Source organism: Hevea brasiliensis, chromosome 2 (genome assembly GCF_030052815.1).
Source record: "Hevea brasiliensis isolate MT/VB/25A 57/8 chromosome 2, ASM3005281v1, whole genome shotgun sequence".
Lineage (NCBI taxonomy): Eukaryota > Viridiplantae > Streptophyta > Magnoliopsida > Malpighiales > Euphorbiaceae > Hevea > Hevea brasiliensis.
This window is the reverse complement of record NC_079494.1, coordinates 6,208,233-6,280,321: the sequence shown is the minus strand read 5'-3', so window position 1 is coordinate 6,280,321 and position 72,089 is coordinate 6,208,233. Positions and strand designations below refer to the sequence as shown.

The 72,089-nt window shown below is 30.7% G+C and overlaps 5 protein-coding genes and 1 non-coding gene across 9 annotated transcripts in view; 3 read left to right on the top strand and 3 right to left on the bottom strand.

Moving 5' to 3' along the window:
- Window positions 1-35,652: 35,652 nt before the first annotated feature.
- LOC110637138 (transcription factor MYB73-like) lies at window positions 35,653-36,656 on the top strand. Its single transcript, XM_058133256.1, has one exon. It carries the CDS (start codon window positions 35,873-35,875, stop codon window positions 36,581-36,583), a length of 711 nt encoding a protein of 236 aa, XP_057989239.1. The 5' UTR covers window positions 35,653-35,872; the 3' UTR covers window positions 36,584-36,656.
- Window positions 36,657-41,541: 4,885 nt separating this feature from the next.
- TRNAT-AGU (transfer RNA threonine (anticodon AGU)) lies at window positions 41,542-41,615 on the top strand. The gene has a single exon. It is a non-coding gene; the product is annotated as a tRNA-Ala (tRNA).
- A 1,908-nt stretch (window positions 41,616-43,523) lies between these two features.
- Window positions 43,524-43,871, bottom strand: LOC110637111 (uncharacterized). Its single transcript, XM_021787053.1, has one exon. It carries the CDS (start codon window positions 43,869-43,871, stop codon window positions 43,524-43,526), a length of 348 nt encoding a protein of 115 aa, XP_021642745.1.
- Window positions 43,872-47,082: 3,211 nt separating this feature from the next.
- LOC110637128 (mitogen-activated protein kinase kinase kinase 5) lies at window positions 47,083-53,317 on the bottom strand. The gene is made up of 11 exons (XM_021787080.2): window positions 52,336-53,317; window positions 51,100-51,912; window positions 50,927-51,014; window positions 49,963-50,025; window positions 49,697-49,860; window positions 49,334-49,409; window positions 49,153-49,212; window positions 48,949-49,074; window positions 48,151-48,360; window positions 47,906-48,006; window positions 47,083-47,781 (listed from the first exon to the last, which is right to left on the bottom strand). The coding sequence occupies exons 1-11, from the start codon at window positions 52,761-52,763 to the stop codon at window positions 47,550-47,552; spliced, it is 2,361 nt and encodes a 786-aa protein (XP_021642772.2). The 5' UTR covers window positions 52,764-53,317; the 3' UTR covers window positions 47,083-47,549.
- Window positions 53,318-61,372: 8,055 nt separating this feature from the next.
- LOC110637131 (probable disease resistance protein At4g33300) lies at window positions 61,373-64,593 on the top strand. The gene is made up of 5 exons (XM_021787083.2): window positions 61,373-62,193; window positions 62,424-62,824; window positions 62,939-63,294; window positions 63,383-63,588; window positions 63,706-64,593. Exons 1-5 carry the CDS (start codon window positions 61,500-61,502, stop codon window positions 64,530-64,532), a joined length of 2,484 nt encoding a protein of 827 aa, XP_021642775.2. The 5' UTR covers window positions 61,373-61,499; the 3' UTR covers window positions 64,533-64,593.
- A 2,850-nt stretch (window positions 64,594-67,443) lies between these two features.
- Window positions 67,444-72,089, bottom strand: part of LOC110637133 (nucleobase-ascorbate transporter 3) — a 5,681-nt gene continuing 1,035 nt past the window's right edge. For all 4 annotated transcript variants that reach the window (XM_058133238.1, XM_058133235.1, XM_058133231.1 and 1 more), the window contains 13 exons: window positions 71,829-71,926; window positions 71,556-71,732; window positions 71,267-71,367; window positions 71,068-71,143; window positions 70,926-70,982; window positions 70,660-70,844; window positions 70,445-70,541; window positions 70,120-70,206; window positions 69,969-70,027; window positions 68,320-68,411; window positions 68,151-68,228; window positions 67,899-68,059; window positions 67,444-67,792 (listed from right to left, as the gene is read on the bottom strand). In XM_058133238.1, coding sequence (XP_057989221.1) covers window positions 67,574-67,792; window positions 67,899-68,059; window positions 68,151-68,228; window positions 68,320-68,411; window positions 69,969-70,027; window positions 70,120-70,206; window positions 70,445-70,541; window positions 70,660-70,844; window positions 70,926-70,982; window positions 71,068-71,143; window positions 71,267-71,367; window positions 71,556-71,732; window positions 71,829-71,926 — 1,487 coding nt within the window. In that variant the 3' untranslated portion in view covers window positions 67,444-67,573. The remainder of the gene's footprint in view (window positions 67,793-67,898; window positions 68,060-68,150; window positions 68,229-68,319; window positions 68,412-69,968; window positions 70,028-70,119; window positions 70,207-70,444; window positions 70,542-70,659; window positions 70,845-70,925; window positions 70,983-71,067; window positions 71,144-71,266; window positions 71,368-71,555; window positions 71,733-71,828; window positions 71,927-72,089) is intronic.

Below are 72,089 nucleotides of genomic sequence, written 5' to 3'. Positions count from 1 at the left end.
TATAAATTTTTATTTTTGAATTATAAAAAAATATTTTTCATATATTAAAATAAAATAATAAATTTTAATATTTAAAACTTTAAAAGAAATAAAACCATAAAGAACAAAATTAAAACACTTTAAGTTTCAATTTGCATTGATGATTTTTTTTTTCAAAAGTTGTGAAAATCATTTCTTTAATTAATTCTTTCTATGAAAATTGATAATTTATTTTAAAATATGGAAGTTAGATTTTTTTTAAAGAAAAAGATTTTTTCGATGGTAATTAATTCTTTTTTATAATTTTTTTCTGTGTGACAATAAAAAAATTAATTAAGTAAAAGTTAAATACAAATAAGACAAAGAATTTTAAGATTTTATAAACTTTAAAATTAATTTAAATAATAAAAAATAATATATATATTTATATAATATAAAAATTAAGAATATTTTTATCCGTTTATAAGTTTACCTCTTCATTTGTACTTTACATATTATAGATTATATATTATTTAATTATTAAAAAAGAATACAGGACTATGGGCAAAAATTTAGTTAATAATTGTGTCACGACCTAACCTATGGGCCAAACTGACACTAAGACTTGGATCGGCATAAAGCCTCTGAGGCCCGTAGTAAGCCTTATTATTCCCAAACCCATTACCAGGCCCATAATTTATGCCCCACATGTATATAAAATAAAATAAATTAAACTATTATAATTTTATTTCGGACCAACTTAACCTAATATTATCATGAACTAAAATTAGGGAAACACAGTTCTACCATGTTACATCATTTACAAACTATTTAGAAATCATAAAAAATTTTCATTTATTAATACAAAAACTAAAATTCATATAGTCCCTGACAAGATTAATGCTACTGTTAATACATGCAGAGTTCTAAATTACAAATTTAGAGAATAATAATATAATTAAGTAATTATTGATAACCTGCGAGGAAAGAAGCAGGTTATTCTAAAAAAGGTCTCCTCCTACAATCTGAAAAAATATGGTGAACAGGAGTGGGCGTTCGACTCAGAGAGTAAAATACAGATTTTAAGTACAATTTCTATAACTATCTAAAGCTAATGCATCCTAAAGAGTGGAATGCAATACCTTCATAGTTTTCATACAAATCACTTCATAAACAAACAAAAAGTAATTTAGAGCACTCACGCACCCATATAGTGTTCAAACAATATATATATATATATATATATGGGAGCTGATCCCCTATACAGCCCTCTTAAATCCAACCCCCTGCCAGCGAGTACATCCCAAGCCAGACTTTCTCTTAATAGACCAAAAACAGGGGCCAGCGAGATTATCTCGAGCCGTGCTTACCCCGACTTATCCATAAAGGATCAAGTCCTAGCGAGTCAAGCTCCAGCCGCGTCTACCCATCCTGTCCATAACTAATATCACACATCACACACACGCCAACACACGCACACTACTTCAAATTACCATAAAACAATTCATCACATAAATACAATGTAGTATAGAGCGTGCCTAGTAATTAACTATATAACTATATTTATAAGTGGTGCATGGGCATACTTGAATATATATATAATAATATTGAAATTATAATTAAAATCAGTATCTACTCATAGTACACCAGAGACTACTGTAGAGATTGGGTGAAAAAAGATGATTGACCCTGATCACCTACATAATTTTATTGTGAATTTGTTAGTACTAATTCAAATAAAAATAAATTTAAAGAAGCAAACACATCCTAATTTATGCCGAAAATTCGACAGAATTTTCTCTGTACCTAGGACCTATCCAACCTATAAAAAGATCCAAATAACGCTTCTAATTCACCAGTTTCCATAATCACATCTCATCAACATCAGACAATAGTCATAAATTTGAAAAATTATATTTTAGTCCTTATAATTGACATTTTGTAAAAATCCATTCAAACAAGCTCTAAAAATTCTAAAATTTTGCCCCACGGTCCTTAATAAGATTATAAAGCTATCTCAAAAGGAATTGTAATTTTCTAATCGCCCATGAATATTTTATGAATTTTTTAGTCAAGATTATTACTTAATTCTATAAGTTTTCAATACTTAACATGTTCCTAATTCAACCCAATTCAACATTCACATATTTAACTCTCAATTCTCAAGCTTCAACCAATCATATAAAATTTAAATACCATAAATTCAGATGATCTTATATGCTCAGATGCTAAAAATCTAACTAAAACCCATATATATTTTTCAAAAATATTCCACAATCACTTAAAAATTCAACAAATGCCATAGAATATCTCCAAATAATTTTACTTTCATCATATATTTTTCTTAGAATTTTTTTTGTTTAAGAAACACTACATTTAAGCACCACAGACTGAGAAATAATGAAAATAATCTTACCCAAAGTTTATCTGTGTCTCAAAAATTTTAAAAATTTATGAGGAAGCCTCTAGAAGTTGAATTATCCCCAAAGCTCGCCAAAGCCACCGACGACATCTGCCAAAACTGGGCACACCAAAATGTTGCTCCCCTCCTCCTAATTCCATAGGTGGTCTCAGATCGTCGATCCAACGATCGGATTGTCGGAAATCTCACTGAAAAATAAAAAAAAGGACCAATTTTCTCTCTCATCGCTGGCCTCGGAAACCACCACCAAATTCGGTGAGGTTGATCTTAGCTGAAAGAGCTCTCTATTAGGAGTCCATAGCTGCTGGAATCACTCGGATTGGACGTCAGAATCATCGGATATGAGTGTTCAAAGTTTAGGACCCTATTTTTCTCTCTCTCTCTCTCTCTCTCTCTCCACTGCTGCCGCCACTGGTGACATCGCCGGTGAGTATGGAGCTGCCAGGGAGGTCATCGGCCGATCGCTGGAGAAAGAAAGAAGAAGAGAGGGGAGGAGATGAGAGAAATTGAGGGGGGGGGGGGGGGGGTGCAACACGGAAGCTCCTCCCAATTTTCTTTTGAAAATAAAAATTTTTTTTTTTCAGCTGATAGTGGAAGTGAGTTCCACTGTCACTCCCACTACCACACGTAAAGTCACCTCATATCTTTTTTTTTTTAACATATATATTAAATTAAATTTATAATATATTATAATATATAAAACTAATACTTTTAACATTTACATACATAATATTTATTAAACACCTTTATTAAATTCTAATCAAAAAATAGTTAAAATATTATTAGTATTTATAATAAACTCTTACTTAATAAATTAAAATGATAAAGAATATAAAATAAATAATATCCACAATATTGATAATAATGACAATAATCAAATTACTAACAATTAAATCAAATCTTAAAATCAATGTTAGAAATAATATAATGCTATATCTTGTTAATTGATTAAATATTAATATTTGAAACTAATCATTTCAATTAAATTAGACTATTAAATAATTTATAAAATATGTATAGAAATAATATTAAGAATATATAAATGACGGTTTTTACAAAAATTATAAATTAGTTAGATACTATTAAAATAATATTCAAATACCACATAAAGACATATAAAATTTATATTTTTAAAATTCGGATCATTACAATCTTGCTCCCTTAAGAAAAATTCGTCCTCGAATTTTTAAATAAACTGGGGATAAAGAAAAGAAGTGTAACACCCCTATATTAAGCAGTCTATGCATTCTACTATTTTCGTGACCGGTGTCTGTCCGGACAATCATGATGTCTAGACATATGTTTATATCACCTAGAAAAGCCCTGAACAAAAATTAATAGTAATTATTAGAAGGTAAAATATAAATAAGAAAAATAGAACATAAAAAGTTAAATGAGCTGAGGGTCACAGCGATGGGTGATCGTACCGGAAAGTGCCTGCGAGGTCAATTGTAACCTTAATTTCATACGGGACATTGTGACACCGCGGTCCTAGGAAAAATTGTGAAGCTAGAGAAAATGTAAAAATCACAGAAAAAGGTAGAGAACCAGATCAAATAATTAGGTCAGGATTTCGGAAGAAACACTGAATTATTGGCAAACCGAATTAGACCGACGAGGGACAAATTGGTCAATTCACACTTAGAGGTGACTCATGGCCTAACTGTCCAATAAAATATGAGAAATTAAAATTGTAAAATATATAATTAAATTGAATAAATGAGGAAAAAAAACAAAGGAAAAAGAAAAGAAATGAAAATAAAATTAATGACATCACCCCAATGACCCAAGCATGACCTCATATATAATTACCAAATTAATTATTTATTGACCAAGTCAAATAAAGAGATAAAAACAAAATTAAAAATCTAATTTTTTCACTTCTTCTCTCCCATTGAGCCGGCACTCTCACCTCTCTCTTCCTCTCACTCCAAAACTCCATTAAAGCTCATTTTGAGCTTGATCAAACCCCAAATCCCACCATAGAAACTTTAATTTCCATCATTAAATCTTGTATTCAAACCTTGATAAAAAACTTGACAACAAAAAGAAGAAGAAAGGAAGAAGTTTTGAAGAGTTAAAAAATTTCAAGTAAGGTTAGTTTGATTTCTCTTTTTGTATTTTTATATTCATACTTAGGCAACTTGATTGAGTGATGACTTGTTGAAAAATGAAACAAAATGATATGTTAAAGGACTACATGAATTTTGGTCAGCCTAGGGTTGATGGGAATTGGAGTGTTTGATAAAGTTATAACATGATTTGGAGCTTGTGTAATGTTGAATATATGATGTGAACATTTAATTATATGAATTGGAGTTATTGATAAATTAGGGTTCATGGCACTTAGGGTTTAGGGGAAAATTTAGAAAAAAAATTGGTAATTAATGTAGTGGAACCTAATTGAGGTTTGAAATGGTCATTTGGAGTCATTTGGAATGTGTTTGAATGGTTGGAATGGGATTGAAAAGGTGAATGTAATGCTGCCTCAATTGAGCAGTTTAACCTTGGTCAGCTCAAATGGCCATAACTAAAAATTGGTTGCTATAATTTTGATGGCCTTAGGAAAATAGCCATATCTTAGGCTACAAAACTCCAAATGGAGTAATTCAAAAAGGGAATTAAAGATAAGCCAATAAAGAACAACTTTGATGGAGGACACTTAGCCAAATTTCCACTATAGATAGACCAAAGGAACAGTACAAATAAGTAACCCAAAATTGAAATTTTGATATTTAACCCTAATAGGCTTTGAATTGGATTTGGCAATCAATGCCAACAAAAATATAACTCAAAATGTGGTATATGGGTGTAATTAGAATTAGCATATCTAATTAGTATGAAAAAGTGAATATTTTGATCAAATGATTAAATGAATAGTAACCACAATTACACTAAGTACTGAGGACTCAATTTTGTGGGGTAAATTAAGTGTATAAGATTTAATTATTGAATTTATTAATTAGAAATAAATTGAATAGTTATTGAAATACTCTAGTTATGTGTTTTAGTGGAAAAGGAGCCCTCCAAGGAAGGAGGAGGAATTGAACCAAGACAAGCCTAGATAAGAGGTTTGTGCACAACTAACTCTTTTTGTTACTTTTCACTTCTAAATTGATTTGAATAAGTTTATTGTGTGATTTATGATTTTTGTTGTGTTGAGAATTTTAACTTGTTGAATGAAATTATATAAATTAAGTACAAATTTTCTTATGCATTAAGGATTTATTACATGGTTTTGAGAATTGTAAATTTTAAGTTTGATGTGTTGCCAACCTTGAGTATGAATTTATAATAATTAAATATGTTAATGGTTTGTAAACACTTCTGCAAATAGAAATTATTTTGAATATGATTTGAAACCAGAGTTGACATGACAATATGTTTTGAATTCTCATTAGCTTGTCTAGTGAGATATCTCCTCCACTAGATGGGGTGAGTTCCTTCCTCTCTAGCTTGCCAGTTGGGAAAGAGTTTGGATGAGTACTCATATATACTAGCTAGTCTTTGTTCCTCCCTTTTAGCATCCATTATTAGGAGAGTTTGAAATGTCGTGGTGTACAGCACGGCATCTATTATGAATTTTGTGTCATGGATCCAACTGTGTGAATTGTTGGCAACGCCCTTTAAATTATGCATAGTTTGATAAATTGTGGTCGAAATAAATAAATTATCAGTGATTCAAAAATATTGTATTATTTCATGATTTAAAAGAAATGTAGATAAATAGTTACTATTTGATCAAAATGCTATTCAAATTAATAATTTGCATGAATGAAAATATTGATTTTTAGATGTCATGAATTTTGAAGAATTTAGAAATTTTAAATTTTTATTTGTTATGAGTTGTCAAAGAATAACTTGTATTAAGTTTTAAATTATTAATTTGTGCACCACTGAGTTCACCACTCAGCGATAGCTTTTTATGCTGTCGCAGGTGAAAGAAAATATAGAGCAGCTGAGTGAAATTACTGGAAGACACAATGAGACTATCTTCAGGTATATCATAGGTATACCCTTGTATATTAGATTTTGATGTAATTCTGTAATTATATGTATGTAATTTCATTTGAGCAATTGTATCAACTCTTTTGTAATATATTTTTAGAATGTAATCAAATACAAATTATTGTAATATTATCTTGAGATTTTATGTACTTATAAAGTTTTGTACTACTAAATTTGTAATACTCCCACGAATGTAAATATTAATTTTGTTACCTTAATGAGATGTTTCAATGTTTGATTTAATTTAAACTGTGTATTGAATTATTTGTGCTGATTTGTGAAATGAAATTGAATATTGGAGTTGTGGTTGAGAAAATATATTGGAAGTGTTTTTCTTTTCAGGTTTTGAAGAACTGTTTTGTCAAAAATACAAACGGCACTCTGCCGAAATTTTTGTAAAAATTATGGAGATTTTAAATGTCTAAAAATTTGATTTATGTTTGGACTTCAAATAAATGTTTTTAATATCTAAAAAAAATTACCCACCAATTTAAAAATGAACGGAAATTGTTTTAAAATCCCTTGTAGTATATTTAATGGGTGACCGGTAGGCAAAGTTCGGTAGTTCATTAGGTGTATTACAGGATCATGTTATATTTTACGGATGGGTAAGGTGTGACATGTTTTAGTGGTATCAGAGCTAGTTTTTAAAATAAATTTTGAACTGTGAATTTGAAATATTTTTCGATAAGTTCAATTGCTCAAATGTTTGATACATATAGTACATTTACATCATAAATATGAACTAACGGGGAGAAATCTCCTTGTGTTGATTGTACAGGAAATAAAAAATCCTGTGAATAGATATGGACAAGGGGGATAAAACGGTAGAGCAGTCTGATACAGCTGACGTATAAGGAGAGGCCCCTGTTCTGCAGAGCGTTAGAGGTCTAGCTGCACTAGTCCCTCCTATACAAATTTCTACACAAATGGCCTAGCAGATGGCCATGTTTTTTCAAGAAATGGCTGATAATCTGTCAGCCCGGGCCCAAGTACAAACCCAATCCCCTCAAGGGCAACATAAAATAGAGAAGAGTGAGAAACCTATTGGTCAGAGTTTGAATAGTAAATTGGGAAAGAGAAAAGGTTTTGAGGGACCCCAAGCTCCTAAGTATGACAGAGGCAGATCTTCAGGGCAGAGGCAATCAAGAACCAATCATCAAAGAACCAGAAGTTCCTACCCTATCCGTATCTGTGACGTTTGTGAAAAATTACATGGGAGTATTTGCTATAAGGTCACTGGAGCCTGCTACAATTATGGTGGAATCGGGTATTACGCCCGAGATTGTACTAGTGCACGTCGATTTATGCCACATACTACACTAGAGGAATCAGTCCAAGGTTCTAATTTTAGAGGCTCAATAATAGTCAGTAGGGGCAGAGGCAAAAGTAGAGACAGCACTTCGAGTAATCCTAACACAATGGACCAACCCGACCAGAGGAATACACTAGAAAGAGTGTACGCCATGCATCGAGAGAAAGAAGTAGAGACTTCAGACGTAGTTGCCGGTACGTTCTTAACTTTTGAAATGAATAATTATATACTATTTGATTCCGGCTCTACTTATTTATATGTTAATGCTAGAATTATATATTCTACTGCTACTTCCTTATATGGAAATAAATTTTGATGTGTTAGTGATTAGTCTAGTAGGATAAGAACTACGATAATAAGCGTGACTAGAATTAGTTTTGAAAAAAAAAATTTATTAGTGAGAGACATCTCCTAGACTACGATAAATTATAAAGTTAATTAGTGAGCCTATATAGGTAAGGCAAGAGGACCTAAAAGTAAGTTGTAGTAATATATCTGCCCTAGGTGAAAGCAAAGGTATTACTGCTGATAGATGTCAGTGGGTACCATAATCAAAATAAGTTTAAGATATTAGTGGATTTGAGAGAAATAAGATATAGGGAAGTTTAATCTATTGGGATGTATCGTAGTAACTATGCAATGTTCTTGATGTTTGTGCTGTAAGTTACAGATTACAATACTAACTTGGGATTTATTATGTAGAGCTACGTACTACCCAATAGTACACAAAGATAAGAATAGTTGCAAAAGGCTTTCGCTCTGGTACAAATATACCAGAATAGAGTTTTATTACTAGAACTGAGTTTGAAAATCCTAATTCGGGATTTAAAACTCTATAATTAGAATATCAAAAGATCATGGTTGCAAGGTAGTGAGAGTTAATGACTCCGTCACCCTAGCACGAATTACAGTACATCAAAAATTGTTATAGGACTAGAGATTTTAGTATGGATAAAATTTAAAGATAACACATATAGGGTTAAGTTATCCAGTCTCCTATATGGGGTTTATAGTTATTTTGGTATTACAATGAATCTTTTGCCCAAAGTTTAGTAAGGTGCAGTATTCTATTTGTGTAGCAGTAAGACACAAAATATGATTTTGTTCCCCTGGAAAAGACAGGATGCTATGGATGATAATTAAACAGTTAAGAAATGACGTTCTACTGATAACAGTAATTCGATAGGAACTAGTTGGTCAGGTGTTCCTTAGGAAGAGCACAATTTTATTATGCGGATCATAAGGATTAGATTAGGATTAGTGCGAAACTTTTGAATAGCATGGGAAAAATGAGAGTCCGGTAGACTCCCTTCTTAAGGTTAAAGAATTGCTTATGGTTCAATTAAAAAAAAAAGGGTAATGATCGCAAACCAGCGAAAAATAAGCTATAGGATATCGGTAGAAAAAAGAAAATATAGAAATGAAAATTTGAATAGTTGATTAAACATGATAGAGAAATATCTCAAAGATTGGAAGTATAAGCCAAAATGGTCAGAGGACTAATGCAGAGTAACATTGAAGTGTAGAGGATTTATTAGAAATAATAAGGAGTACTAGCTCTTGACCTGACAGTCGAGTCAAGAAAGAGAATAACATTGAATTGTGAGAGGAGATAAGGGAGTTAATGAAGGAACAAATTGAAAAGCCCATATTTGGATAAGATTGGGAAGACAAAGTAAACAAAAATTTTAAGATGTGTAATGATATTTCGAATTGTCCTATCAGGCAAGGGAGTGAATTAGTAAATAGTAAGTTAAATAAAAGTGAACAAGATGGTGCAAAATGGCACATAAGCCTAGGTCATAAATAAAAATGAAAGATTACAGTTATAGACCTATGGCCAATTATGAGATAAGCATTTTTCATATGATCGATGAAATTTCCTTATAAGGAAAAATGAATTGAAATATTAAATAGAACAACACTAAGAGAAGATTATAATTAAACAAACAAATTAAACATTGCATTCGATTGTTAGAAGTCTTACATTGACTTAAAGGAAAGAAGATTATAAGAATATATAGAAAAGAGAAAGACTAAGTTCTTATTTCATAGGACCATACGGAGTCCTAGAAGGAGTGGATCCGTTAGCACACAGATTTGCTTACCTCTAGAATTGAAATAAATTCAAATTTAACTAGTGATGAGAAGCTCAGAAAGAACTTGGCACACAAGGTGAAGCAGTCAAGAAATAAATAAATATCATCGGTTAAAGTGTTATGGACCATCATTCGGACCATGAAGCCATATAGAAATGTAAGAGAGACATGAGAAAATAATATGTATGACTATTTAAGGACTGACAGTGAGTAAAATTTCGGGATAAAATTTCTTTTAAGGGGGAGAGAATTATAACACCCCTATATTAAGCAGTCTATGCATTCTACTATTTCAGTAACCGGTGTCTGTCTGGATAGTCAGGATGTCTAGACATATGCTTATATCACCTAGAAAAGCCCTAAACAAAAATTAATATATATTACTAGAAGGTAAAATATAAATAAGAAAAATAGAGCATAAAAAGTTAAATGAGCTGAGGGTCACAGTGATGAATGACCGTACCGGGAAGTGCCTGTGAGGTCAATTGTAACCTTAATTTCGTACGGGACATTGTGACACTGCGGTCTTAGGAAAAATTGTGAAGCTAGGAGAAATGTGAAAATCACAGAAAAAGGTAGAGAACCAAATCAAATAATTAAGTCAGGGTTCCGAAAGAAACACTGAATTATTGGCAAACCGGATCAGATCAGCAAGGGGCAAATTGGCCAATTCATCCTTAAAGGTGACTCATGGCCTAACTGTCCAATAAAATGTGAAAAATTAAAATTGTAAAATATAGAATTAAATTAAATAAGTGAGGGGAAAAAAAACAAAGGAAAAAGAAAAGAAATGAAAATAAAATTAATGACATCACCCCAATGACCCAAGCATGACCTCATATATAATTACCAAATTAATTATTTATTGACCAAGTCAAATAAAGAGATAAAAACAAAATTAAAAATTAATTTTTTTCACTTCTTCTCTCCCATTGAGCCGGCACACTCACCTCTCTCTTCCTCTCACTCCAAAACTCCATTAAAGCTCATTTTGAGCTTGATCAAACCCTAAATTGCACCATAGAAACTTTAATTTCCATCATTAAATCTTGTATTCAAACCTTGATAAAGAGTTTGACAACAAAAAGAAGAAGAAAGGAAGAAGTTATGAAGAGTTGAAAAATTCCAAGTAAGGTTAGTTTGATTTCTCTTTTTGTATCTTTATATTAATACTTAAGCAACTTGATTGAGTGATGACTTGTTGAAAAATAAAACAAAATGATATGTTAAAGAACTACATGAATTTCTGCAAGCCTAGGGTTGATGGGAATTAGAGTGTTTGATGAAGTTATAACATGATTTGGAGCTTGTGTAATGTTGAATATATGATGTTAACATTTAATTATATGAATTGGAGTTATTGATAAATTAGGATTCATGGCACTTAGGGTTTGAGGGAAAATTTAGAAAAAATTAATAATTGATGTAATGGAACCAAATTAAGGTTTAAAATGGTCATTTGGAGCCATTTGGAATGTGTTTGAATGGTTGGAATGGGATTGAAAAGGTGAATGTGATGCTGCCTCAATTGAGCAGTTTAACCTTGGTCAGTTCTAACTGAAAATTGATTGCTCCAATTGGTGTGAGGCCAATTGGAGATAAAAATTTAGACCCAATGCTACAATTTTGGTGAAGAAACCTTACCCTAAAACCAAACACAAATAGGTGTAAAGTTAGGTCAAATCCAGATTTAGGCACACTACCCTGTACAAAACTGATCATATGAACAGTACTTGTTCTAATGGCCATAACTTTGTGTAGGAATGTCCAAATGACATGAATTTTACGCCGATGGAAATCTTAGACATGGCACTATAACTTTTATAAAGAAACAAACCCAAATTCTAACCATAACCCATCTAAAAGTGAGCTGTAGTTAACATACCAAACCTGCCAGAACCAGAATTGTGCCCAGAATTTTGGGTTTGAACCAATCTAGCTAGCTTTAGGAAAATGGTCATATCTTGGGCTACAAAACTCCAAATGGAGTGATTCAAAAAGGAATTAAAGATAAGATAATAAGGAACAACTTTGATGAAGGACACTTAGCCAAATTTTCACTGTAGATAGACCAATGGAACAGTACAAACAAATAACCCAAAAACTGAAATTTTGAGATTTAACCCTAATAGGCTTTGAATTGGATTTGGGAATCAATGCCAACAAAAATATGACTCAAAATGTGGTATGTGAGTCTAATTAGAATTAGCATATCTAGTTAGTGTGAAAAAGTCAATATTTTGACCAAATGATCAAATGAATAGTAACTACAATTATACTAAGTATTAAGGACTCAATTTTATAGGGTAAATTAAGTGTATAAGATTTAATTATTGAATTTATTAATTGGAAATAAATTGAATAGATATTGAAATACTCTAGTTATGTGTTTTAGTGGGAAAGGAGCCCTCCAAAGAAGGAGGAGGAATTGAACTAAGACAAGCCTAGGTAAGATGTTTGTGCACAACTAACTCTTTTTATTATTTTTCATTTCCAAATTGATTTGAATAAGTTTATTGTATGATTTATGATTTTTGTTGTGTTGAAAATTTTAACTTGTTGAATGAAATTATATAAATTAAGTATAAATTTTCTTATGCATTAAGGATTTATTGCATGGTTTTAAGAATTGTAAATTTTAAGTTTGATGTGTTGCCAACCTTGAGCATGAATTTATAATAATTAAATATGTTAATGGTTTGTAAACAGTTTTGTAAATAGAAATTATTTTGAAGATAATTTGAAATCACAGTTGACATGGCAATATGTTTTGAATTCTCATTAGCTTGTCTAGTGAGATATCTCCTCCACTAGATGGGGTGAGTTCCTTCTTCTCTGGCTTGTCAATTGGAGAAGAGTTTAGATGAGTACTTATATATACTACCTAGTCTTTGTTCCTCCCTTTTAGCCTCGGTTACTGGGAGAGTTTGAAATGTCGTGGTGTATAACACGGCATTTATTATGAATTTTGTATCATGGTCCAACTGTGTGAATTGTTGGCAACACCCTTTAAATTATATATAGTTTGATAAATTGTGGACGAAATAATAAATTATCAATGATTCAAAAATATTGTATTGTTTCATGATTTAAAATAAATGTAGATAAATAGTTACTATTTGATCAAAATGCTATTCAAATGAATAATTTGCATAAATGAAAATATTGATTTTTTGATGTCATGAATTTTGAAGAATTTAGAAATTTTAAACTTTTATTTGTTATGAGTTATCAAAGAATAACTTGTATTAAGTTTTAAATTATTAGTTTGTTCACCACTGAGTTCACCACTCAGCGATAGCTTTATATGCTGTCGCAAGTGAAAGAAAATATAGAGCAGCTGAGTAAGATTGCTGGAAGATACAGTGAGACTATCTTCGAGTATATCATAGGTATACCCTTATACATTAGATTTTGATGTAATTCTATAATTATATGTATATAATTTCATTTGAGCAGTTATATCAATTCTTTTGTAATATATTTTTGGAATGTAATTAAATACAAATTATTATAATATTATCATGAGATTTTATGTACTTATAAAGTTTTGTACTACTAAATTTGTAATACCCCCACGAATGTAAATACTAATTTTGTCACCTTAATGAGATGTTTCAATGTTTGATGTAATTCAAACTGTGTATTAAGTTGTTTGTATTGATTTGTGAAATGAAATTGAATATTGGAGTTGTAGTTGAGAAAATATATTGGGAGTATTTTTCTTTTCAGGTTTTGAAGAACTGTTTTCTCAAAAATACAAACGGCACTCTGCCGAAATTTTTGTAAAAATTGCGGAAATTTTAAATATCCAAAAATTTGATTTATGTTTGGACTTCAAATAAAGATTTTTAATATCTGAAAAAAAATTATCCACCAATTTAAAAATGAACGGAAATTGTTTTAAAATCCCTTATAGTATATTTAATGGGTTACCGATAGGCGAAGTTCGGTAGTTCATTAGGTGTACTACGGGATCATGTTATGCCTTACGGAGGGGTAATGTGTGACAAGAAGATTATTAGAACAAGTGAGAGCATTACTCCTCCAACTATGCAGAGATAGTTAAAACACTTTGCTTGCAACTATCCCTACTGTAGCATGCTCGCTACCATCCTCCATCTGAAATAACTACTTTTGCACGTACCTTACTTAAGATCATTACTGATTTTGTTGGCCATTGAAGCTTTAGTAAGACTTTCTCTATACTAAAGCACCTGTACTTCACATTTCCATGATATTGTGAACTTCATGCTTACTGCAGACCACTAACCAGGTCCTTATACTAGCTCCTACCTAACTCCTGTAACCAGTTGTGTAGAGCTCCATGCAAATATTGAGCATCCATATTCTATCTATCAATATTAGAAAGTGGACTAGGTCTCTTCTTTAACCTAATAAAGTCTATGTATTCTTGGGCCACCCAGTCAACACGACTTATCACATATTACCATCTTTTTACTAAAAGGGAGTTCCTTGCTTTCTGCTTGAAACTTCTTATTATTTGAGGTATTTTCCTTAAACATTGATGCTTAGATCGAGGCTCTACTACTCCCTTAATCTGCCATTTTACCATAACTTGCCCTAGACATTCTTCAGTGTCCCTCTCATACTATTCCTCTTTGTCTTTCCTTTTCTTATACCTTTCCCTTGATGATATTCATCCATTAGCATTAACTGTAAGCTTTTTACTTTTTAATCTTAACTTGATTGCTAACTCCATTACTTCTAGAATTTTAACTCTGCGATTGGTTCCCACCAGGATATTCACCATAGATTATTCTCCCTGTACTTCCTTCCTAACATGACCATCAAAATATTATTATTCCCTACAATCCTTGAGCCTATATGTTCCACTTGAACTGATGAGATAGTGGTAAATGCATGTTCTACCACAATTCCCAACTAGATACTTAGTTCATTCTCCTTGATATAGCCACATCAACTGCTTACAGCTTTCTAAACTTTAATCTCAAATTTACCGGTTAATAGCAATTTTATCCACCGAAACTCATCCATAAATAGTAATTCCTCTAATTTATAGTTCAAAAGGGTTGCAAGCCCTAGTAACTAACTCGTTTTAACTCCTGTCACTACTCTGATCGTCCTTTAATGCATAACATCAGGTACACACTTACGTCATTTTCTTTTAAAAAGAATATGTACAGACTGGTGCCTATCAAGTTCTTAAATACTAGGTCATGTCAACATTATTTCTCTTGCTTATGTAGACTTTTAGAGCCAAAAGTACGATCTAAACTTAAAGACAAAGAGAAATCTTCTCCTACTGACATCAGCGTACTATTTATATTTCATGGTCTTCTCCCTAAAATTTCATCATCTCTTAGCACAATTGTGCTCTACCTATAAGGTATCATCTACATGAACCCTTTACCATATCATTGTCCTTCCTGACATAATATTTTATAATTTATTAACTTTACTTATACTCGATCTATGATTCATACCTATCATCATTTATATTGTGCCCTTAACTTTTGTTGAATCCTGAAAGATTTCTCTCACTAATAGATTCTTTCAGCACTAATTCCACCCTTACCTATGGTCATTAATTTGATCCTTGAACTTTCTAGTGATTTATAACTACCTATACTTATCGCTTTTCATTCTACTCTTACTATTATTCTATCATTATTGCTTCACTATAAGATGATTCTATTGATCACACTAAAAACGTTTGCTGGGCATTCATAACGAACCTCTAACTACCTTATCACTATCTCAAAAGTCTAACCTAAAGCCTATGTGTCATTATCTATCATTCTTTCCTCTCATCATACCTATTGGATTCATTAGATTGACTTTTATTCAACTTACAACTTACTAACTTCTTTTCTTTGCCTTATCAGATAGTAGATTGACTTTTATTTAACTTACTACTTACTAACTTATTTTCTCTGCCTGATTAGATAGTTTATAATACCATTGCACACCTTCTAACTTTTGCTCATTATTATTGTATTCCTCACCTAATCTTCTTGATACTGTTAACAAGTTAAATGAATTTTGCCCCATTGTTATCCACTTCACTTTAGGAATAGGGAATAGATAGAGTATGATCCAATCATACAACTCCAAGCTCTATATTCTAGCCCCTGGCACTACCTCGACTATATCATGTTATGAGTATCACAGTACTAGATTCCATACCTCCATCACTATTCTCACTAATGTGGTCCCATTTTGGGTTCTCCATCCTTATCATTCACCTTGCCAAGAATAACACTTAGCCTACCCTATATCTTAACTTTGTTCCTTTTATTCTGCGCCCTTTAGGTTTTCCTTTCATTTATTTCTTTTATCTTACCCATAATAGAACTTGACTATTCTATCCCTGGTTCCATTCTTCTTCCTAATATGACAGTTGTACTTGCTAACTATATCTTTCAGAGTCTCTACCAGGTTATCACATATCTGTGCTACTCAGATTTGGTCCTTTGACCACTCTAGCTAGTACTTCCACTGGCATTTAGATTATGTTGCATCTGTAATCAATTGTCCAAATTTTTATTCTGCACTTTCTCTATCTACTGGCCTTCTGTGATTTATCTTCACTAATTTATTACTCTTAACACTATTATAATTAGATTATACTATTGTTTTGAATAATATGAAGTTAGAAAGGAACTCAGGAAATTGCAATCATATATTTATTGTGTGATCTCTATTCTTATCCTTTAGCCTACATGATACCCTTACTACCTTGAAAACTGATTCTGCAGCAATTTTATTTATTTTTTTTTTTTTGTCCATGTTTACTCAATTAGCTAAAACTTGAGATACTAGGCACCCAAATACATCATTCAATTCAAAGGCTTTACATCCATCGTGATCTTATCATTTATGATTCCTATAATAGAACTTGTATCCTCTCCAAGATACCCGAGCCAACTACTCTCTACTACACTCTACAGTCCCATCTGGGGCACTATTTTGTTGGTCACCATCATTAGTAATAAACCCTTATCTCTCTTGAAAGAATAAGACCGTTTTACATCATAACTAACTGCTAAAAAGGTATTACATCTACCACCTTGCCATAACCATGTCAGGCTATCTGCTCTCTTATCATACTACAAACCCCTTAAAGTGTCGTTTCACAAGCTATGAACATCATCCATAGCATCCTGTCTCCTTTAAGGGAGAAAAATCATACCCTGCGCCCTGCTGCTACACAAGGAAGATACTATTTTTCAGTAAACTTTAGGCAAAAGGCCCATTGCAATGCCAAAACTATCTAAGACTCCATATCAAAGACCAAATGGCCTCATCCTATAGGTGTTACTTCTAATTTATGACTATACTGAAATCTCTAATCTTTCAGCAATTCCTGATGTAACTGTAGCTCATGCTAGGATAACTGAGTCACTAACTCTATCCACCTTACAACTATGACCCTTCGATATTCTAACTCTAGGGTTTTAAATATCTACCTAGGATTTCCAAACTCTTTTGCAGTAATAGAACCCTGTTCTGGCATAACTGTACTAAAGCAGAGACTGTCTGCAAACATCCTCATCATGAGCACCACGGGGAAGCACGCAGCTCTACACAATAATCCCATATCAGTACTCTAATCTGCAACTTATAGTACAACATCGAGAATATTGCATAGTTACTACAATACATCCCAATAGACTAGATTTCCCACTCTTTTATCTATGCTGACTCCACTGATACCATTAACTTACTTGGATAAGCTATTCACCGATGACTGCCAGCAATGATATCCTCACTCCCATTTAGGGCAGCTATACTATCAAAAATCACATTTAGGTCCTTGTGCTTTGCACTAGATAGGCACACCACTTGGACCCATACTGATAGAAACATAGTATTTCTTAAAGTATGTATTTCCATGGTAGACCTTAACACGTTTGCTAAATCTATTTCACATCACCATGTACTTCACAAAACCGAGGTGCTAAACTAAGGCACTCTTATACTACTCAAGGAATAATGCAGAATCTAGAAGCAAGGAATTACAGAAGAAGACGAAACAGAATCCTATACTCTGCATGTGACAACACTAGGTGCACACTTTCCCATGAATCTAAAGCCTAAGCTCTGATACCATAATTGTCACGACCCAACCTATGGGCCAGACCGATACTAGGACCTGGGCTGATATAAAGCCCTTGATGCCCATAGTAAGTCTTACTGTTCCTAAACCCATGACCAGGCCCATAATTTAGGCCCAACATGCATATAAAATAAATTAAATTAAACTATTATAATTTTATTTCGGGCCAACTTAACCCAATAATTATCAGTAACTAAAATTAGGGGAGCCCAGCTCTACCCTGTTACATCATTTATAAACTATTTAAAAATCCTAAAAATTTTTCGTTTGTTAATACAAAAACTTAAATTCATACAGTTCCTGATAAGATTAATGCTACTGCTAGTATATGTGGAGTTCTAAAATACAGATTTAGAGAATAATAATACAATTAAGTAATTATTGATAACCTGCGAGGAAAAAGCAGGTTATTTTGAAAAAAGTCTCCTCCTGTAGCCTGAAAAAATATGGTAAACAGGAGTAAGCATTCAACTCAGAGAGTAAAATACTAATTTTAAGTACAATTTTTACAACTATCTAAAGCTAATGCATCCTAAAGAGTGGAATGCAACACCTTCATAGTTTTCACAAATCACTTCATAAACAATAAAAAATAATTTAGAGCACTCACACACCCATATGGTATTCAAACAATATATATATATGAGAGCTGATCCCCTAGACAGCCCTCTTAAATCCAACCCCTGCCAGCGAGTACATCTCAAGCTAGACTTTCTCTTAATAGACCAAATGCGGGGGCCAGTGAGATCATTTCGAGCCGTGCCTACCCCGACTTATCCATAAAGGATTGGGTCCCACCGAGTCAAGCTCCAGCCTTATCTACCCATCCTGTCCATAACCAATATCACACACCACGCGCAAGCCAACACACGCACACTGCTTTAAATTGTCATAAAATAACAATAATAATAAATTCATCACATAAATACAATGCAGTATAGAGCGTGTCTAGTAATTAACTATATAACTATATTTATAAGTGGTGCATGGGCATACTTGCATATATATAATAATATTAAAATTATAATTAAAATCAGTATCTACTCACAATACATCAGAGACTACTGTAGAGGTTGGGTGAAGGAAGATGGTTGACCCTGATCACCTACATAATTTTATTATAAATTTATTAGTGCTAATTCAAATAAAAATAAATTTAAAGAGGCAAACACATCCTAATTTATGCTGAAAATTCGGCAGAGTTTTTCATTTTCCTATGACTTACCCAACCTGCAAAAAGATCCAAATAACGCTTCTAATTCATCAATTTCCATAAATCATATCTCATCAACATCATATGGCCCCTCCTAGGCCCTCCAAATCAGACAATAGTCATAAACTTGAAAAATTATGTTTTGATCCCTATAATTGACATTTTATAAAAATCCACTCAAACAAGCTCTAAAAATTCTAAAATTTTGCTCCGCTATCCTTAATAAGATTATAAAGCTATCTTAAAAGGAATTGTAATTTTCTAATAGCCTATGAATATTTTATGAATTTTTTATTCAAGAATATTACTCAATTTCATAAGTTTCCAACAGCTAACATGTTCCTAATTCAACCCAATTCAACATGCACATATTTAACTCTCAATTCTCAAACTTCAACCAATCATATAAAATTTAAATACTATAAATTCATATGATCTTATATGCTCAGATGCTAAAAATCTAACTAAAACCTATATATATTTTTCAAAAATGTTCCACAATCACTTAAAAATTCAACAAATACCATAAAACATCTCAAAACAATTTTACTTTCATCATATATTTTTTTTAGAGTTTTTCTCTAATTTTTTCTGTTTAAGAAATACTTCATTTAAGCACCACAGACTGAGAAATAATGAAAATAATCTTACCCAAAGTTTATCTGTGCCTCAAAAATTCTAAAAATTTATGAGGAAACCTCTAAAAGTTGAATCATCCCCTAAAGCTCGCCGGAACCACCACGCACGGTTGCTGGCCGTCGGTCGCCGGAGACATCTGCCGAAACTGGGTACACCAAAATATTTCGCTCCTGCTCTTGAGTCCATAGGTGGTATCGGATCATCGATCCAATAGTCGGATTGTTGAAAATCTTGTCGAAAAATAAAAAAAAGATTGATTTTCTCTCTCCTCGTCGGCATCGAAAATCGCCACCAAATCCAGCGAGGCTGATCTCAGCTGAAAGAGTTCTCTATCAGGAGTCCATAGCCGCGAGAATCACTTCGATCGGATGTCGGGATCGCCAGATATGAGTGTTTAAAGTTTAGGACCCTATTTCTCTCTCTCTCTCTCTCTCTCTCTCTCTCTCTCCACTGCTAGTCGGATTCTGGACTACTGCCGCCACTGGTGATGTCGCCGGTGAGTATGGAGCCGCCAGGGAGGTCACCAGCCGGTCGCCGAAGAAAGGAAGAAGAAGAAGAGAGGGGAGGAGATGAGAGAGATGGGGGGGGAAAGCTCCTCCTGATTTTCTTTTGAAAATAATTTTTTTTTTCAGCTTACAGTGAAAGTAAGTTCCACTATCACTCCCACTGCCACATGTAAAGTCACCTCATATCTTTTTTTTTTTTTTAAACATATATATTAAATTAAATTTATAATATATTATAATATATATAAAACTAATACTTTTAACATTTACATACATAATATTTATTAAACACCCTTATTAAATTCTAATCAAAATATAGTTAAAATATTATTAGTATTTATAATAAACTCTTACTTAATAAATTAAAATTAAAATGATAAAGAATAGAAAATAAATGATATCGACAATATTGATAATAATGACAATAATCAAATTACTAACAATTAAATCAAATCTTAAAATCAATATTAGAAATAATATAATGCTATATCTTGTTAATTGATTAAATATTAATATTTAAAACTAATCATTTCAATTAAATTAGACTATTAAATAATTTATAAAATATATTTAGAAATAATATTAAGAATATGTAAATGAGGGTTTTTACAAAAATTATAAATTAGTTAGATACTATTAAAACAATATTCAAATACCATATAAAGAAATATAAAATTTATATTTTTAAAATTAGGATTATTACAAATTGAATGAATTTTTCAATTTTTTAATTTTTTATTTATATATAAAATTTTATATAATAGAAATTAAAATTTTAAAAATTGAAATATTAATAAATAAAAAATATATATCGTAAATATATTGATGAAACTTAAATTATATATTTAAAAATACATTGTTATAATCTTTAGTATAATTATAAATATTTATATATTTATATAATTAAATAATAATTTAATACATTTCTAATGAATTTATATTAATTATATAATTAATAATTTCAAGCAGTCAAAATTTTTTTCGTCTAATCCTTTTCATATTTTCTTCTTGTTTTTATTATTGTAAATATCTAAAGCATAATAACTTAAAATTAATATTGAGAGGAACATATTTTTTCATATAAATATATATAAAAATATAATTAGACTTTTTATAATCTTATGGTCAAAATCAAGAATCTAACTAAGATTGATTAATAAATTAAAAATAAAAAAATGTCTATGAACACGAGGATATTAACAAATTAAAATTAGTTTGCACTTAAATTAAATTGATCTAAGAAAATTAAAATATCATATAATTACATGTAAAATATATTTTTTTATATATAAATGATATCAATCATTTTCAAATATTATAGGATATATCAATATTAAAAATAAAAAAATAAAAAATAAATCTATTTTAGCGTATATAAATATCATTAAAATTGCAAGGATATTAGTTTTATTTGGTATTGGCAATGATAACAAAGTCTTAGTAATCATATTCACATGTAACTACCCTCATAAAAATGATGTCCATGACATATAAAAGCTCAAAAAATTTAAAAATTTATAAATAAATTTTACCCATTGAAAGAAAAAGACACAAAAATATAGTGAATAAAGAAAAAAAATCATATTATAAATCAAAATTAATTAAACTTAAATTTTATTGCACAAAAATAGAGTGTGTAAATATAAAAGCTATATTTTAAAACAATAGCTATAAATTTATAACAAATAAAATATTTTTCATTGAATAGATAGGAATTTTATACATATTGATATAAATGTAAATTTTAATTTAATTAAATAATTATTTTTTAATAATAAATTTACAATTATGTTAACTAAATAGTTGTTTTTAATAGTAATTTTATAATTGAATATTATAAGTTTATAAATATTTAGAATAATAAAAAAATAAATTAGTATAAGTGAGACTCAGTATTTAATATTATTTATTAATTTTATTGTAATAAACTAAATAACTTTTAACGAATTAATAATATTTATAATAGGATTAAGAATATAAAATTATAATAAGATTTTTAGTATAAGTATAATTACTATTAAAATAATATTAAAATTTTAATTTATAATAATTATAGTAATATTAAAATTGAAATTAATCATAGATTTAAGCAACAAATAAGTCATCAGTAAAGAAATAGCAACAAACTTATATTGAATAGCTTAAAGTATTAGTGATAGATAGCATGTCACTAAAGCTTATAAGTAAATTCTTGTTTAAAATAGCTACCGAAAGAATTAGCAACGAATAAGTTGCCGCTTCTCATTTCTCAAACTATTAGCCACGACGGATAATTATCACTAAATTTATAAAAATAAATTATTATTTATTAAAAAAAATTATTCCTATATAATAAATTAAAAAAAAACACCAATGACATGTAATTCTTCCTAAAAATTGTTATTATTATTATTATTTCTTTTTGTTAATTCTATAATACTTTTATTTTATTTAATATATATTTTTCTTTCAGAATATATTATATATACTTATAAACTTAAAATAAAATTTTAGAAAAAGAAAATTTTTTTCTCTTTTGAAGGATTTTATAGTTTAATAAAGTTTTTAAATTTTTTTAATATCATAAATAATATAAAAATAATCCTACCCATTTTAAAATTAATGTTAGTTTTCATTAGCCAATTAAATTTAATTATTTATTATTATAATTAAATTTATTACACAACAAATTAAATTTAGCCATTTATTATTATAGCACTAAATTACTATTGATATTTTTAGAAATCACGCTCATTCTCCTTCATACATTTATTTATTATTAGTGTTTATCTTAACGTGTGTTGTATATTAATTTACTCATTATATAAATTCACGATTTAAATTTTTTTATATAATATTCTTTTAATTTTTTATATAATATAATATTAAAAGTATATATTATTTTCAATAGCTAATTAAATTTAGTTATTCATTAGTATGACTATATTTTATTTTTAATTAAAGTTGATTAAAAAATTTATAGGAAAATAAAATTAATAAATTATATTTATTTATTCAATTGAAATATTATAAATAAAATATCATAAATATAGTATGAAAATATGAATATTTTGATTTTACAAATTAAAATTTCTTATTTACTAAAAATTATTTTTTAAAGTAGTTTCAATTTTTTAAAATAAAAATATTATAGTCAATTTAAAATAGAAATTATAAGGCAAAAGATATGTATTTTATTGCTTAACTTTATCTTATTGTAATAAGAATTTTAAAACTAAAAATTTTTATAAAAATATTTTTTTATACTTTTGTAAATAATAAAAACAATGAAAGGTGTTTTTTAAAATCCCGATGTTCTCTCTTCCCACTTTTAAATTTTTTTCAACTTCTTGTTATTACAGTCAATTTTTTTTTTAATTTTTTTAGAATTTTAGCTTGATTTTAAATATATTTAATGTTTTTAGTGAGTAGTAAAAATTAAAATTAATTGACAATCAAAATTATGACTCGAAGAAAAATCAACAATCAAACTTATATCATGTTAACTGATATAAATCAATTCTAACTATAAGTTAAAAAAAAAACTTTTAAAACCATACTAAAATTATTTTTAAAAAATTGGCTATAATTATAAAAATTTGAAAAAGAAATAATTTTTAATATTAAGCCTTTAAATTGCATATTATTATTTACTATTAATAAAATTGTTTAAGATTTAAGATTTTTATCTATCTAAGTATTTTTTCAAATAAGATTTTTAATAAAATTAAGATTTTAATATGTTAATTATTATTTACTGTAAATTAAAAAATTACAAAATAATTTGACCATTTCATAAATTCTTCCATTCATAGTTTTATGTTTATTAATTAATTATTAAAAAAAATCCAGCACTATAAGTACAAAATTAGGTTAATGTTTGAATGAATTTTTATTTTATATATATATATATATATAATGTAATGTAAACTAAAAATTAAAAAAATTGAAGTATTCAAAACAAAAAGTATATATATATGTTAAATATAATGATGAAAAGTTAAATTATACAATTTAAAAATACATTGCTATAATTTTATATCATATATTAAATTTATTCTTTAATATTACTCTAAATATTCATATATTTACATAATTAAATTAGATTAAAAGACCAAAAAAATCAAAACCATTATATGAATTATCAATTTTACTAAAAACATTTAATTATATCAATTTAATTACAAACCTTTCCAAATGTTTTCAATTTTAATAATAAATTTAATTAAAAATAATTAACTCATCAATTGGTAAAAATATTTAGAAGTTTTTAATTTATTATCAATTTTAGCTACTCCTTTTAGTTTTATTAATATATTCAATAATTTTAATATTTTTATTAATTCTAACAAATTTAATATTGATAAAAAATAATAAATAAATAATATATAATATTAATATCTGAAATTTTAATTTTTTTATTTATACTTTTAATTCACATCTTTTTTATCATTTTATTTTAGATTTAAGGGAGAAAAAGAAAAAAAAATAAAAATTTTAAAACTAAAATATGAATAAATAATAAAACCAAAATAAATGTAATTATAATTTTCAAAATGATAAATAAATTAATTAAAATAATATTTTTTATCAATTTGAGAATAACTATTAAAATTGATATAAAAGTAAAAAGATTGACTAATATTAATAATATACTTAAATATTTAAATTATTTTTATCAATTAAGTAATTCAATTAGACTAATTATTAAAATTAAAAATAATGTCAAAATTTGAGATAATTTTGATAAAAGTAAAAGGTTTAACTAAAATTGAAAAAATTTATAAAAGTTTTGATTTTTTTTTTTGTCATTTAGACGCTAAATAATAATAAAAAATTTATATAAATAGATTAAAATTTGAAATGATTAAGTATTTAAATTTAATATTATGAGTTTTTATTATATTTTAATATAAAATTCAATTATATTTTTATTTTAAACAATTAATTATCAAAATAAAGTTTAAATAATTTTTATGAAAAGTATTTTAAAAAAAATTAATATATTTATAAATTATAATATTTTATTAATATAAAGGATAAAATTAATTTAAAAATAAGACTAATTACTAAAAAAATTCTCAGCACTTTTTAATTTTATTTAAAATTTTAGTTGATTTCATCAAAATTGTAAAATTAGTTTTAGTTTTATTCTATTTACCTAAATTAGTCAAAACTGAAATGCAATTATAATAATTTCATTTAAGTTTTCAATAAAAATTATTTTTAAATTTATTATATTGAACAATAATTTGAGAATATAAAATTATTTATTTTTATTCTTAACAAAAATGAAATAAATAATTTTTTATATATAAAAATAAATTTTATGTTTGATTAAGGCTATATTTTTATCAATATAAATAATTAAAAAAAAGCTATAAATTTATAACCAATAATGTGGTTTATCTATTTAAATTGGTTCAAAAATTTAAATCTTGGATTTTAATATTTAGTTAACGCTAAATTTTTATTTAATTAAATATTTAATTTTTTTAATAATATTTTTATAATTATGTTAATTAATTAGTTAATTTTTTAATAATAATTTTATAATAATATGAAGAATATTTTTATTCCTCCAATTATTCTCCTCCTTTTCAGTTATATATATATATATATATATATATATATAATTTTAATGAATTAATAATAATTACATGATTATAATTATAGAATTATTATATTAAGAATTATAATATGTTTTTTTAGTATAAGTAAAATTATTATTACAATAATATTAAAATTTTAATTTATATTAATTATTATAATATTAAAAAATGAAATTATTAAGTATTTAGTGATAATATTTCATCGATAAAAGTTATTAGTGACAATTCAGTATATTGTAGAATAAGTATCATAAAGAATTTAGCGATATATTTCCTGCCGCTAAAAGATTAGTGACTATATGTTTGAAAGGAACTAATTTCTAAAATTATTATTGATGCATCTTTTGTCACTAAATAGTATTAGCAATGAAATTATATGGATTAACTATATGTCATTGTCTTTGATTATTTATCTGTTGCTGTAAATATGTTTTTTATATTTTTGTAAATAAGAGAGATTAATAATATTTTTTATTTATTAATTTCTTATTTTAATTAATTATTTCTTATAAAATTTTTAATTTATTTGAAGTTAAGTGTAAGTAGTATTAATAATTTTAAATTTGTATGAAATCTAAAATTAAGAATTTTAAATTTAAACACACTTTAAACTTTAAAATTTAAAATTATTTTAAATATTAAAAATATAATTGTAATTAATTTTAAAAATGAAGGGCAATTTGAGTAAAGCTAATATTTCTCTCTCGTCGTACATTTATATATAATAAAGATATATATATTAATTTGTTCAATAATTTTTAAAATTTTCATTAATTTTTGTAGACTTTGTATTGATAGAAAAATATTTAATAATTGAACAACGTGTATAATATTATTATCTTAATTTTCAAAATTTGTCTCCATACTTATAATTTTAATTCACATATTTCTCGTTATTTTATCTTAAATTTAAGGCCTAACATGTCACACCTTATCCTCACATGAGATATGACATGCACCTATAATATTCCTAATGAATTACCAAAATATCCTCTGCCGACAATCCATTAAACATGTTATAAGGGATTTAACTATTTCAAATTCAATTTCAAAGTAAAATTGTTGATAAAAGGTTTAAGAGAAATACCTTGAAATTAATTAAGAAAAGAAATAAGCATTTTTAAAACTTAAAGAAATTTGAAGAAAATTCAGCGTGGTGACGATTAAAATTCAACTATCTAAAAATTTAAAACCTGTTAAACAAATTCTGTAGCAATATGTATATATCACAAATTCATCAATCTACATTTCATCAAATGTTTTTCTTCATTCACAACCAAAAGGAATAAATTCTTACAACTTCACATTCATTTGATGTCACTAAAATAATATTACATCATTTTTGTATAACTGCTCAGATGATTCTTACATATATAGAGTCCATATTTACATCAGAAATAAAACACAAAAGGGTAACATAGAAGTATACCCCGCTTGCCAAAAAGAATACAACTTCTATTACGCTCACTCAGTTGTCTTTTCTTTTCCTCTACTTGTGACAGCATAAAAACTATCCCTGAATACAAAAACTCAGTGGTGCACAACTATCAATTTATAAAACCATCCCAAAATAGACATTTTCAAATCATAACAAAGTATTTAATATGTTCAATTTCCATGAAACATGAAAACAACATTAGTATTCTCAATCATTAATAATTTATTTAATTTTAACAACACATTGATTATAACATTTAAAATCATTGTGTTGCCAACATCTCACAGTTTAAGCAATGAAACAAAATTTCCGATTAATGTCGTGTTGTACACCACAACAAAGCTATCACCCCACTAGCCGTTACTAATGAGGGAAGTAAAGCTAGCTAGCAAATATGAGTGCACACAATGCAATCTCAACCTCAACTGGTAAGTCAGAGAGGGAAGATAAAATAATTAATCTCAACCCTACCAGTGGTGGAGGAACATATCCAATCTCAACCTCATAAAATGAGGGAAGTAATCAAAGTCTATCATGCCAACTATGGTTTTAAAACAATGTTAAAACAATTTCCATTCAAACCATAGACATTTTAAAATAATAGACATTTCAAATCATTACAAATTATGATATGTGGTTGGCAACACATCAATTTCTCAAACACTTCTAATTCACATACATCCGGCCTCCCCCTTCCTACAATAAAATCAATGGCCAAACGTTCGCCTGTTTAACACAATTATAAATTCTTTTCAACATTAAAAATATTCTCAAAATAATATAAACAATTCTCAAATACAAAGGAAATTCACATTTAACTAGTAGAAAATATTTCCTTCTCATTTGCAAATTTAAAATGCGAGAAAATTTGAGTTATGCACAAACCATATTTTAGTCTCATTTCTTTGACTTAATTCTCCCTTTACTTTCAAGTTCTCTTCTCCATTGAAATACACAATTTCAAAAGCTTTAATATTTATTCTAACATTCAATAATAGCTAACCAATTAAATTCCTAATGAAATTCCTAAGATAATTACACATTCTAACTATTCTAGATACAGGGTAGAATTTGAACATGTCTTTAAAACTCAATTTCAGTCTAGTTTTAGTCATAATTTGTTAAATTGGTCTTCATAAAAGTTGTTCATCTATATCTTAGCTTTAATTATCATTTTGAAGCACTCAATTTAGAGGTCTAAATCATTAGTTATAGCCAAAATACCAAGTACGGTTTCAGAGTGTCTTATCCTATGATTTCAGGTTTTCTAGATTTTTACCTGAATTTGCCCTCAATATCCAAGCATTTTATATTCAAAATTTGTACCAGGTCTCTAAAGCAAAGTTTTAGGCCTTTGTTTTAAGTTTCCAAATCATTTTGTAGCACTTCAATTAGAAATGTACAAATAAAGATATATCCCGTTTACTACACAAGGGTTTTACTGAAAATTCAGGAATCTTAGTCTGGCCAAACCAGTTTGCACTAAAATTTCAACCACTTTCCCTTACATCTGGGTTTAGGTCAAAATATGAAAGTTATAGTTCTATGTCTTATATTTATTTTGGCTTTAGAATCATGAAATTTGCATTTATATAGCTTAAGTTATGGTCATTTTGCCAAAACTGTTTAGGTGATAATTTCTCAAGTTTCAGGTCAATTTCAGAATCTAGTCAGATTTCTAGACTCACTTTGTCAAGCAAATTTGGATAGGTTACAACGATAATTTAACATGATGGTCTTCCTATGAATTATTCCCCTGTGTCTCAGGATTACATAGGTTCAAGAATTACTCAATTTGGAGTTTTGTAGAGTGAGTTATGCTCAATTCAGTATATATTGTTCATTTGGTCAATTTTCCAGGTTTAAGTTTTGCATTGCCAGATTCTAGCCCTAATTTATGTATCTTCCGGTTATTTTCAGGGCAAGTATTCTTCATAAAAGTTTTAGCATATTGTCTTAACTTTAATTTTCTATTGGTTTCACATAAATTGAAGTTATATGGCTCAAGTTATAAGCATTTAACCTCACTGGACTCAAGCTGTCCAGATTCAACACTTAAGGCACAATATCAATTCCTTTAATTTCCTCACCAAATTATTGATGTTTCTCAATAAATACACACTAAATGATCATAAAATAACCATGATAGCACTAAACAAGCTTCATACTATAAAAACCCTAATTGCCATCTTCCCAATTTAATCAATTTCAAGTTCATAAACTATATTTACAACTTCATTCAAGCCTAGAATTTAAGTTAATTGCATCTAAACACAAAAACCCTTAACTTCTTCATCTTGATCGAAATTCCCCTCCTCAATAACATATATAATTTCAATCAATTTCCATAGCAAACTCCACAATTAAACTTAAATTCTATAAATTCATAACTAAGTAAACTCAAATCACAACTTACCTCAATTCGCTAACTTTCATCCTTCACAATTCTTCCAAATTCCTTTGATTTCTTGCTTTCTTTCTTCAATTAAAGACTTAATTCAAGATTTTCTCTTGATTTGCTATGGAAATTATGGAAAAAATTAGGAGTTTTGAAGCTTGGATTGAAGCATCAATGGAGGTTGAGAGAGAGAGGGTGGACGGCACAAAGGGAAAGAAAGAAGAAGATGAAGATGAAGATGATGATGGTAGTGGTGATGTAATTATATGAAACCTTATCTTAAATAAATAAATTTTTGTCTTATTACAAAATATCTAAATAATTATATTTATAATTTTATTTATAATTATAACAATTCAATAATTACTTTATGTCCCCACTAATTTTTTCATACTTCTTTCAATTAATTAAATATCATTCTAACACATTAATCTCACTCAATTTAATTGTTATTTCGATCAAAAGTCAACTTTTCAAGCGAATTAACTAAAATACTCTTCCTCGGGTTATAGTCCATCTTTTTCAATCATACTGATTAAGTTCGTAATCTGATGATCACTTTAGTTTTTATTCTGCTTATCTTAATTAATTTCCATCTAATATTTAGTCCTCGAGTTATCTTTGAATAATACTATTTTCAGATCAGAAATAGTACTATTTAGAGCTCGAAATTCTCAGAATGTTACATAACAAATAAAAAAACTTAACAATTTAAATATAAAAGAAGTGTAAATAAGTTTTAAATATTTAAAACTTAACAATTTAAATATAAAATAGTCCTCCAGTTGTCTTTGAATAATACTATTTACAGATAAAAAATAATACTATTTAGAGTTCAAAATTCTCAGAATGATACATAACAAATAAAAAAACTTAACAATTTAAATATAAAATAAGTGTAAATACTTTCAAAATGATATATATTTGTAAAATAGTATATATAAGCGGGTGTGTAAAGAAAGAGAGAAGTTAATTAAAATAATATTTTATTTAATTTAGAAAAATGATATTTTTATTAATTTTAGAATAAAATTAATAAAAAAATTAAAAAGATTAACTAATATTGATAATGCATGAAAACATTTAAATTATTTTTATTAATTAAATTAATTGCTAAATTAAAGTTATTTGAGGATTAAATTTATAAAAATTAAAAATTTAGCTAAAATTAAAAGAAATATAAAAGTTAAACATTTTTTAGTCATATGGCCTTATATATAAATATATTATTTATTTTTAATTATCGATATTATAAATGATGTGAAATGATAAGTTTAATTCATGATTACATGATTGAGTAAATCTATTTAAAAATTTGCAGTGGAGGGTAAAGGAATTTCCCTTTTTCTTTTTTTTTTTTTTTTTGAATTTATGTCCAATTATCAAATGTTTTATAAATTTAAAAAGGTGATATCGACTCAAAAGCGGCTACAGACTTCACCGCAGTCGGCCCAATACCCAATATATGCTCTTTGATGCAGCTGTCCAAACTAAGGCCACTGTAAGTTACCTGCGACTGAATTCAGGTACTAAAGCCCGTATCTGGTTTTGGGTTTAAAATTTTAAATAGCCTTTGTCTGTTTTTATTTTTCATCCAAAAGACAGGAAGCTCAAATATAAAGCAGTTCCAGCTAAAAGTTTACGGCACCCAAGTCCAGAAAAGGTCGAAGATTTTACACTATCAAATTCCCTGTTAGGAAAGAACAGACGTATATGAGTAAGGAACAGGACTGGACTGCTTTTAAAACCATGATAGGACTTGACCTAAAGAGAAGACCTGTTGCATTCTTTCCCACACGATCAGAGGAGAAGCCTGAGTTGCCGCTTGCAGCACCAAACTGGATGATCAACCATCTATGACGTCAGCATCCAAAGAAGGCCAACAACGGGGAAGATGACCTCTCTATCTAAGATTTCAAGCCTACTGAAGTTCAAAGAGGCCATGAAATAGAAACCCTAGCCAAGTCAGGTGCCTTAGTTGCTCCCTCACAAATAACTTAGGAACCAACTTTACAACTTCGAGTGGCAGCATGGTAGAGCTCTTGACGTTTCAGTCTCCTTTAATCTTCAAGGGACGAGTTGCTTAGGACAAGTTGTAGAAACATTCTCAAAAATATTATACCCTAACATCAAAACCCTTCGAACAGAGCAATAAAAATCACTACCATCAAAACCTTCACCAGCGGCTGCATGTAGCAAGAAATAAAAGGTCGATTACAGAGCAGGTTTCCAACGATCTTCCTCTCCGAGAAAAGCACGACGTGCAACCCAAAACAAGCAAAACCAAATATTTACACTACCACCCAGAGACGGTGAGGAAGAAAACCCACCATCAGACATGGACAAGAGTTATCCCCTGGCTGGACAGGCAGTGGACAACTAATATCACCAGCAGAAAAATGAACCTAAAGTCTCATAACCAATCTAAAATCTAAAAAAAATTCTCTATATCTAATAATTAAAGAAAGACGAGACTGTTCAACCTTAAAAAACAATTAATTGTGATGGGAAAGACTCAATTTAAGACACCCACGAGCCAAATCAAGAATGCTCTGATTATACCCAACAGTTTCCAACCAGATTCAGACACAAACTATAAAAACATAACCCAAGTAAATACATTACCAATACAAATTCAAATCAAATTTATTACTGCTATCAAAATTGAAATTGTTAAGCAAATCTAAGGAGCACACACATCGCATAATCATACAGTATAAAAAAGAGAAGAAGAAGAATACAGGATTTAACATGGTTCAACCGTAAGGTCGTCTACGTCCACGGGCAAAACAAGAGAAAAAATTTCACTATAATGGATGAAAAGAGTAAGATACAATCACTCCGAACTCTCAAACCCTAACCCTAGTATGTTTCCTAAATATCTTATAATTCTACAGTAAAGTAGAATATTACCATATTTATATCAGTACATACCGCCAAGGAGATTAGTAATGGATTTCGGGCCCGAGCTTATAAGCTCGTGCCATCCGCTACCACCACAAATTTCACTTTTTATCCTAATTAGATCGCAGCGCAAAACTTTTAAGTCAAATAATACAGGATTTAACATGGTTCAACCGTAAGGTCGTCTACGTCCACGGGCAAAACAAGAGAACAAATTTCACTATAATGAATGAAAAGAGTAAGATACAATCATTCCGAACTCTTAAACCCTAACCCTAGTATGTTTCCTAAATATCTTACAATTCTACAACAAAGTAGAATATTACCATATTTATATCGGTACATACCGCCAAGGAGATTAGTAATGGATTTCGGGCCCGAGCCTATAAGCTCATGCTCTCCGCTACCACCACAAATCTCACTTTTTATTTCAATTGGATCGCAGCGCGAAACTTTCGAGTCGGATTATAATTCAGATCCATCAAAATATATTCAAATTTCAAGCCAAACAAAATAACAGAAATATTGTATAAAAATTTTAAGATTTAGATATTAATTTTTATGTCTTTTTAAAATAAAAATAAGAATTATATCTATAATTTGAACCGTTTTTAAGGGAGATCCTATTTTTAAAATGGTTCAAGATATATGATATTTTTTAAATAAATATGCTCTAAAATCAAATGATAGAATTAAGGTGAAAAATCTCCTCCAACTCTCACAAATTTTTAAAAACTCCCTCCGTTATGATTATATTCATTTGTTTGATTTCTAAATCTGCTCTTGTTTAAATTTTAGCTCCCTCAGTGTACTTCTTTGAAGCTACCAATTACTGGAGTGATAGACCCAATTATGAGCAATAATGGGTGTTTTGTGAGACACACGCTCCTAAAAGTAGAGTGGGTTATATGGGGTTAGACAAGAAATCAAACGCATTCAACTCGAATCAGTCGTGAGATTCGTACGGGATGCGAGTGGGCCCTTCCTTGTGTAAGATTTTTTTTTTTTTTTTAAATTATTGGGTAAGAAATCAAACGGATTCAAGCTCGCATTCTTGTTAAGTTTTAACGGGACGCTTATGAGACGGTTGATTTGAGTAACGGAGGCTATGGAGTTGGACTTGCAGCTGCAAATCAGGCCGAGTGGTCACAAGGACAGTGGCCCCACTTTCCCATTTTCACGCGTTTCGCGTTTGTTTTGTGTTAAAATGGCTTTTCCTTTCCTGCCTTGCTTTGGGCGTACGCTATAAGCATTTGGTCAGGTGAGCACTATTTAATTTAAAATAAATTATTTTAATTTAATAATTTAATTTAATTTTTAATATAATTTAATTTAATTTAATATAATTTTATATTTTAAAAATTTTAATTAATTTAATTTAATTTAAATTTAAAGAGAAAAAAATTGATTCAATTAAATTGAATTAAATTATTTTATTAATTTTTAAATTAATTTATTTTATAAAAAATTTATGAATTATATGTAATTTTATATATATAAATATTTAATTTCATTAATTAATAGTTATTATGTTTAAATTAAAATTAAAATCAGACAGAATAATTTAAAAATCAAATTTAAATTAAAAGATCCATATAAACTCAAAAACTTATTGATTTAAATTGAATCGAAATAAAGCAGTTTGATTTCTCATTCATGTCGGTTCGATTCAAATTATAAAATATAGTAATTTAATTAATTTAGTTTTGACAATTCAATTTGATTCAGTTCTGTTTGAATCGAATACTCAGTGCTATATTTTGTCACTGCTAGTGCGAGAATTTCTTATAAATATTTAGAGAATAAAAAATAATTTTTTATATATATAAATATATAAATGAGTGAGAATTATATTGATGTCCTGATAAATGGGTTTAAGGTTCTCTATCATTTACAAGCCTGTGGCATCGCACAAGTTTATTTTAATATTTATTATTGCTTAAAAATGACTTTATTAGGTAGACTGATGAAAAAATCCTCAAAAAAATTTTAATAAATACAATTACTTAAAAATTATGTTATCTATCAGATAAGCTTAGCTAAGAATGCCTTCATTAGGTGCAGAGGAGGATTTGGATAGTAAATAACAAGTAAGAAGAAAAATTATTACGAAACTAATTATTTATTTTTTATATTTTAAAAAATATATTATTTAATTTTTATATTTAATTTTTATTAAATTATTTAATTTTTTTAAAAAAAATTTGATATTTATATTATTCAAATTATTATTTAATTTTTTTTATTTTAAGAAAACTAATTAATTAATTTTTATATTTTTTAAAACACTACTATTTAATCTTTTTATTTGAGTGAAACTAATTAATTAGTCAAATGTATTTTGAAAATATAATATTTTGAAAATTATATTATTAGATAAAATAGAAATTTTACTATGTGGAGATGAAATTTGAATGTAAATTTTTTTAAAATTTGGAATTTCTTAGACTTTTTTTTTTATATTTTCACTAATGAGAAATAATTTTCTTTTATTACTTATAAATTTAAGTAAATTAATTAAATTTTTTTACAGAAAATTTGTTCCATTTTTATTAACAAACGAAAACAAAGAGAAAATGAGATGAAAAATGATGTGAGCGTAGAAGAGAAGTAATACGGAGAGATAGAAATAAAAAAGATAGGAGAGTTAGAATAGTTTAGGTATAAAAAATAATTATGAGACTAAATAATTAATAGAGTCAAATCACAAAAATTAATTAACGTATTTTTTTAAAATATAGAAACGAACTAATTTGTTTCACTAAAATAGGGAGATTAAATAGTAATTTGACTATTATTGATTAATAAAAAAATTGATAGAGGGATTAAATAATTTAATAAATGTAAAATATAATGATTAAATAGTATATTTTTTTTAAATATAAAATTAAATAATTAATTTTTTTAAAATAAAGGTAGTAAATAATAATTTACCGTAGGTAAAATAAATGCGGTGGCCCAAATGGTCAATTCCGTTTCACAAAATTTGCTCGCAGAAAGCGAATCATGAAAAGAACAATATTTAACATAGCCCAAGCGGTGCGCATCCACAGCATCCGTTCTAGTTTGGATACCCCCACCAACTTTACAAAAGCCAGTCTCCTGGAAGAACCCGTTCTGCTCTTAGACACCCAACTGGGCGCTGAATCAAGTTCATGCACCTTTCTCTTTACCACTCATATTTAAGCACATCCGCTCATCTCCCTCTTACCCCAAAGCTCCTTCCTTTCTCTCTTTCTCACTCTCTTTTCCTTTTAAAAGCATACTTTCCAGTGTAATGGAAGCAATAAGCAAGTGTTGTACTTCTTCAGAATCTTCTTCTTCCGAGTTGTCTTTTAATGGCAATACTACGCCAAGAAACGCAAACAAACCGGAGCGGATCAAAGGTGCATGGTGTGCAGAGGAGGACCGGATTCTCACCCGCCTCGTTGAGCGACACGGGCCCAGAAATTGGTCCTTAATAAGCCGATATATTAAGGGGCGATCCGGTAAATCATGCAGGCTCAGGTGGTGCAATCAGCTAAGCCCAAACGTGGAGCACCGTCCATTTTCTCCAGCTGAAGATGAGACCATTTTGGCTGCACATGCTAGGTATGGTAACCGGTGGGCCACAATTGCCCGGTTTTTACCGGGTCGTACTGATAATGCGGTGAAGAACCATTGGAACTCAACGTTGAAGAGGAGGGCAAGAGAAATGAGGATGGAAGGTAATTTAGATAATAACAGTATTAATGAAGGGATTGTTGCAGCAGCAGCAGCAGCAGGATCAACACCGCGCATGGCAGTGGAAGAGGAGGAAGCGTTCACCGCGTTGACTCTGGCACCGCCGGGGATTGGTGGTGGTGGTAGCAGTAGTGGGATGGAGGCGGAGAGGAAGGCAGAGAGTTTGCCAGCTGAGTTTTGGGATGTGATGAGGAATGTGATTGCGAGGGAAGTGCGAGAGTGCATGAGTTCCACTGCGAATCAGACTTCTTGGCTTCTTAATTAGCTCAAAGAAACAAAGAAACAACAGCTGGTGTTGTAGTGATTGGGTTTAATTAATTTCATGTTGATAAAGTAATTTATTATTATATTTAAAAAAGCATAAAAAAACATATTTAAATTTTATTTCATTATAAATATGTCCTTAATTAACATCGAGGCATAAATGCGAATAATTTTTTAAAATTAAATTTTTCTTATTTAAATTTAATTATTATATATTAAAAAAATAAGATAGATAATAAAATTTTATATATTAAATATATAAATTTTATATGATTGTGTTTTGAATTCATAATAAAAAAATTTATTTTAAAAAAAATTAACTGGGAAAATGCAACAAAAATTTCTTTTTATTTTTAATATAATTATTTTAAATTCAACTCAACTAAACTTTTATCTCAAAAATTTAAGGTCAATTATATAGATTTTCTTTCTTCATTCTAAATAATTTTGGGTTAAATTCTCAAAAATGTATAATACTTCTAGGTTATATTGTACTACTCTCCTACAAGTCACATAGAAAAAAAATAATATTTAAAATGTAATTACTTTAAAATCTAAATTTAAAGACTTATAATTTTAAAATAATTTCAATATCACAAAAATAATATTTATTGCCAATTAAATTAGCTTATAATTTGAAAAAAAAAAAACTTATAATCTAAAAAAACACGTGAAAGAAAAGGGCAATGGGCCGGCAACAATAATTTTGTTATCAAGTCAAGGGGGAAAATGAAATGAAAACCGTGTTCCACTTTTGCATTTTACATTTTATTTCAACATATTTAAAATGTGCTCTGCTTTAAGCGAGTTTGGTATATGTAGGTCTCACACCTTGCTAATTTTATAGTAACACTGTGATTTCACAAGTCAATTATATATATATAACATGTGATTTAGTGCATTATCATTTAAAGTATAAAATGAGATGGGATTCTACTCTTTTGTTAGGTGGTGGCCTGATATTGTTCAAAGTGCAGAAAATATTGTGTTTAAAGTAAATACTTTGTTCAAATTGTTACTATTTGTTGGTTCATATGGAAGGCCAGGAATATGGCTGTTTATGAACACTGCATTCCCAATCCTATTGATACGGCCAAAAGAATCAAATTATTGGTCACTGAACAACAAATTCTTGTAGGCATTGGATCTCATAACTTGTAGAGCATAAGTTTCAGTCCTGTAATTTTTTCAGTCGCACAATGGACTTATCCACCCGAGGGCCATTTCAAATATAATTGTGATTTGGCAATGAAGAAAGGGGATTCTGAGGCAATTATAGCTGTGATTTACAGAAATTTGGAAGGGAAGGTGGTAGAAGGTGTTACTAAGAAGGTCAATTGCTTCTTAGTTCTGGTTGGAGAAACCATGGCCATGCTGAAAGCCATGCATCTTGCTGAAAGCAGGGGGAGATCACATATTATAGTTGAGTCTGATTAAGCAAATTTGATCCATGCAGTGAATAGTTTCCCTACTATTAAGTTCTGGGAAATCTATGCCATGGTTGGAACTATCAGAAGATTAGCTGATCAATTCCACAAGTTGTAGCATCAAGCATGTCAGAGGAGAAGCAAATAAAGCAGCCCATCTGATTGCAAAACTTAGCTATAGGAAGGCTTTACCATGCAATTGGGTTGTTAATTTACCTTCCTCTCTATCTCAGATTTGTAGTTTTCATGTCCAAAGGGCTATGTCATACATTTATAGGAAGAAAAAAAAAAAACTATGGATATTAATGAAATGCTGACATATTAATTTTTTATTTCAATTATTGTTAATGTCACATCAATATTTAGTTAAAAATTATTATATGAATATATTTTTATATAATTTTTTTATAAATTAAGAATATATTATATATGTTAACGAAAGTGGGTATGTCAATTAAATAAGAAGTTATAAATTTATAAGTAAATAATAGAGAATGTAAGACTTATTTTGAAAATTTTATAATTAAAAAATAATTTCATAATTTAGGTCTCCATAAATAAGTAAATAAATTTATGTGTTTTATAGCAGTTCATATATTTTTCTATACAATTTAGATTATTTTAACGTATTCATTTTATCTATAATTTTCTTTTAATTTTTTAAATATGTTAGCTTAATTATTTTTTGTGACGTTAAAATTTTTATATTACAAATAATATATCAGATTAAGAGTATTTTTATCCATTATTAAAACTAAATTTAGGTGAAACAAACTATTCATCACAAACACAAACACAAACACATTGATTTTATTCAATAAAATAGGATTTTAATTTCAAAAGCTTTAAAAATAATCCCAGTGAAATTTATTTTATAGCAATTGAACTAATTAATTGATACAATATAGGTTAATCGAGTCGTTTGCTCTCTTTATTAGCTATTTAGTACGTTTCTTTCTCTGACTATTTCAGTTGGACTACTCCTCAAACTAAAGAAAAGAGAGGTTGTATACCTAGTTCAGACACTTAATAAAGGATAATTTTTTTTTTGTTCCCTATAACTTCATCTACTAACTTATTAACAATACTCTTCCTAATTAAAAACTTAGGTACAAGTCTCATTTAGTTTGAAAATGGTACTTTTACAATGTAAATACATTCAAGATGAGATGCCTTGAGTTAATCATAGTTAATTGTAGTAATCAATATGACGCTGAATTTCCTTTACCAGGTTAATTATATCTATTTATCGTTGATTGTACTACTTAATAATGTATAATTAAGAGAAATTATCCCATTTTGAAGTAGTTCATATCTGCTTTCGATCCACTTTTTGATGGTTGACATTGATAAACAGGTCGATTAATTTGTCACTCTTGATAAATAGATTAGTTGGACTAGTTATTTTATAAATATGCCCTGATACTACCTGTCTTTGTCATTTCAGAAATGTTAGAGTCATTATTGCGTTGAAATAATATGATTAGATTTCGCATGCAGATCTTGACAATAAGATAGCTCACTTGGTGTACCTTTACACGTGTTTATTTGTTATTGGGTCTCTTATTGTATAAATAGGTATCAACCATTTTAAGTAGCTTAGTTTTATAATGATTAAACCGACTAAATGACTTTCATAACTGAACCATTATCCATGATAAAATTCTAATGCTAATCTTTATATCAGCATTTCAGTATAATATAATAAATGCAATGAGATATTGCATTGCTAAGTCAAGTAAGTATTGTTTTTCAAATGATAGTTCACAATTTTTTGCTTTATATTGTGAACCTTTTCAAGATGATCAAAATATTATGATGGAACGTAGGATATGATAATCAAAATTAAAGTTTTGTGATGGAAATTTTAAACGCATAAGAGTTATTGTACTCTCAATACTTTTTTTTCTTTCCCATGAGGCCTAAATTTTGATATACTCTTTTAATTTATTTATTTATTTATTAAGATAATTTATATGTTTTTCTTTATTATTATGTGTATATTTATTAACTATAATTTAATACATTCTTTCCTTTATATATAAAACAAGGCTAAATAATGAAAAAAAATAATAATCTTTGTAAATTTTTTCAATTTTAGTCAAATATTTTAATTGCATCGATTTGAAACTAAATTTTTTTATATTATTTTCAATTTAACAATAAATTTAATTAAAACAATTGAATTTATCAATTAATAAAAATAATTAAAATTTGAAATAAGAAATTATCATATCAACATTCTATTTAACAGATATAAAGACAATGCAATAATGTAAAATTTCATGGTATAAATTTAATGAAAAATAAAAATTTTGTCCCTTAAGTGATAACGTACTACTTAACCACATGATACAGTTTTAATGTTATTCTTAATTTTTAATTATACAAATAATTTTTTTTTATATTAATTTATTCATCAAATTTGCACCATAAGATTTTATGTTATCACATTGTCCTTGTATCCGTTAATGAAATGATACTTGAACTAAGAAATTGTCAAGTTAACCTTTGATTTATGAATATAGAGATAATGTGATGGTATAAATATTCATAGCATTAATTTGATAAAAATAAAAATTTTATTACTTAAATGATAATGCTCTAAATCACATGATGTATTCTAAAAATTATCTGTAATTTTTCTTTTATAATCAAATTATTTATAATTTCTAATTTTACATATATTTTTTTTATTAACTTAATTAATACAAGCTCACTATAGAAAAATTATTAATTTTTAAATGATAATAAAAAAACTAAATTTATTATTAACAAAAGAACAATGTTTCAATGAACGTAATACTATGAGCCAACTTGCTTAGAGTATTAATTTTTGATGTTAACTTATAAACAATATTTTTATCCACAAATGTATTTTGAAGACTTATATTGAATTATATTTTTTATTTATTACATTTAAATTAACATTAATTTTCTGTTATTAATAATTAGATGAATTATAACATATAATTATATTTCAAAAATTAGCATAGACCCTATAATTATTTACCCTTTGGTCAACTTTGCACACCACAAGTCCCTTACCCCGTCTGTCACCCCTCAGCACTCAATCCCTCCCCCAGTTCTCGCTCCTAATTTTTAATTCTTATATATATATATATATATTTATAAATATATTAAATTATTGTTAATTAATTCAAATAAAATAATAATAAATAATAAATATATATGAATTTTCACATTCTTCAACGTCAGCAATCACAGATATGCTCAAATGAATCGAGCTCGCCATCTTCCTACCTTCGGCTTCCTTGGTAAGTCCTGTAAATTTTGACAAGATCAGGAGAGTTTAAAAGCCAAGTCCTAAGATTTTGAAATAGGGGCAGTGAATAATTCGTGGCTGAAGGCTTAATGGGGTTCTATCTGTCTTCCACACAAGTTGCTAAGGTCCAAAGACTCCGGACAACCCACCCATTTTTTGTGGGTCACAAACTCACACTTACAGACATGTGGCACAAACGGAACCACAAGCGAATCTCTAAGAATAATTCGGACAGGCTGTAGCGTTGCTGTCGTAGCTCAGTTGGTTAGAGCACCCGTTTAGCAAGCTGGAGGTCTTGAGTTCGACTCTCAACGAAAGCAGGTTTTTTATTTCCATGTCAAACTTGACAAGTCCTGTTGTTGCTCAGATGCATTAGTCTTTGATCAAAACTGGATGTGATTGCCCTAGCTCTAGCTTATAGAATGCTTGTTTTGACCTGGGTGGTTCCTTGGCTATTCAAATCTTTGCATGCTTTTGTATTCATCGCTTTCATTTCATTTAACTCAAAACTCCAAATCCTCAAAACTCTTGGATCCATAACTTTAATCCCGTGAAATTGAATGCCAGAAAATAATAGTTAAGAGTTCCAATGAAGCTCTTGACTCCTGAAAAGCAGGGAGATGCAGTGCAAAGACCATTTGCCTCAACTTGAGTTCTACTCGTCCAAATGCAGGCTATGCAACTCTTTGGCTTGTAGGTCGAGAGTTGGAATTCAAGTTGGCTTGTCATGGTAGAATCAGAGAATTCGAGGAACATTCAGGAATTCTTGTTGAATATAAAATGGGGGATGATTTTTGCTTTACTAGATCGAATTTTACATGTAGGCTGGGAATGCAAGAAGCTGAAGCTAATCATTAAACTTGTTAGAATACTTGCCCTTGAATTTATGGTGAGCATAACATCTATTCTCTAAGAATTCATTCTTGGATTTTCTAATGGACATGAAATAGATTTAGTTTTATATGATGCTCAGGTGATAATAGTCCTGTTTGGAATTGAGTTTTAGAGCCTGAAATTGTCTTTCTGAATAAAAGCACAATTTTAGATGCCAGTTTGGAAAAAACTGTTTTGTTATTTTAGCTTTCTTATGACTAAAATTAATCAAATTTAATTTTTAATTATTTTTTAACACTCTCTAACTAATATATTTAAAAAAGTGATTTTCTCTACAGCAGTTTCAACAGCAATGCCAAACAGGCCCAATGCCTATTTGCAGATCCTCCATTATGACTTGCATTTTATTTTATTTTTCTGATATTCCTTTTGCTTACCAAATGGAGCCCAGTAATTAAATAAGAAGCCTGGTGTGACTTGATGAGAGAAACACAAGTTCTTTCTTGGAAAGGCTCATAGAATGATGGGCATGATGCATGAACTGGTAGGATGTAATAAACTATATGTTCATCCCTTGTTTTTTCATGCAATGAAAGTATAACAAGTTTATTATATCATAATTTGCGAAATAAGATCTGGTGTAATCAACTTTATAATTTGTGAATACGACAATGTGGTAAAGTTCTGTCAATAATTTGAGAGTAATGGCTGAGTTCTGTACTCCAAAGCATGAGTCTGAACATCAACTATAGGATCTTGAGTCCCTTTTCTTGCTGGAATCAAATGATAGATGTTGGACCATTTACTTTGAGGAGAACTGTGCTTGAGCACATGAGCCTAGACAGGGATTCTGATTTCCTGCTTTATTTGGGAAAGAGCAAACTCAATGCCCCACTTGAAATTGATAGGGCAAACAAACAATGCCTCTTTCAACAAGGGTGGTTGATTTGATTCATAAGGTGGTTCTTGGTTGAAAAGGTGTTATCTTTCTCTTCTTCTACCTGGTCCCTTGTGTTTTATGGGAAAGAATTTCACTCCTCCACAGAGAATCGTTGCCTTAATAGTTTCTCTTATGGCATAGGAGCAAAAAGCTTTGAGTTTCATAGCTTATTCAGGTATGTTGATTCCAGGATAATTAAAAATTCATCAAGTAAATCACCAAAGAAAGAAAAGAAAATAAAAGAAAATGAAACCAAAGATTCATTTTTGGTTGGTTCAAGCCATCACCTAACAAACATCCATGACAACTTCAGCCCATAATGTACAGTAGCAACAATGCCTCAGAACACTAAGAGGAAGCAAATATTCAATCAACAAGAATGATGTGAGAATGGGAACTCAAAAGAGAGCCGCTACATCCAAGAAAAAACACCGAATGCAAGATTTACAGCAGGTCATTGAGGAGACTGCTCTTCCTGCTTGGTTTCTAGGTGGGTTTGAGCAGGCACTGGTGGTGGATCAGATGTGGCAAGCACATTAGGCCTTGATAGAGGTGGGCTTATCGTTCCATCAATGCAAGAAGAGCATTTTGTCTCTGCCCAACTCTCTATATCATGCTGACCATAACCCAAGATTCTCCTTCCTGAGCAAAGCCTTCCAATCATAACAGCGAGTACTGCTAAAATCATGATCACTACAAGTACTGCTATAACTGGGCCAACTGAGCTGTGGGTTGAGTGAGTGTGGAAAGGTTCCTGTGCTATAGTCACTGCCGGTGGTTGCTGGCTTAGTGGCGTTGACATTTTAGCCTTGAAGAGTGTAGTCGCATTTCTAATGAAAGTGAAGAACTAGCTTAAGAGTAAGTTGTGCGGAATTTCTGAAACATTCACCATGAAAATGAGGAGGAGAATAGAGGAAAACTGAAGGAGAATCTTGGAAAGAAAGAAAAGCCAAGGAATTCTGAGTTCTGTCAAAATTGAAGAGCAAAGGGGTTTAAAATTTCTCCAATGAGAGAGAGAACAAAAGGGCTAGATAGAGAGGCAAAATTTTTGTTAGATTGAGAAGAAAGTACAAAAGGGTTACAACTTGTAAGTTGTAACCAGTGCATTTGCTTGCATTGATTGGAGAGAGCAAGGTTCCTCCCAATGGGAAATTGGCTTTCCTTATTTTTTAATAATAATTTCAACAGAGAACCTAATGACAGTAAAAGGACGAAAGGAAAAGAACCACAAAGCTAGGGAATCTAAATGGACTGACGCTTCTGACTTACGAGCTTTTGCAGGACTCATCTGCCACTGCAAGATAACAGCAGGGATGCAGGCTAAACAACCTTAACCATCTTCAATTTCAAAGCACAGTGTGAAGTTAGGGTGCCTGTGCTGTGCACCACAGCCAATAATTTTTTTTTTTTTAATTATATGTATGGGTCAATGATTGCTCCAAGTTCATTCTTTTCTAGTTTTTACCTTAAAATTCATTTTTATTTTAAAATTTCTTCAATCAGAAGATTTAAGAACATTATTTTTTTTATTGGATAAAATAAAAATTAACAATATAAAATTTTATGCTGTTAAGAAAGGCTAAAACAAGATTTCAAGCTCTGGCGTAATCTTGTATTTGGGGATGCTGCATATGGCCTCCATCAGATGTCACAGCTCGAATAAATTTTCCTTTTAGTATACGTTTGCCGTTTACTGGAAATTGATTTTTTTTTTTTTCTGAAATGACAGGAAATTGGAATTTCATTTGATATTTTCTTGGAAAATCTCGGATTTTACTTAAAATTACATGCCGCAAGATTTGAAGACCACCTACATCTTAATTGTTTGCCTTTATTAACAAATCCATAGCTTCAATCTCAAATCTCTATCTTGGGTAGAGTGAGAGAGTTTTCATTGAAATTTTTTTCCTTACCCTTTGTTTGGATTCTTATTTGTACAGGGAAAATGAGAGAAATTAAGGAGGAAAAATGAAAAAAAAATTAAAAAAAAATTTAATTTCCTTCGTGATGTTTGGATAGATTATTAGAACGAGAAAGAAATGAAATTTCTCCCTTCAATGAAAAGATGGAAAATATCTTTTATATACTTACTTTTTTTTTATGACAGCCCACATGTACATTGATCATATTTATCTATACTTAAACTGTACGTGGAACATTGATCATATTTCAAACTTATTTAATTTTAGTGTTAAAACTCTGATATGGATTTAGGCAACTTCTAGCATGAAGCAGATTTCACGCGATAAAACTCATAGTTGAATTATACTATAAAATTTATTAAAAGTATCATTGAAAAAAATAATAAATGAAGCATTTTTATATAACTTTCTACTGCAAAATGAAAAGCAATAATGATGGAAAATGAGAGATACTTTCTGCAACAAAGAGAAGAAATGAAACAGAAAGAAGATGATTTTTCTACTTAAGTAATTGAAGGGTATTGAAGTACTTTTCACATAAATAACAATAATTTCTCTCCATTCCCCTCTAATTTGGAGAAAATTTTTTTGAGGTAGATGCAATAGAGAGGAGAAATGTATTTTCTCCCCTCTTCCTTTCTCCTCTTTTCTCTCTTCAAATTGATGTCCAAATAAGTGATTCGATAGAAATCAAATTTCATTTCTTTTCTTTTCTCTCCATAAAGAGGAGAAATGTATTTTCTCCCCTCTTCCTTTCTCCTCTTTTCTCTTTTCAAATTGATGTCCAAATAAGTGAATCGATAGAAATCAAATTTTATTTCTTTTCTTTTCTCTCCATTTCCATCAATCCAAACGAAGGGTTAGGGTCAGTCGCTCTAGCTGGCAGGAGAGGGTCCTCCTTTCCCTGACTGACAGTGGGTTCCCTCCCTATCTCTTGTGTTGTGTCGTATACACTATTTTTGGTTGTTTGAGCAGTTGGGCATTTCATGCGGAGGGTTATTGGGCTGCTCTGTGTTGTGTTGTTTTTTTTTGTTTTTTCTTCCTGGTTGTACTTTGCAAGTTTATGGCAGGGAAGGCATCAATGTGACTTTATGGTTGATGATGGTGTGAGGATGTATTCTGTGTAGAGGTTGCAAAGAGCTTTGCCACCTCCTCGTCCGCCGGTTTTTGAGATGCTCTGAATCTGGAATTCTCTGCTTTCTCATAATTTTCCAACAATAAAACCCTACATCTCAATTAGCCAATAATGTGTTGGCCGGATGGTACTGAGATCTTCTTAAGGTGACAATATTCCAAGTTCAAATTTAGGGACATCAGTCTCACTGCTTGTCTCTTGGGATTTCCATGCTTTTTCAAAATAGCTTGGAAATAATTAGTCCATTAGATGTGAGATACACTTTCTGTAGACAAAACAATAAAACCTGATCCTAATTAATACGACAGAATGGGATGAGATGGGGTATGCAATCCACAAAGTTTATGCATCATAGGCGTACATCCTGTGAAATGACAGGTTGTTCTCATGATCACGTTTGGTAGATGGCATCAGAAAATTGTGCAAGAAATAAAGGTTGTCTCAGAAATAGATTCTACTACATTAACATTTGACCAACCTTCTTAATGATATTGTCGTCCACAACATTAGTTAGACAGTTACAACTCACCCTTCCCCCTGCTAGGAATAAGCTTCATTCCGTAAATTCTAGCTGGAGAAATTATGACATTTTGTCAACAGCATTAATCTTAAGCAAGGATTGATGAATACAGTCAATTTCAACAATGGAGAAAAGGAAAAAAGTATGAAGGAGCAGCCTTAGAAATGACTACTTGCGTTGGAGAATAGATGCCTAGTTATTTTGAATAGATAAGAATTAAAAATCTGTGTAGAAAAAATGTAAAAAACGGGATTTTTTTTTTCTTTTTTCCTTTGGCTCCTATCAGTCTTAAAATTTGAAACTTCACAGCTCTGAAGACAAAGTCCAATACTGCTGCGCTAAAGCTATTGATAAATGCAAAGCATGGGCATCGTGAGCATGATAAAGAGCTGCGTTGGACAACAAACAAAATTCAAATGCCATGACATCACAGACATAGCTGGTATGAAAAAGCAACCAGCTGAAATATTTTCTATATTAGAAATGAATCAAATTGTGGGGAAGAAAGGTTCCTATATTTACAAGTTCTACTAAAGTTTGTCATTATCTTTATAAAATGGGAATAATTACTATTTTCACTTCCTACTTACTTTTTACATCTTCGTTAAATCATTTGCTTGAAGTCTAAACCCCTCCTATTTGCACAAGTTCAAGCCACGACGATGAAGATGGAAATGACCAGCACACTCATCCCAGCTTATTAGATTTCCAAATTAAGAAGTCTTTTCTGCATCAAGAGCATAGAATATGATACACTGAACCTCAAGCTCATGAGAGTCATGAAAGCCTTAAAAAGAGATTTGAAAACCTCCATTGGGTCCTGTCTAGTCAATTGCTAGCTTCTACCTAGCTGTACACAAAGAAGACTGCTTCCAGATCAAACCATGACAATCGGTGGATATTTCAGATATGTGGAACTTCCCTTCCATGACTCCTTAAAAGAGCCAAAGGATGGTTATTCACGGCACCAAGTGGCATGTTGCTGGAAAATTTTGAAGTAGAGCTGAAATTATGTGAATCATAAACCAACTGTGTTGTAGATAGAGAAGGAAGGACTTCAAGTGGAGAACATGGAGAGTGAAAAGAAACTGCAGCAGAATTGAATGTTTTGACACAACTTTGTTGAAAGGTTTCACTGAGGGGGAAAACACAGAAATATAAATACCAATATATCAATAATCGAGATAGCCATAGAATGAAATGAAAGAATTAAGAAGTATTATCTGAATGATCACTTTATTGCATGTCGATATATTTACCTATTGCTGGGCATTTTATCATTCATAATCCGTGTGCCTGGAGAGGTTGGCATCAAATCAATTTTTTGTGCAGCACAATCTCTGGAACATTGTGACTTATCCTATAAAAAGGGCACACGAGTAATTAGTGCACTAATCAAATACATTTCTCAAAGTAAAATGAATCACTTCGGAGTTCATCAACAGTAGAAAGAATGCCCATCTACAGGCTGACTATGCCATGGGGTTTATTACTCAATACTTGCCATGAGGTTTATTGCTGATAATGCCTGTCTGCAGGTCAACAAATTGAGTTCACTTGAATTTCGCACAAAAGGATGCTCAAGTAGCATATTAGCAGATGGTCGCTCTGCAGGATTTCTTTGAAAGCAACAGCAGAGAAAATCTTTAGCTTCTGGAGACAATACATCTGGTATAGGTGGAGTTTTGTTCAAAACCTTGAACATTGCTTGAGGCTGACATGTCGAAGAGAATTAGACAATTAAGAGATGAAGTAGAAAACCCAGAAGTGTGCACACCATTGTAACAGAATTACCAAACAGAAATGCAGAGGGAGGCAAAGATGATGAGAAAACTTAGCTTAGATGAAGAAAAGAAAAATGCATATGCCCCTACTTTCATTTTCAGTGCTTTAATAACATAAAAATAAATTAAGAATCAATTAACAAACCTACAGTACTATGCAAAATATCACCGATATATTTTGAGATTCATCAGCAAGCGAGAGTCAATAACACTAAGCAAAGAAAGATGCTATTGTCAAATTACAAATAGTACAAAATACTGACAACTTTGCTTGAACCCAAAAATGCATGCTGGGGAAACGGTTATAGGTGACACCGTCAGGAATTCTGGACAGGAACTTGAGTCACAATGCAAATTCAGCCCTTGAAAAGAGAACAGTTTGAAGATAAACTTTCTAATACAATCGTCACTTCTTTATAGTCCAACTTAATGAGGTCAAATCGACACAGAGCACTCTAAAAAGTAGGCATCTAAACTTTCTTATATAAAAAAGGAAGCACAATCTAGTATGAGCTCACCCCTTGAAGATCGCCCCAGGGAGGTTTACCAGTAAACATCTCAATGACAGTACAACCCAAGCTCCATATATCAACTGCCAAAGCAAGATCAGAATTGGCATCTTTCTGCATCACAGCTTTTATGACCTGCAAAAAGGTAACCAGTTTACAAGGACTGTAGCAAAAGGCCATCAAGAGACTTGCAAGTATCTTAACAAGAAATACCTCTGGAGCCATCCAGTGTGGACTGCCTTTCAAAGACAATTCATATGATAGTCCAGTAAGCTGAACAGGAACAAAAGTTAAAATAAAATAAAATTAAAATGCACACACAAAGAGAATAACAGCACTGAATTTATTTTTGTCATAAAACACAAGAAGGTGTTCAAATATATTCAAAACATACATGTTTTGCCAAGCCAAAATCTGCCAACTTAACAACACCTGATGAATCAACAAGCAAATTTGCTCCTTTAATGTCCCTGTAGAGCACAATTCTCTGAATCACTAAAACTCTACAGTTGGAAAATGTTAAACTTTAAGACAATAAAAGCATCAAATTTCCACAAAATGTTTAAGGCAACCGATTGGAATGGTGTAAAGTACGAAAAGCACTCTTATACTCTTTTGCAACATACCCACTGATGATAATGGTATTATTTTTTACAAGATACTGTTTCTTCATTTATGAAAGATGATATTTGCAATAACAAGACAAATGCTGGATAATAGAGAAGAAGGTTTTTCCTCTTTACCGTACATCAATTACCTGTGGATTGTCTTTGTGCTGTGCAGATAATCCAATCCAGATAGAATATGGCGGGTGAAATTGCGGACTATAGATTCGGTCATGGCTCCACAATGTTCACGGAAATATCTACTGATTGATCCAGGATACACATACTCCAAATATATGTAAAAGTGATCATCAACCTGAACATAATAAAGTTATCCCCAGATCAATTAAAATTGCAATAGTTTATGAACATTTGGATTCAACAAGCAGAATACTAGAAGAACAGAAGGAATACTTACTATCTCAGTGCCGTAATACTGCACAATATTTGGATGCTTTAGATGTTGAAGAAGTCTAATTTCCTGCACACGAAGTACAAAAAAGAAATTGATAATGATGCCAATTAAATCTACATTCAGTCCGAGTCATATGGCTTCTGAATTTTCCTCAATATAACAATTAAAAGGGCTTAGAAACATCTAAGCAACATTTAGATCAATGAAATTGTTAATGAGCATCTACTCACAAACAGTCAGAAATATATATATATATATATATATATATATATATATATATATGTTGCTGCCAATTAAGTCTACATTCGGTCTGAGTTACATGGCTTCTGAATTTTCTTCAACATAACAATTAAAAGGGCTTAGAACATGAACTGAAACATCTAAGCAACATTTAGACTAATGGAATTGTTAATGAGCATCTACTCATAAATAGTCAGAATAGTGCTTTTTTTTTTCCTGAGAGAGGAAGAGGCATTCTAGCAGCATTATCATATTAGTTTATGTGATGCATCAAGAATCAGAATCAACAAGAAATTTTTATTATGAAAATCAATTCACAAATTCTTTGCAGTCTTCCTAAGACTCTTCTGAGCACCACAACAAGGGATTAAGGAAATAATGGCACTCTTTAAAATAAGATAAGTCTACTTGCAGACAATGGAATAGAGGGTTTTTTTTTTTTTTTTTTTTGTCCGAAGATAGACATATACACAGGCGGCTTAGGTTGCAGACAATGGAATAGAGTTGACCAGAAAATTTTGGCAACTTTTTTGGCAACCAGAGTCCTAATTTTTAACTGGAACTATATGATGCCTTTTTGAGAAATACAGGGAATATATAGTTGAGTTATTATGAATGATTCTAGACCTTCAGCTAATAGGAAAAAGTGCAACCCTTTTACTTAAATGTTTTTGCCTCCTGGTTATCACGCTATAACAACAATGCTTATAAAGACTATTGGACATACCTGCTCTAGCTGCTTTATGCATTCAGCAGATTTGGGGTCATCAGGGATGATGTCAACTTCCTTCATTGCACATAAAGCTCCAGTCTCTCTGTCAAATAAAAGCAAAAATTGTTATTCACCACTGAAGAAATTCAAGAAAACAGAAGTATTAAAGCTTCAGAATACATGCATACAGGTTGGTTCCAACATAAACACTTCCATAAGTACCACGTCCAATAAGTTTTCCTTTCTGCCACTGAGTTTTTCTCAATAATAAATTTGGCTTCTCTATTGCGTGATGGAGAACAGCTGGTGGAGATGGCACAGGCGACTGTGGCGGGGCGGCTCCAGGAGGAAGGGGCAATGGATGAGCACTAAAATGGCTATTAGTCTCAGGCCACTCCTTAGAATTCCCTTGAAGCAATTTATTATGCGATGGAAATGAAAACTTATAGTGACTTTTGGGGTTGAGGTAGGGACTTTGCAATGATGGGCTACAAAATGGAGAATGATCTGGACTATGCATGGGTTTGAGTGGTGACACTTGTGAACTATGACCACCATGCCTACCCAAGTCTGGTACTTCCAAAGCTGACTGCTTATGACATGCTTGTGAAGCTACAAAAGATGGTAAAAAGTCCCCAGTGTTTGATCTTTGTGGGCTAACAGCAGGGCTTGAGAAACCGCTTGTTGGAGCACTCCTGGGAGAAGCAATCTGACTCAACTTGTACTTAAAACTTTCAGTATTTAGATCATGAGACTGTCCCTTGCAACAATTGCTTGAAGACTTGAATGCATCTGTAGCATCGCCAGGAGAGAGTTCCCCTGCATTTGATCTTCGAGGACTAACCATAGGACTTGAGAATCCACTTGTTGGAGCACTTCGAGCAGCAATGTTCAGTCTTAAGTTGTAATTAGCACCATCATCATTAGCATCTTGAGAGAATCTCGAATGACAATTGCTTGAACAAGTAGCAAACTTTGTAACAACATGATCTGCGCTATTCCTGATAGTTCATAGAGGGAAAACACAAAGGCACATCAACATAGGCCCACACGCAAAACCAGCCAATAATTACAGAATTCGCAGCACAATGTAATGACTTTAACTACCAGATACAGAGTGAAAACTGTATGTATACCTGTGGGGCAGTTCATATACAGAATTTGATCACATAAAGACGCGTTTAAGGAAAGTTTTCATGTTAAATTCACCTAGAAATAGTTTAATACCAATTTAAGCTAAGGTCAACTTGCCATAGGAAATTACGCAGCATGCCAAATTTAGCTTTTGCTTTTGATTTCATTTATTATGCGTTAGCAATGTTTATATTCTGTTTAAATTCGTAATTATTAATCATTGGCAGAGGATTTGCATACAGGTCAAAATGTCACAGATTGATCAACAAAATGTAAAATGATCTTATTACCTCCTCAAAACAGAGCTCGGTCCTTCTTCTGGTGATCCAGGATGACCCTGGCAGAAAATCGAGCCCAACAAATCCGGTCTCTTGGTCAAAGGCCATTCAGGAAGCGGCAACGGTTGCGGTACAGCAGACGAAAACCAGCGATCGGAGGAGCCAAGAGATCGCGGCTTTTGAGCAGAATCAGGTGAACCATGAGGAGAATTCAAAGGATCGATGAACTGCAAGCCAAGCTCATGTTCACTGACGTGCCTGAGCTTCCTCTGCCGCGTGAGCCTCCTCTGAGTAAAGGATGATTGCCCACGATTATTAAAGAAATTACCAGCATTGCCACTGCTGTCTTTTGAAGAAACAGAAGGGGAAGACGGCGAAGAGGAAGAAGGAGAAGAGGAAGAAACAGATTTTTGAAAGAAATGCATTTGATTCTCGATCATGAAAGAAAGGAAAGTGGACTAGTTGTTGTTGAAGGCTTCATGAGAAAGAATATGAGATCAGTGCAGCCATAGGAAAGGCCTCGGTTACTTCTTAGTTCTTGCTTCGATTACTTGAGAAATTGTTTTTCTAAAGCTTTGAATTTGTTTAGTCAACAGTGAGGATTGGGATTGGACCTTAGAATCAGACCTCAAACCTAACTCCATCCACCAATCGAATCATTCTTACCTCTGAATTAAAAAAGAATAGTAAAAGCAGCATTATTGGAGAAATCAGAGTCAGAAACACGACGCTTTCCCTCTTCTTAAAGCAGCGAGGTCAATACGTGACTCACGCTGCTGGCGGTGCTGGTGGCGGAGACAGAAGAGGAGGATTTGTAATAGCAAGAAGCAGAAAGTCAAGGTTGACCAAAAACAAACGACACGCCGTGTGCGTACGGCATAAGTACGTTTTACAGAGTCTGTATAGACTACAATATTATTTCCTCTACATTGAATTTTTCAAACAGTTGATCGTATATACTTGAGTTTGGGAATTGCTGGCTACAGCTAAGGGACGCTTTTAGTTTTGTGAACAAGCGGTACTTTAAACCAGTGGCAGCCGACTAGCCGGGCCTTTTTAGTTCTTGGCAGAGCGAGTCTTTCAAATCGAATTGAATTAAATTAAATTTTAAATTTTAAAAATTAAATTAAATTAAAATAAATAAAAAATTAAATCAAATTACTCTATTTCGATTCGATTTAAATTGATCGATTTTAATTTTTAATTAATTTTTTAATTTAAACTTAATTTTTAAGTTATTTGATTTAATTTTAATTTAAATCTAATAATCATTAATCAATAAAATTAAATAATTAATATATATATAATTAAATATAATTCATAAATTTTTTATAAAAATAAATTAATTTAAAAATTAATTCGATTTGATTTGATTCGATTTAAATATATAAATTACTATTTAGTTCTATTTAACTGATTTTTTTCTCTTCAAAAATGAATCGAACTGAAATAACTAAAATTTTTATAATATAAAATCGAACCAAAAATTAAATTTTAAAATAAAATCAATTGAACCGAATTGACTTAATTCGATTCGATTTTTTAATTGTAATCAAATTCTGCTTAGCCCTAGTTCTTGACATTAAGTTTTAGAATTTAAAAATTTTTTTAATAAAAATATTATTTTAAATATTATTTAAAAAATAATTTAAAAAAATATTTTATTATTTTAATATATTTATAATTAAAATTAATTAAAATTAATTTTTATTTATTTTTTAATATTCTCTAATTAATATATTTAAAAGAATAATTTTCTTAACAATAATTTTAATAGCAATCTAAAACAAACCTTTAATTTACATGCAAAGTAGAGACAGACCCTAACGTCAAAGCCAATGATAATCTATGTTGGCTTCACTAGCCACCAGTTTAAACCACTAGAATTTATTTTTATTATTATTATTAAATATAAATAATTTACAAAATGAGTCATTTTATTTTAAGTCATTCTATACATATATCCTAATTATAATAAGTTATTCTATTTTTAATTTTGAAGCCTGTAATCAACTGGTATGCATGTAAAAAACTTTAATTTATCATTAGAAGAAATATGAAGCAATAAATATAACTGCTCCGTGAATATGTTCTTCTGAAAAATATTTTTTTTTTTTTTTTTTTAATGTTTAAGGTGTTTAAGAAATTTAATCAAAGAAAATAAATTACTAATTAAACAAGAATAATCTCAAAATAGATGAAAATACTTCATATTTTTAAAATAAGAAGTCATTTTCTTAATTTCACTATTTCAACTTTCACAATACTTGTCTTGATAGATTTTATGAATAATGATATAAAATACTAATCATATACTAAACAATGGAAAATATTTTTTGAAAAATAATTTTTATGAAAGATATTTTTCACGTACAAATTATTTTTTATGAAACAAAATGTAGTAACGAGTATAACTAGGTTTTATAAAGTAAGATAAAGTAATATAATGAAATGTAAGGTATCAAAATTTTCCCAACTCACTAATTTAACGGGTTGAAAGTGAGAGTTTTAAAGGTTTTTAAACCTCCCAAACCTTAATCTCGTAAAAGTTTTTACTCCAAAACAAATCATCCGTGTGCCTATCTATCTACATAAGTGTCACGACTCGATTCTATGAGCCAGATCGGCACTAGAACTTGGATCAGTATAAGGCCTCCAAAGTCCGTAGTAAGCCTACCTATCCCTAACCCAACTATAAGGCCCATAACTGTAGTCCAAATTCAAGAAATCAAACGGACAGAGTCCAACTATAAATTGGACTACCCAATATGGAGTATTAACTCACCCGATCTGTATACACAAAATAACTCAATTTGGGGAGCTCAGCTCACCCTTACAATCCTCAAAATAATAAATAATCAAATGGGAGCTTAGTTTCCTCATCTAAAGTAAATACTCATCTCGAACATTCCTACATACCCATACAATAAGTTTACAACTTCAAAAAAATAAATTATTACAGTTCCAATTAAGATTAGAACACTACTAGGACATGCGAAATTCTAGATTATAAATCAAGGAAATGAAATATAGCTAAGCTACTTCTGGTAAACCTGCGAGAAATGAAGCAGGTTATTCACAAAAAGAGTCTACCTGTCACATGAGAAAAAATAGTTGAACAGAGATGAACGTTCAACTCATAGAGTAAGATATTAATTTTAAATACAATTTCTATAACTATCTAAGCCTAAAGTATTCCTATGTATAAAATACAACATACACATATATTTTCAAATAATTCAAACAATATTCGCATAAAAAGATAATTTGAAACACTCACATACCATATATCACATCAAAGTATACATATATATGGAAGCTGATTCCTTATATAACTCTTTTAATTCCAACACCTGCCAGCGAGATCAATTTAAGCCGAACTTTCTTTTAATAATCCAAATGCAGGGGTCAGCGAGATCAATTCAAAACCATACTCATCCTAACTTATCCACAAAAAGGATCGAATCTCAGTAAGTCAAGCTCCAGCTATTTTACCCATCCTACCCATATCCAATATCACATCACACGCACACAGCTCCAATTTACCTTAAGGCAATATATACAACCATTTCATCAAATAAAAATACAATACAAAGTGTGCCTAATATTTAATTACATATATATATATATATATATATATATATATATATATATATATATATATATATATATATATATATATATATATATATATATATATAAAAGTGAATGCATGGACATGCATTGAATATATAATAACACTAAAATTATAAATAAAATTAATATCTACTTACAAATCCACTAGATATTACTGCGACAACTGGGCGGAAGAATAAGGCTGACTCTGATTACCTAAATAAATTATATTAATGAATTCATCAGTATCAACACAATCAATAAGTGTTTAAAGAGTCAAAGACATCTTAATTTATGCTGAAAATTTGACAAATTTTTTCTTGTATCTAGGACCTACCCAACCTACAAGGTAACCCAAACAGCACTTGTAAAATCAAATGCCTCAGACCTATATAACAACAACATCATACGACCCCTCCTGGGCTCGCTAAACTAGATAATTCTATTCAGCTATAAGATTTAAAACTAACATTTTTCAAAAATCATCCAAATCAACTTCAAAAATTCTATGAACATGCTCTGCAGTCCTTAACGATGCTATTAAACTATTGCAAAAAGGAATTATAATTTTCTGGTCATCCACGAATATTTTATAAATTTTTATTATAAATTCAACCTTAAGTAAAATGGGACATTTGGAGTTTAAATTTACCTATACCAATTCTGACACTTAGAACGCATCCGGAGCATTTGAAAATGGTGGAAAACACTGTAGTGTTGACCCACTTCCAAAGTGGGTCCGGTAACTCGTGCGTCTTGCTCAAAAATGCATTCCAGGTCGCCGATGGAATTTCCTCGAAATGAAAAACACCTACACAAAGCTCCCAACACCAGAGGTTAAAAAATAAATTTTATTTAAAAATTCGATATATTACAATAAATATAATAAAGTTAGTCCTAAAATAAAATTTACCAAAACTTGACAAGTGGTACTCCATTAGAATTTTTCTATATGTTCATATTTGCCTCTATTCTCCTAACAATTTTACAACATTAATCGAAGACATGTAAATGCTGAAAGACCTATAATGCATTTAATAAAAAAATGTTATGACAATAGCTATGATTTAATTAATAATAGGAAAGTTAAGAGTCATATCCATAATTATATAAACCAATGTAATTTTTTTTATTTTTCACTATAATTAAAAAAAATTAATTATTTAATTTTTTTATAATAAAAAAAATTTATAACAATAATTACAATTTAATTAATACTATAAAAAGTAAAAGTAATATTTGTAAATTATATAAACTAATTTTATACATCAAAAATCAAATTAATCACTCCTAATGCATATAAAAGATATAATATCCAATCAAGATTTTATCTCAAACTTATTAAATAATATTTTACTAATCAAGACATTAGAAAAAGACAATGAACAATTTACGCAAATATTTTTAAATCATATAAGAATTTATTTATATGCATTTTATTGATATTTTATTATTTATTTTTAAATTTATTTTTATCCTTTGTACACATAGATGGATGGAGGGGTTTTGCTTGAGGTTATTGTGGGTTTAGAAAAAAAAAAAGGCCATTTCAAACTGGTGAAAAAAAAGGGCGAAGCATTCTTCAGGCTTAAAAACAGGCCCACGCCCATCATGCTTGTAAAAAGCTGGGCTTGAAAGCTTCGGAGCCTTCAACCCTAATCCCATGTTCTTCCCTGCTAAAATATCATTAACGCCATTTTACGTTGCAATTAAGCAGATTGTCAGAATTCAGAATCCCCGCCAACGCCCCACGCCATGCACATCATTTTTCAAATTAAGGCTAAATAGGCTCAACTTGAAATATTAAAGTGGTATACACTTTAGTCCCTAAGTTTAGCACTATATTGCACTTTAGTTCATTAATTTTTAAAAATTAATTATTTAGTTCCTAAATTTATATTGTATTACACTTTAGTACCTGTAATTTTAATATATAGAATAATTTAATTCTTTTGTCAATTAATGAAATTCTTGTAATATTAAAATTATAGAGACTAAATTACTCTATATATTAAAATTAAAGGACTATATAATTTATTTTTTAAAATTTAGAGATTAAAATATAATATAATATAAAATTTAATGATTAAATAATTAATTTCTCAAAATTTAAAGACTAAATTATAATATAAACAAAATTCAGAAATCAAATTACAAATTCCCCCAAAGGAATTCTTATGCAGTGATATGCTAAATTCTTATAATCCAATTATCAGGTGCATAGAACTCATGTACAGAGCCTTGATCATCATCTGTCCTGTTACAAGGGGAAGGAAAATAAGTAGAAGAGAAGGTTGAACTCCATAGCCTAGCCTACTCCCCTCTACTCGAAATTGCTAAAATACAGGGTGCATATAGGTAAATATCTCAACTCTCTAGCGATTTTATATTTCATTGTCATTCGATTGAAGGAATAACTGCAGCCTTTCCCATCTTATATTCAGAGTCGAACCCAATACAAAGCAAGTTTATTGAAATTTAATAACTGGGATGGTAAACAGTGAATACAAAGATAAAGACCTTGGTGGATCAAGCAGGATGGGCCGCCCAATCTCAATCCAATAATCCAAAAGATTTCATCCGGAGGTGGTTGGGTTCTTTTTCTCCTCCTCTCCTATTTCATCAGCCCAAACTTGTACCCTGTTCAGAAATTTTATGTTCCTTGTGTTTCAACTAATTCTTTATGCTTTGTTTAGGGATAGAACAGATCAAATTTTTATAAGTATTCAATTCATTTGAATCTTAATAAAATGGATTTAAGTTTTATATAATCATATTTGAGACGGGTTTGAATTTGAAAAATAATATCCATGATGAGTTCGGATTGAGTTCTGATTTTATATGTTGTGTATTCATTATCTCAACCCGTTTATATAAATATTTAATTAAATATAAAATATATATTTTTTATAATAATATTTATAAATTTTTATTTATTTTATTTTATATAAAATGAAATTTAAATATTTTGTAAAATTATTAAAATTTTAAAATGTAAATTATTAATCAAAATAGTGTTATGTAAAATATTAATTAAAATATATAAAATTAAATGTGTTTTTTTTTTTTATAATAATAATTAGATTTGAGACGAAATTAAATAGTTAAAAATACCTGATAGTTGCCATCTCTAGCTTTGTTAGGTTAATCTTCTAATAAGAGCATATTCTTTATGGATAACTTAGTGTCCTGTATTGAATTTGATTATATTAAACGATTTGGGAGATTTTAACAAAGACTTCGCCAAGTCAACATGAACTCTCTTGGGTTGGTTTCTGACCCAACGCAATCTGTGGGACTTAATTGATTGCTTCGGGCACCGTCCACCTGCCATACGTACATGATGAGGTAATGGTCGCAGTAGAGTTTGTCCTGGTAAATGAATTACCCCAAGAATTTATTAAAATTTCAGTATGCCAACCAAAACTTGTACGAACTCTACACAGCTTCCTGTATCCCCTCACCAATCATCGAACATTCAGTACAATTTTTCACCATGCAGATGAATAGTTAACGAATTATATCTTGTCTGCTGAGGGATGAAGTCAGTGAGTGGGGTGGTGGTATAGTACTCTGTAATCTTCATTCTCCTGTCTGAAGTTTTGCTGGATCCCTCCATGATTGAAAGTGGGGGATGCATACAAGTCGAGAGTCGTCAAGGTTACAATGGTCATTTCATAAGTCAATGAGCCTTCGTCGTAGGTTGGCAACCTTCTACTCCGCTTTTGATGAATACCCATTTTTCTTTCTAGCAGTTTTCTTCAGTCAATAATTTTGATAATCTTCTGCATCCATTATTGCATATGCTTGTTTGAAAATCATTTTTAAATTTCATGATAAATTTGACAATTTTATTTTACAAGCCCAGTGCATAGAAAGAATAAAAAAAGAAAGACCCCATAGAAGAACATTTCACACCAGTGAGTTTTAGGGACAGTCGATGTATGTGGTATTACTCTTACTTTGCAGAGAGATTATTCCCATAACTCAAATTGTAAACTTCAAATCATAAGTTGAATAACTTTTAAGTCACCCTTAAAATTAAAAAAAAAATTATATAATTTTTCAGTGTAAAAAAAAAAATGAAATAATATGCCATTGTTGTAGTTAGCTGCCTAAAAACTTGAAAGAATCTCATATTCCTATAATCCTATTTCTGTAATTTTCATCGTCTTTTTCTTTTTTTTATAAAAATAAATCACTATTAAAATTATGATAATTTTAATAAAATTTTCTTTCATTTTGAATGTGTGCTTGTCTTCATTTTCACCTGACAGTGGCTGCTTTCAGGGGGCTGATTTTTGGGTGGCTTGGTTGTTGAAGGCGATTTAAATAACATGTGCTGAAATTCTCAAGTTGCTAATATAATATTAAAAATTTTATACTCAAGCATGTTTAAATGGAAGATGGTAAAAAAAGCAGGAAAGAAAGAAGTTTTTAATATTATTTTCGATGATTATAATTAAATGATATTATTTAATTATTTTTAAAATAGAATTAATAATTTCTTCTTTATAGTCTCACACACATATAGATAATAGTATTATAATTTTTTAATAAAATATAAAAATTTGATGGTAAATTAACATCAATGCATATATAATTAATGATATTCAATTTAGTGATATTAAAATTATCTTAAAAAAATATAAAAGTTTTTTGAAACTTCTCCCTTGCTTTCTCTGTTGGTCTTGGTTCTTTGAGATAGAAGGTCTCTGTTCTGTTGAGTTTCATCGACCATCCTTTGTCTTTTTCAAGCAGAGGATGGTTCTCTTCCCTGCTTCGAGTGGGGTTGTATATATTTCTTTTTGGAGGGATTTGGTTGTGTTGCCTGCAAATCTGGTTTAGATCGAGAATGTCCAAGTGCAACTTGTGATGACTGTGATTCTTTTGTTAAGAGGCAGTAGAGCTTTTCAATTGTGGCTGTGGTTCTATTACTGTTTAGTTGGCTCTACTCTGAGGGTTCTGATTTTGGTGGGTATGGCACCTCTGAAGACTTTTTCCTATGCTACTTGATAGCCTTTTGTACTTTGATGGCTTAAATGCCGAAGAGTTCTACAACACCATCCCTAAAAGCTGCTAAGTTTGGTCCCTGGTTAAGCATATGGAGCTTGGTAACGTCAACTAAAATTTTTGAGGATTTGCTTCTGTCTCCTTGCCCAAGCTTCGGTTGGTATATCATCTATTGGTGCGACGTGGTGGTCGTCCACACCATGGGGCATTCCGTGTATTTATATAAACAAAATTAAAATTATTAATTAATATTATTATTCCAGAATAAAAAAATAAATATTAATAAAATTTTTAAAAAAATAATTTTATATTCAATTAGACATGACAGATAGTGGTTGAAGTTATTAATATTATTATTCTTAATAAAAGTTTTTTTTTTATTATTATTATTTAAAAAAGTTTATATTTATATAAGTTAAAGGCCTTTTTCAAGCCTTCTTAACAGAATGTGTCGGACTTTATACGTTGCGCATTGGTAGCTTTTGTTACTCCTCTCGATAACTCGCCCGCCTTAATTTCCCCCAAAACCCGCGCCACGAGCAACGGCGATGGGGGTGACAGACTTCTTCTCCGGCGAGATAGCCACCGAGCTCCTCAAAATGTTAATAACAATATCGCGCAAATCCTTAATGTGTAAAACGAGCGCGGATTCGCTCATAACCAGCATAAATGAACTCCTCCCCATCATTCAAGAAATCAAATATTCCGGTGTCGAACTTCCCGCGGTGCGCCAAGTCCAACTCGACCACCTCTCGGAGACTCTCCGGGATGGCATCGAGCTTGCCCGCAAGGTCCTACTGTCCAATCGATGGAATGTCTACAAAAACCTTCAACTTGCTAGAAAGATGGAAAAGCTTGAAAAGAAAATTTCGAGGTTTGTTAATGTACCGATGCAGGCACACGTTTTGGCTGACGTTCATCATCTGAGGTTTGAGACAGCTGAGAGATTTGATAGGCTGGAGGGTTCTGCGAGGCGACTGGAGCAAAGGCTTGGGGTTATGAAGATTGGTGTGGGGAGTGGAGGGTGGATGGACGAGGCAGTGAAGAGAGTGGAAGTGGAGGAGGAGAGGTGGGATACTAGTTTAGCAAATTTATTGGGGGTGGGCATGGAGGTGGGGAAGAGGAAGGTGAAGGAGATGGTGATTGGGAGAGAAGATCTGGGGGTTGTTGGGATTTGTGGGATTGGTGGCTCTGGGAAGACCACTTTGGCTAATGAAGTTTGCAGGGATGATCAAGTTAGAAGTAAGTTCTTATTATAAATTATCAATTCAATTTAGAGGCAAAGCTCCTTAATTTGATGATGTGAAGTCTATTGCTTATAAGAAGCTTTTTCTAGTTGTTTTCAGATCAGATGTTCTGAACGATTAGTTATTAAATAGATGATAATTCATTTATAGTAATAAATTGTAGAGTTATTAACCAACTTATTGGCATAAAGCTTTCTCATTGACTCTGTTTATCACGATTTCCAGGTCATTTCCAGAATAGGATTTTGTTCTTGACAGTATCACAGTCTCCAAATTTGGAACAATTAAAGGCAAAAATCTGGAGATTTGTTTCAGGAAGTGATGCTGTGGCCGGGGGTGTCAATGGTCTGTTTAACGAATGGAATCCACAATTGGATTGGAGAAATGGAACTCGAATGTTGGTTGTTTTGGATGATGTGTGGTCACTATCTGTGCTTGAACAGCTAATTTTTAGAGTAGCTGGATGCAAAACACTTGTGGTTTCACGATTCAAATTCCCATCAGTTCTCAGTGCTACTTATGAAGTAGAATTTTTGAGGGAAGATGAGGCAATCTCCCTCTTTTGCCTTTCTGCTTTTGAAAAAAAATCTGTTCCGGCTGCTGCTGATGCCAATCTGGTCAAGCAGGTAATATTAAACCTACTCTGTTTCTGTTTTGTGCCTGTCCATTACAGTTGAAATATAGTGATGAATCTTGCTGAAACTAATGAAATAGTTGTATATATATATATTGTTTGATAGATCGTAAATGAGTGCAAAGGACTGCCTTTGGCACTTAAAGTGATCGGAGCTTCACTAAGGGACCAACCTGAGATGTATTGGGCGAGTGCAAAGAAGAGATTATCAAGGGGTGAACCTATTTGCGAGTCCCATGAAAACAAATTGCTTGATAGGATGGCAATAAGCATTAACTTCTTGTCAAAAAAGGTTAGGGAATGCTTCTTGGATTTGGGGTGCTTTCCTGAAGACAAGAAGATCCCTCTTGACGTTCTCATCAATATGTGGGTTGAGATACATGACCTTAATGGGGAAGAAGCTTTTGCTATCCTTGTTGAACTTTCTAACAAGAATCTTCTCACTTTGGTGAAGGATGCACGGTATGTCCATCGAACAAATTAATCTATGTTGCCTTTATTTAGCAGAGATATAGCTTATCTAAATGCTTATGACTGGTTAATTTGGCAGAGCTGGAGATCTATATAGCAGTTACTATGAGATTTTTGTTACTCAACATGATGTGTTACGGGATCTTGCTATTCATTTGGCCAATCATGGAAATGTAAATGAACGCAAGCGATTACTTATGCCAAGAAGAGATGCAGAGGTTCCAAAAGAATGGGTGAGAAGTGCTGATCAGCCATTCCATGCTCAAATTGTTTCAATTCATACAGGTATCTCTCTCACTTTTCTGTGTGGGTTTGCTTTAAACAATGTCATAACCTATGCAATTCAAATAAAGTTCTGGCTCTAATTTCATGGTTACTTTTTGTCTTAATTTTGATATATAGGTGAGATGAGAGAAATGGACTGGTTCCGGATGGATTTCCCGAAAGCTGAAGTCCTCATCTTAAACTTCTCAGCTAATGAGTACTTCTTGCCTCCCTTTATATATGACATGCCAAGGCTTAGAGCACTGATAGTGATAAATTACAGCACACGAAATGCAGTACTTAAAAATTTTTCAGCTTTTTCTGATTTAGCCAATTTGAAAAGCCTTTGGCTTGAAAAAGTTTCAATTGCCCAATGGACAGAATCTACCTTCCCCCTGAAAAATTTGCAGAAAATGTCTCTCATCCTATGCAAGATCAATAACAGCCTTGATCAGTCTGTCATCGACCAACCCCAAATCTTCCCTTCCCTTTCAGAGCTTACAATTGATCACTGTGATGATTTGATAAAGCTGCCTCTTAGCATTTGTAGGATGCATTCACTGAACAGTCTTAGTATAACCAATTGCCACAATCTACAAGAAATCCCTGCCAATTTGGGTAACCTGAAAGTTCTAAAAATTCTAAGGTTGTATGCTTGCCCAACACTGAAGATGCTTCCATCAAGCACATGTGAGCTGGTGTCATTGAGGTACCTAGACATTTCTCAATGTATTAATTTAAAATGTCTTCCAGAGAAGATAGGTAAATTATCAATGTTGGTGAAGATTGACATGAGGGAATGCTCAGAGATTTGGGAACTACCAAAGTCTGTTGAGTCTTTAGAGTCTTTACGAATTGTAATTTGTGATGAAGAGATTTCTTGGTTGTGGAAGGATTTGGGAAAGAATAGTCTCCATGTTCAGGTAGCAGAGAAACACTACGATTTGGACTGGCTTGATGAATGAATAAATTCTACTCTATTGATACTGGTAGAAATTAATGTAAATAATTTTCTTTTCTTCTTTATCTTACATTGTTATTTATTTATTTTTAATTTAAAAGAAATAAAATTAAAAAAAATATATATATTATAATTGATTTTGATAGGAATTTAAACTCGAAAACTTGGGTATTGTCAAGCAACCATTTTCGTGCATTGTAAGACAGAGAAGGACCGCGAACACTTTTTAGGACCGTTAAGCTGTTTCCTGTCAAACGTGGAAAAAAAAAAAAAAAACAAGAAAGAAGAAAGCTAGTGGCTGTACGGACGGCGTGTCCCAAGGTTTTTCAAAAATGTTTCCAGGTGAAGGTTGAGAAATATATTTTTAATTATTAGATAAAATAATATCATTTATAAAAATATAAATTATATATATATATTAAAAAGATAAACATTTAATTTAAGAAAAAATATATTTTTTCTTAAAATTATAGTAATTTTATCTCGATAATTCTTGTAAATCAACATGCACATATTCACAATCAAAGTGAAATACTGAGAAATCAACTTACCCTTTGACGGTATGCTTCGTTGAAACAACTGCTCAGTAATTATTTTATTTAAATAAATTTAATTGACTTATTAAAAAAAAAAATCAAACTTATAGGATATGGTGATGTCAGTGAGTTGGATCATATTAGAAATTCCAAAGAAGAGGGGCCCAGATAAAAGAAGAACAAGTGGGTGGGCGACCCCACCAGGCGGCTTGGGATAGGAGCAGCCGTCGCATTCGCAGTGCCGCATCCACGAACTCCATTGCCTTCAAAGGTTAGGAGTTTGTTTCTTGTTTTATTATTATTTTTTTTCAAAGGTTAGGACCCCATTTTTGGATCAATTGTAGCTTCTCAAGTCCTTTTTGGTTTCTTTGATCTGTGGGTCCCTTCCCATGTCATCTTTTTTCGCATTTTAAGAAAGCGCGGCAACAGATAACGAGCTACAGCCGTGTGGACTCCACCCTATTGCCGAGTGTCGAGTCAATGACCCTTCGCTGGTCAACTTCGCACATCTCTTGGCCTCCTCGTGGGTCGTCGTCGTTTAAGCTTTTAGTCCGGTTCACATTTTGATGGATTAATTAACATCTTCCTCTGCCTAAACATTTGGTTATTGATGTGGATTAAAATCATCAGTTCTCGAGAGTTTATCTCTTAGAGAAAACATTATTAGAAGGGATTAAGAGTTAAAATTGAACATTCAATTTAAATCAAATCAAATTAAATGAGTTATTAAAATCAAATTAATAGAATTATCATATTTTAAAAAATAAATTGAACTGATATAAATGAAAAATCGAATCAAATCAAACTGCTCAATTTCAATTTAATTCGATTCAAACCATTCAATTTTGAGTTTTGCTGAGTTTTTAATTTAGACTTGATTTTTAAGTTATTTGATATGATTTTAATATTAATTTAAACCTAATAATCATTAATCAATAAAATTAAATAATTTATATATATATATAATTATATATAATTCATAAATTTTCAATTAAAATAAATCAATTTAAAAATTAATAAAATAATTTAATTCAATTCGATTTAATCAATTTTTTTCTCTTTAAAACTAAATCGAATCGAAATAACTGAAATTCTTAGAATATAAAACCAAATCACACATAATTACTTTAAAAATCGAATCAAATTATTAAATTAAAATAATTTATTTCAATTTATTCAATTCAATTTAAATAGTGCTCACCTCTACTAAGAGCAGAGCGATGCTTAAATGACTGGGGTCAATTGATCTTACTCATATTAAAGACCCAATCCTTCAATTGAGCTTCGATTTTGGTGATAAAGAATTTAGTATTGATCCATTCACCAGATTCTCCAAATAGAACAGAGCTCACTCATTTTATTTTATTTTTTAAATATTGATAAGTAAAATATATAATCCTTATTTGATAAGAATTATCCAATATTTTTTTAGTTTTAGGAATTTATCGAGATTAAGAAATTTTTTTTGAAATAAAAGATTTCTTTGACAAAAATTACATTGTCAATTATATTGAAGAAGAAATATTGTTTATTCATTCTTCATAATCTTTGAGTCAAAATTTTTTAAAGAAAATTTGGAGCAATGTTTCTTCAGTTTATCTACAAATTTTATTGATCAAAGTATAGTTGAGTCCTTGTCTAGATGCACATAAGATTTTTCCACTATCAAAGAAAATTTTATTTTGCATCAAGTGCTCATGATCTTGATCTTGTATATATATATTTCTATATTTACATAAAGAAAACTTTATGCTCATGATCCTTATGACCAACATTCCACAAGTTACAGCGCTAAACAAAATATCATTTAAACCATAGATCTTCACAAAGCTTCCACCTTTAATTCTCTATCTGTTGAACCCAACAAAAACCAAAATCTATTTACTATCAAACCCAGATGAGGGAAGCAAAAAAATAGCATACTTGGCCGGACAGACGACGCCTTCCCCTACTCAAAGACAGAGAAAGCAACTAGAACGAGAGGTGCTCAACAAGACCAAAAGACAAGCAACGGTTGAGAGAATTTTCTCTCTTTAAAATTATTTAAGTGCTAATTGTATGCATATTAGTTATATAAAAATTAGATCAAAAAAAAAATTATTGCAAATCTATTAATGCTTATTTATTATATTTTGCTGGCAACATAAAATAAGACTGCATGAGATAAAACTCTCTAATTACAGTCCCCTTACTAGCTTATGAACTGAACCAAACCAAAATCGCTGGTCTGGTCCTATTCGGCCTGAATTTTTAAAATAATTTAAAATAAATATTTACAGTATTTTTTATTCTAAAAAAAAAAAGATTTCTATTTTCATTCTTTCCCACAAACTAATTACTTGCAAACTTACAAGAGGATCAACCTGTTAATTACTACAAAAAAAAAAAATGCCAACACTTAAAAAGAGTTTTGTCCAGCTTCAAAAGATTAGAGAACAGGCCTCATAATGCATATTAACATGAAATTTACTTGTTGTATGGCTACTATACAACTAGTTGAAGTGTTTTCTCAGAGAAATCTAGACGGTAACCACTCTCTTATCCTCACAGGGTGACTGTAAAACTCCTCGGTTCGAACGTCACCCTTGCGGTGCTGGAAAGGTTTCCACCATGGAATTCCTCTATCATTGATGGTGTGCCTCGCATCAAGTGTGTGATCAAGTAGTGTTCCAATGATCATTGCCACGGTTGGTGGTGATGAGAAAATTGTGTTCAATATGTCATTGAACTGCAGATTTACGAAACAAGTACAGCAGATAAAAAGATCAGACTTGGAAAAATGAATCAAAATGATAAGTCTAAAGAGAAAAATATTGTTTCTTTACGCAACTTACCCATCCACCATCTGTTTTAACAGGTCCATGCCCATCCATGGTGAAGTTACTGACAAAATATTGAGGTATTGATATTCCAAGGAACAATGACAAGCCCAAGATGTAGTGGTTTCTCATGGAGTTATTGTTAGAAAACTGTATGAAGGAAATCCCAATAGCAGCTGAAGGAAGGAAAACAGAGAACAAATTCCCATTAAAGAAGTGCATATATATTTATAAAGTTATTAGAAGAACGATGACAGAATCACTCACCAACAATACCAAATAAAACACAGTATATAGCAGCAAATATTGGCAGAGGAATAGATGCAAATAAGGCACCAAATTTCCCTGAAAGATGCAAAGTAATAGGGTCAAGACATAAAATTACAAATTAAGGTCAAATAACTATGGAATTTATGAGGGATTCACAGAAACAAACCAAATATGGAGAAAAAGACCATGAAAACAGTTGATATCTGCACCACTCTTCGGCTCCCAATGTGTGTAAGTCCAAGAAGGCCAACATTTTCACTGCAATACCATCAGATCGCACGATGAAATGTGTACATGCGTCATTGATCAACAGTTCATTTATTTATTTATTTATTTATAATATAGTCACCGCTTTATTGAGAATAAAACTTCTGTATAAATTAAATATTCCTTTTATCTGTCAGCAGCAATCTACAAGACAAGCTAATTCTAAAGATGTTTGCCATGAAGAAGTCACGGAAATCAAAATCAGAATGAAGAAAAAGCTGGCAAATTATTAGGTGCATTAGGTGCATATGAACTTTCACTTACAAAGTAGCTGGTCCCATTTTCCTATGTTAGAATTATGACTCAAAATCCTAATAGGATTTGGAGAGATATCTTTTCCTAATTTGAGTGGGAGAAATATTCCTCAATAGGATGGAAGAATATTTCCCACTGCTAATCAGATAAGGATTGAGGGAATTAACACTATAAATAAGAGAATGATGGAAAAGGTTATTTGGCTTTTGCTCATTGAAGAAATGTTTTTCAGCCTATGGAGTAAGGCTGTCACCCATTGTAGAGAGGAATTTTACAAATTGCTGTAAATTTGGCTCTGTCCATTGATAAGGGGCTTTTGCCTATTGCAGTAGAGAGAGGCTTCAGCCTAAGGTGGAGAAAAGGCATAGAATTCAAGAGGAAGAGATTCTTATTCATTGGTGAGAGGGCTCTTGCCCATTTAGTTGAAGGCACCCTTTGTGGTGCAGTGTTGTAATAGTAAATTTATAGAGTTATGTCTAGAGAAGACTGAGAGGGACTAATATATTTACTATGAGCAGTTATGTAGTATGAGTTCTTTTGGGTGTAATTGGGTTAATGGGTAGCATAGCTATGTGCTTGTAATGATGATTTATTATTTGTTGATAGTGGAAGATGGCATGCCCGTAGATGTAGCCTTATGTTGAGAGGGTGAACCACGTAAATATTGGTATTTTGTGTGTTTGTTTTATTTCTTTATAGTTTACACGCTTCCACGGTGCACAACATCCTACTTTCATGATGTAACTGCTTTTATGTAAGTGTACGGTGCACTATTTTTTAGTGAACCGAGTGTATTCTATAATTTGCCGAAAAGGCTTTAGCAAATTGAAGGTTCAAAATTTGAATTGGGATGTAATCGGCTAAATAAAATATAAAACTAAATAATTATGCCACTTAAAATGGTTGTGCCATTATTAGAAGTGCACATGCAAACATAAGAAATTTGCACAAGGGCATTTAACTTCTCCTTCACTTTTTCCTAGAAGAGAATTTCACAATAAAAAAATAATGGGCAACTTCCAAAGATCTAACAACCTCGCTTGGTTCTTTCAAAATGGAAAAATGCAAGACATACAAATCCTGAAGTCAGGAAACAATGCATGAATGGGCTATACATTGTTAACTCTTCCATGGAAGGCTCAAAATCCTAGATGATATCAGCTTTCTCTGCTAGCCTAGATAATGAATTTGTGATGGCAAGGAAAATTGGAAATAGTTGCCTAATGCAAGCCTGCAGCTGCAGGATCTGTGGCATTACCATAACCAGAAGTACCGAAAAGGGGAAAAACTTACACAGATGCAGTGTTGCCAACAGCAGCACCAAAGATTCCTTCAAGCAGCATGCCAACACCCTATATTGTAAATACAACACAATCATATCTCCAACTTCTAAGTGACAATATGTTATGGAGGAAAGTGAGTGTATAACTATCAGAAGCTTAACCTGCAGACCAATACTTCTGGTGAGAACATATGCTGGAGGGTGTGTAGCACCTGCAAGCCTTGCTGCGGCAAAATACGTTCCAGTGGACTACATCAGAAGCTTACAAATTGGTTAGGATAATAAATATTTAAGTAGCAAATTTCTATGATCCATCAAAGATATGAAATAGAGGACAAAATTATATCCATGATAAAGAACTATAAATTATTTGATGTGATGTCTAACTAAAACTAAGCTAATTTGAATAGAAGGTGCCACTATTTAAAATTTCAAATGCATCTACATTGATAAAACATTAAAAAATTTTCTGGCATGGTGATTGAACCTCTGCAGATGAAACAAGCGCTGCCCCCATCATCCCAAAGACATGGCTTGCTCTAAATATTGGAGCACCCCACTGAAAAGGGTATGGGACTCTAACCCTTGAAAAAGAAAAAAAAAAAAAAAAAAAAAACAGAAAAAGCATTATTATAATGATGAAACCAAAAGGGCACATTGAATAAATTAAGTCAGCAAAGAGGCGGATCATCTGGACAATACCATGGAGCAGATGATATAAGAAAGGATCGATCTGTGCGACAACTCATTTTAGTTTGTTCTCCAACATTATTGTAGGCACCGGCAACAGTGAGGATAGCAGCAAAAGCCCAGACAATTCCAACGCAGAAAAGTAAGCCAAACCTTTCAAGTATAGGGCGCCCCCTTGGATGGAGATGCTTCAAATACTACAGAAAACATAAGGCTTTGTTACACTCACATAAAGCACAATTTTTTGCAGTGAACTTGACATTTTCAAGAAATATTACCTGGAAAATGACTAGTATAATCAGCATGGGCAGGCCGATCTCCACACAGTTAGCAAGCTGAATAGAATGCAGGGTGAAATGAGCTTCTTATTATTAACTTTCAACAGCACCAAACATTATAGTCTTGTCAAAAAGAAATTACCAGTGGGAAACCCCTCATGAACAGACCAAGACCCACCACACAAACCACTGGTACTATAACAATGGGACTGAAGAACCTGGAAGACATAAGCAAAAGGAGAGAATTTTAGGGTTTTTTTTTTTTTTTTTTTTTTTTTTGCGGGTATCATAAGAACTAAAGAAGATTAATAGAATAAATTCATATTCTGAGATTAAGTTACCTTGTCAAATTGCCCCATGCAAAACTAAACCCAAGGATGATGTTGACAAAGGAAGAAACAATTAATGATCCTTGAATGGTTCTCATAGTGTGGGTAAATCTCTGCAACCACCCATATCAATGTGACCAAAAGATTTGGAGAATAATCAAGAACATTAAGGTAATGTTGGTAGAAAACCAAAATAAAGGCAAGCTGATTTGCTTTGGCTGACCAAAGCTTATGAAATTTGCCACCACTTGCAATTTTTTTTGTTCTATTTTCAATTATATCTAAGTTTAGCACTTCATACATCATGCTCATCTGCAAAGTTTTCATCGGACAAATCCTTGATGATTGACAACACTGGTAAGGTGAAAGCAACTGATGCGCTCATCACAGTGGGAAGCCTTGTTCCGATGAATGTTTGAATCAGTGTATTCAACCCCGCCATAAAGAGCAATGTTTGAATCACACGAGCTTTATCACCCTGTTCATGGTAGTACCAAATTCAGATAAACATATATTATGTGGTCTACCAATATGTGATCCGCTAATATATATTCAGATGGTGGATAAAACCTACATGGTCCCCACCCATTCGTGGCACAAGATTACTGGCAATCAAGACTATAGTTCCAAGCATGACAATATAGTGTTGAAAAGCCAGAAAAGCTGTCTCAACTGCAAAATTCAATCACTTGATCACGATTAGTTGCAGAAGAACATAAAGCACAGGAAAGAATCGAGAGCAAAATCTTTTACAATTAAAAAATGGTACTTGAAATGCATTAGTTTTCAGGGAAATGTCAAGAAAAAGTACATTTTTGAAAAGGTTTTATTCGTA

What these genes read in the sequence shown, in the direction of transcription:
- LOC110637138 (XM_058133256.1), top strand. Translation starts at nt 35,873, where the DNA reads ATGGAAGCAATAAGCAAGTGTTGTACTTCTTCAGAATCTTCTTCTTCC.
- LOC110637111 (XM_021787053.1), bottom strand. Translation starts at nt 43,871, where the DNA reads ATGTCAACGCCACTAAGCCAGCAACCACCGGCAGTGACTATAGCACAG.
- LOC110637128 (XM_021787080.2), bottom strand. Translation starts at nt 52,763, where the DNA reads ATGATCGAGAATCAAATGCATTTCTTTCAAAAATCTGTTTCTTCCTCT. An exon ending in AGCACAAAGACAATCCACAG is followed by an intron (nt 49,410 to 49,696) that starts GTAATTGATGTA and finishes TGTGCTCTACAG; the next exon opens with GGACATTAAAGGAGCAAATT. An exon ending in TATCAGCAATAAACCTCATG is followed by an intron (nt 48,007 to 48,150) that starts GCAAGTATTGAG and finishes CCCTTTTTATAG; the next exon opens with GATAAGTCACAATGTTCCAG.
- LOC110637131 (XM_021787083.2), top strand. Translation starts at nt 61,500, where the DNA reads ATGGGGGTGACAGACTTCTTCTCCGGCGAGATAGCCACCGAGCTCCTC. An exon ending in ACTTTGGTGAAGGATGCACG is followed by an intron (nt 63,295 to 63,382) that starts GTATGTCCATCG and finishes TTAATTTGGCAG; the next exon opens with AGCTGGAGATCTATATAGCA. An exon ending in AATTGTTTCAATTCATACAG is followed by an intron (nt 63,589 to 63,705) that starts GTATCTCTCTCA and finishes TTTGATATATAG; the next exon opens with GTGAGATGAGAGAAATGGAC.